The following is a 72089-nucleotide window of genomic DNA, read 5'->3' on the forward strand; positions in this document are numbered from 1 at the left end:
ATAATTTCTACAGTTTTGCTTCGATTTACTTGAAAATTTGACACAACATTCTTGAAATGTTTTACAATAAGAAAATAAAAAAATAAAAACAAATCGATTTTTTTAAAGTGTTAGACCCCCCCTAAAAAAAGTAAGCCCATTTTTGAAGCCTAATAACTTTTTTACCTTAATTCTAATCGCAAGGCAGTCTTCGGATGAAATATTTGTCATAGTTTGGGGTTTGAGAAATTGGTCGAAGGGAACTAAAGTTATTGCTGAAAAACTTGTTTTTCATGTTTCTCACGAACAAAATGTTTCGAAATCCCATACAAACTTAAGGCTTGTTGAACGACCTCTTCCCGTGATCCGATCTGGAAAAAATTTGGCATGAGATCTTGTACTAGGGATAGGATTAATTTTAGCCTGCAGCATGAAAAGGGGAAATTTGAGATTGTTTCACAAAATTCGCTATATTTTTGACAATTTTCATCGAAAAGCCGAGTTTCATCAAAATCGATTGACGCGATCAAAAATGGGAACGGTTTGAAAATGATGTTCATAATCGCCCAACAGGCGATTTCATTCGTTTTTGGATGGATAATAGTATGTAAAATATGGTAATCAATGATTTTTGAGATTTTTCTTCTACAATTCCACAAATTTACACCAAAAATGTTGGTAAATGAAAAAAGCTTCAATCCTGATTTGTTAGGAAATAAAATTTTTATAACAGAGCTCTTAATAAGAAGAATAGAGTTTCAGAAACCAACTGCGAAAAAATGATATACAAATTTGGTACATAGAAATTTGAGGTGGGTATTATATTCGCTCTTTTGTTAGAATCTCATCTTAATTGAAAATTTTCTATTTTCAATCAAAGCAGGAATTAAGTTTCTGTCAATTTACTATATTTTAGGTGATAAATTAAGAAATTGGGAAAGAAAAGACCAATAAAAATGATTACGATATCATCCATACCAACATCCGTCCAAAAAGATTTCAAGTATTTTCAATGATAATTGTCAAAAATACAGCAAGTTTTGTGAAGCAATTTCAAATTTCCCCTTTTCACGAGAATAGCTGTATCTTTTTTCCAGTCAGAGTATAGTCTTCAAATTTGTGGAGAGGGTTAGTTGGATAGTTGAACTTAGATTTCGTTGATATTTCATGAAAATATATCAACCCAGACAGAAATGGCAGCTGATCAAATTTGAAAGCAAGTGCGCTGCTTCACGCGATTTCATTCTTTTTTAACGCAACTTTATATATGTACATTTTGGAACAATTTTAGGACCAGGAAATCTTTAAAAAGTGGACTGTTTTCAAAGATCGCGTTTGCGGAATCTCTAAACATGATTTCTATAGTTGGCCCCACACTGAAGATTGTTTTCCACACCCTAATCTATCATTTGGAGGTTAAGGCCCCAGATTCCCAGACAATCTGCAATTTTGGGCATTCTGGCACACGAATCCCAAGGTGGTTTTAATGGGACGAACCCATTCACGGCAGCAAACACCCGGCTGTTATAATTTGAAGCCAAATTTCAAGTTTCCAAAAAAATTAATAAAATTATGCAATTTTGGGACACACACCGATCAGTTCTACTCCAATCACGGCATAAAGATTTTTGCACATAGTTGACATAAAACTTGCACAACATTGGCATGAAGGAGTTTTGAGTCGAATGACTATAATCTCCCAGGCTTACGCATTGCGAACAAAAAAAAAAACACATTTTTCACAAGACAAAGGACTTCTTTGAAAGGAGGAAGGAAACAACCACCGGCTAAGTGCCAGGTAGCAGTCGAAAATACACTCTTGTAAAATTTTCAAATTCTCAAATTTCTTTTTTGGAAACTAGGCGTAATTACACACAAGTTCTTTGAAGACCACAAGACGATACAAGACTCACACGAAATAAGTTATCATACATATTGAGTTGAAAACGCAGCATCTAACGTGTACTAAAATGTAGTCAGAAGCTGGGTATACAAAGATTGTTCCTTAAATGATGAAATTTCAATGTCAAAAACCAAAACCATTGCGGTCCCTTTCGCTGACGGGGAACAATGTTTGATTAATATAAAACCGTAAAACTAGAGAAAAGAGTCTAGTTAAAATAATGAACACCATATTCAGCATGACCGAGTTAAGCTTAAAACCTTTGAGAGATGAAGAGTAGGTACAGTACAAGGGTGCCACAAATGTGCACGTAAAGCTGCTTTAAGGCAATGTTTGTTTGATGCTGTCGTAAAACCATTGTCTACACTACGCTGAACGCTACTAGCGAGTGATGAGAGTGGAGAGTAATGGCGTGTGTGTATGGTGTACGGTTAGGTTAGGTTATGTCATGGGAGAATAGTCACACCGAATCCACACACCGCTCTCAGTGCCTCCTACATAGTAAGGTTTGTGTGGTGCGGAAACCTCAGCTTGATGGCTGTCAGGGAGCCCTGTGGGAGCCCAACCCGTTTCAGATCCGCCGCCGCCTGGGTTTGTGGTTCAGCGGAAAGGTCGTCATCTCTTGCTTCGTTTGGTGCTCCTAGAATATGTTTCCTACTGTAGGTACAACACACGACACAAGTCCGGGACGGTGGGACCCCTCCATACTTATTTGACTAAACGTGCGCTCTTAGTACACCAACAAAGGAAGATTAACTAAAGAAAAATTAAGCTCTCCGGGATCAAGGAGCATCATCGCACACATTTCATCAGCATTTTTTAGTTTAACGGTCTGGTGCACCATAGGGTGCTTCATTTCGTTGTCTAGGATACGAACAACTGCTCTCACAATAATTTTACTTATTACACAGATTACTTGATTATGTTTTTATGAACAAGGAAAGGATTTGTAAAAATATTTAATACGATTAAATTATTCCTTCCGATGACAAAATATGGGACTTTAGGCTAACAACCTACTGTTCCCGATTTGAAATTGTTACGGAATCCGAAAGAAATGACCGACCTGGAACTTTGGCGACGACTTTTAGCATGAAAACACGGACACGAATTGGAACTTGGAATGTTTTAACCCTTGCCCAACAAGGCAAACTGGAACAACTTGCTAGAGAGGCTAGCCGCCTCAAGCTTGAAATTCTGGGACTGAGCGAAGTCCGTTGGCCTAATACTGGAGAACACAAGACACAATCCGGGCAAGTCCTGCTTTACTCTGGCATACGAGGAGAACATGCTACTCGGGAACGAGGAGTTGGTTTCCTGTTAAGCCCGCAGGCCTACGCGGCCCTCATTAGATGGGAACCGATAAACGAAAGAATAATCGTAGCCAGATTCAGAACACGGGTTAGAAACCTTACAATGGTCCAGTGTTATGCGCCAACTGACGTTGCCGACTTGCAGGAGAAAGAGCAGTTTTACAGTCAACTGAACAGCGTGGTTGAGAGAATTCCGAAGGGTGACATTCAAATCCATTTGGGCGACTTCAACGCAAAGATTGGCTCCGACAATCAGGACCTTGAGCGCATCATGGGGCGCCATGGCCTAGGACAGATGAGCGAAAACGGAGAGCTGTTTGTAGAATTTTGTGGCAACAACAACATGGTGATCGGCGGATCGCTCTTCCCCCATCGACCAGCACATAAGGTCACTTGGGTATCCCGAGATGGCCGAACAGAAAATCAAATTGACCACATCTGCATCAGCCGAAAATGGAGAAGGAGCCTTCTTGATGTCCGCAACAAACGAAGCGCAGACATTGCATCTGACCATCACCTCGTCCTTGGCGAGATACGACTGAGAGTTGCGCGTGTCCAACGGCGCGAGGAGAAAGTCGGGTGTCGATACGAGGTCCGCCGGTTGGAGAATCCAGAGGTGAAAAGGGCATACGTTGAACAGCTAGAATCCCGAGCCTCGGAGCTGCCGACAGACGGAACAGTCGAAGAACAGTGGTGTGGAATCAAGAATGCCTTTATCACGACGAGCCATGGTACTCTAGGTAAAGTTTGTGGAAGAAGGAGTGAATGGATGTCGGATGAAACTTGGAGGATGGTCGATGATCGGAGAAAGGCGAAAGTCGGAATTGAGCAGGCATGTACCGGGTCAGCCAAAGCAGCCGCCCGCTTACGATATGCGGAGCTGGAAAAGGCAGTTAAACGAGCTTGTAGACGAGACAAGAGAGCCTGGACAAACTCCCTAGCCGAAGAGGGAGAAAGAGCCGCCGCCAATGGAGATATCCGATTACTTTATGACATTTCTCGCCGCCTCAGTGGTGCAAGGACTAATGCAAGAATGCCGCTGAAAGACCGAGCAGGTCAGTTATTGACCGATCGAACAGATCAGCTCAAACGATGGACTGAGCACTTCGAACAACTCTTCCGAGTCACGAATAGCGATGGCCAACAAAACCCGCAGCTCGAAGCGCCAACAGTAAGTCGCATCAATGGCGTCAACTCAGAAGCGCCCTCGCTGGCTGAAATAGAAGCGGCAATCAAAAACATGAAATCCAACAAAGCACCTGGGATCGATTGCATCCCTGCTGAAATGCTGAAAGCCGACCCTGCCCTATCAGCACAAATGTTGCACCGTCTTTTCGCTGACATCTGGGATACTGCAACATTCCCGGCCGACTGGATGCAGGGTATCCTTGTAAAGGTCCCGAAGAAAGGAGACCTGACAGAGTGCGGTAACTGGCGAGGCATAACGTTGATCTGTACAACCCTCAAAGTACTCTGCAAAGTGATTCTGAACAGGATCCAGGAGAAAATAGACGCTACACTCCGACGGCAACAAGCTGGATTCCGATCCGGACGATCATGTGTGGACCACATCACAACGCTACGAATAATACTGGAACAAATCAACGAATTCCAGGACTCTCTTCTGCTGGTGTTCGTTGATTTCGAAAAAGCATTCGACCGACTTAACCATGAAAACATCTGGGCGGCTCTAAGGCGACGAGGGGTCCCAGAGAAACTAGTCCATCTCATCGAAGCACAGTATGAGGCATTTTCGTGCAAGGTCTTGCACGACGGTGTCTTGTCCGAACCAATCCCGGTAACTGCTGGAGTGAGACAAGGATGTATTCTATCACCGCTACTTTTTCTAATCGTAATGGATGAGATTCTGATTGGATCGATTGACTGTGCACCGAACCGAGGATTGCCGTGGAATCCTTCAACAATGGAGCAACTGAACGACCTTGACCTGGCTGACGATATTGTTTTGCTCGCCCAAACACAAGCAGATATGCAGAGCAAACTCGACGACCTCACCGAAAGTTCCAAGGCAGCAGGTCTCAAAGTCAATGTCGGAAAGACCAAGTCGATGGAGATCAACACAGGAAATCCCTCTAGTTTCATGGTAGCTGGGCAACAAGTTGAGAAAGTGGAGTGCTTCCAGTATCTTGGTAGCCAGATAACGCCTGATGGTGGTACCAGGAAAGACATCGAAACCCGGATCAGAAAGGCCCGATTTGCGTTTGCGAGTCTCCGAAACATCTGGCGGTCACGCCAGATCTCTCTACGAACAAAAATCCGAATCTTCAACTCAAACGTCAAATCCGTATTGCTGTACGGGTGCGAAACTTGGTGCACATATGCGGTGACGACGCGAAAACTGCAAGTATTTGTAAACCGCTGCCTGCGGAACATCATCCGCGCTTGGTGGCCTGGCAACTGGATCTCGAATGAGGAACTACATCACCGGTGTCATCAAAGGGCGCTAGAAATCGAGATTCGGGAACGTAAGTGGAGATGGATTGGGCACACGCTGCGAAAAGATGAAAACGAGATTTGCAGAAAGGCGCTAGATTGGAATCCAGAAGGTCATCGAAGAAGAGGCAGACCCAGAAATTCGTGGCGGCGAAGCCTAGCCGCTGAAATCCGAACTGTCGACGAGAATCTTGACTGGGACCAGGTGAAGACGCTGGCTCCGGATCGTCAACAGTGGAGGTCTTTTACCACGGCCCTATGCACCGGAGGATCGGCGCGGGATCAGTAAGTAAGTACGTAAGATGACAAAATAACTAAATCACCAAAGAATGTAAAATTATTGAAAATTTAAAAAATGCTTTTATATATACTTTTATGCTTTTATGCTTTTATGCTTTTTTTAAGACATTTGGCATCAAAACTGAAGTTTCGATGTTTCCTCTGGTCCCCTTTGGTGATTTTCGAGGGTAAAAACCCGTAACTTTATGCGCTTTGAGGCACCCCTAAATCATGCTCGTTTGTGCTGAAATTTTACTCATGACAGTTTTTTAAGCCAATCTACAAAATGTTAGCTGCGAGCCTTGCGAGCCCATGACTACAAAAAAAATACAAGCAACGAACAACGAACAACAAATTTATGATTTCTAAATTTCGTTGGCAGTACCCACATGCTCTCCAACATCTCCGTACGTATTTATCCCGGCCGTACGTATTTAGTACTTTTTTCCAGTATCGCCTCCCACACAAGTACACCTGGAGATCACCGTACCAAACGCATTCACAGATCAACCACGTTTTGATAGACAGCCGACACTTCTTGGACATCATCGACGTGAGATCCCGTCGAAGCGTCAACATCGAGTCAAACCACTTGCTGGCAATGGTGAAGATACGCTCAAAACAGCGCTGCTGGGAGAGGGCGAGAACTAACTCGACGGAACGACTAGTTTGTGTAGAAGGGTGATAGACGAAGAGTATGTCGTGTGAGAGGGAGTAGCGCAAAGAAGCACCCGTCGAAACGTGGAAAATCACAGACAGCGGAAGATGCAGCGAGTCCGAGTTTTCCAGGAGAAAAATCGCCCTCGTAGCCAACGGCGCACAGTTGGTCAGGAACCACACTTTTGCGGTTTAAATTGACTGCATGCTAGAGGCTTCGTTGCAGCTCGTTGGTGTCTTCGACAAAGTTACTGGACTATATTTGCGCTATCTATCAATATATTGATGGATTTGAATTAGTTCTATTTTTCTCCGCAAGGTGGCGCCAAAATATAACTTTTTACAGAAGCAAGATACAGGCATGGTTTCTTGTACAAAGTTGTTCATCATACCTTTTACATCAACTTTGTAGAACATTGTTGAGCTCTATGTTGTGTACTTATCTTGCAAAAAAAATAATTTAAGGAAACCTTGCAAAAAATGGGTTTTTTACCTATTCTTGTTTGTAGCTATACAATTCCTCAAATTTCCATGGTATTCGATTGGAATAGACTCAAATGAGATATTCTAGTGGAAAACTTATTCGTTTGCAGATTTTTTCTGTCAAAATCGCAAAAAATAGGTTAAAATTATACATTTTTCAAATTGCCATGACTTGCTTGCGAGCAGTTCGGCTAACCTCATTTTTCGAGAAGTTGTCGCATGTAAAAGTTATTGCGCATGTAGTTCGAGTTATTGCATGTAAAAAATGTCGGTGGGTTCTCGTGGGTTCCTTGCCAAACGGTTTAATAAAGTTGGTTAATTTTCACAAATTCACATATTTTAAGACCTTTTTCAAAGAAAACATCTGCATTATTCGTAGAATAGTTGAATTTTCGTCGTTTTATTACTGCTTTAGTCCATTGCGATGCTTAATCAAACGATTAAGCACATTTGGTTAAATTTATTAAAAAAATAAATAATTTGACACTGTTTTTTCAAATTAATTTTAATTTTTTTTTCTAATTTGATTAAAAGTTAAAAAAATGTGCTGAATTATTTATTCAAGCAGCGACTCCAATAACTGAACGATAAAAATTCGACTTTTCTACGAGTAATGCGGATGTGTTCTTTGAAAAGGGTCTTAAAATATGTGAATTTGTATTGAAAATTAACCATCTTTATTAAACCATTTGGCAAGGAAACCATGAGAACCAAATGGCATTTTTTACATGCATTTAGTAGGGATACTATACGTACTTTTTTTCGATCGATACATTGACGTACTCTTCTTTTTGTGCAATTTTACTAAATGTACTCTTTTTTTGTTGAAAGACTTTTGATTGAAAAACCCAACATATTTCTTCCATTTTATTAAAAAAATTTCACATCTTATGCAAAAACTACGAAAGTAATACAGCTTACAACAAATTACTTTAACAATTTGTTTTCACAATCATACACTTTTAGTCGTTATGAACGCCTTTGATTATGCAAACAGTAATCAACAAGGATGGAAAAATTCGTTCACCAGCATGAACGCTAATGATTGTCAATCACCGCTCCGTTCACGATGATAGCATCGGCGATGCGAGCGTGAACAGACGACCGCTGATTGGTCAGATTGGCAATCCGAATGAATGAACTTTTAAATACGTTCGGGTGAACGAACCGATGGCCGAAACGTTCGCCGCAGTTAACTGGATCGTTTTTTATTTTCACCACGACGTTCGTTGGGTGAATTGATTCGCAAATGATTGTTGAAACACAATCGCCAAACGATTGCACGATTGCATTCGCGAATGTTTCTGTAACCGGTAAAGGAATGCACCATCAGGTGCTTGTTTTTCGGCTTATTTTGTGCGTGTTTTAGCCCCCGCGCTCGCTGACGGTTTGTTTTCTCATGATTTTATTATAATTTATGTTCGGATAAGAACATTCAGCACTTAAGCACATTGCGTAGATAACTAAACTGACAAAGGGGGGTTTGAAAATGTCACCCTTGTTTACGAAGCCTAGGGATTTAGCTTTTGGCTACTGGGACATTTTTTTACACAAAATTGCCAAATAATCATTTAATTATGTTGAGATTGCAAGAATACAGAATAAATTATTACTTTTGTATGCGTCACATAAAAGTTACATAATCCCACACATAAATATTGTAAGCCGACATAGCACTCATATATCTGCCTACATCAGGGCGATTACGTGCTTGCCTACTTGAAGGCGTTTTGTTTTGTTCGAATTGGTTTTCGGAAGGAAATAAAAATTGTGAGGTATTGGCTCGAATTTTATTTAAATTTTTATTGTTAATTGTAATAACTATAAAAATGCTAAGCCTAATACGTGCATATGTTTCGCGTTCGTATCCCATTGGGACATAAAAGCGAATTCCGCACCGGAAAATCAGCAGCTAAGACGACGTTTATTCGACTGAAACAATATCGACGGCTTTGGTCGACACCAGGCCGACGTCCTTGCCTCCCATTTTCAAACCCCCCATTTTCAGTTAAGTTTTCTACGCAATGTGCAAAAGTCCACACTTTTACTAATTATATGTTGAATGTTCCTATTCGAACATAAATTAAAATAACATCATGAGAAAACAAACCATCAGCGAGCGCGGGGGCTAAACACGCACAAAATTAGCCGAAAAACAAGCACCTGATGGCGCAATCCTTTACCGGTTACGAAAACATTCGCGAATGCAATCTTACAATCGTTTGGCGATTGTGTTTCGACAATCATTTGCGAACGTCGTGGTGAAAATAAAAAACGATCCAATTGAACGCGGCGAATGTTTCGGGCTTCGTTTCGTTCACCCGAACTTATTAAAAGTTCATTCATTCGGGATTGCAATCGTTCGTGTTCATTGTGGTGTGTTAACTTTTTCCTTTCCCGATTGCTTCGATTGGCAGTTAGAATTGAATGAGTTCACCACGGATTGCAGATTGAATGTACTTCGATCCGATTTTTTCCATGCTTGGTAATCAATACGCAGAAAATTGAAGTATCTATAGCACAAGAATGTTTCCAAAGCAAATTTATTATTGTCATGTGAGCCACATAACCTCCAAAACATTTACAGTATTTGATTAAAGTGAAATAGCTCTATGCCACCTCAGATAGCACGAAATATGTAAAGTAGAGCCCCGCTTAAGCTATTCAATTGGCGTTTAAAATTTATTCTTACCAGAAACGACTATTAAATAGAAAAATATAACCATGATACGCAATACAAGAGCAGAAGGAACCCTATCCCTATGTCTATGTGTTTCGTTCTATCCGAGGTGGTCCCTCCCCAAGCAAGTGGGGTTCTATTGCTCATCCTTTTGCAAACCAACCGGGCGCTAAGATGGAAAAATATAAAATATGTACGTATGTATTTATATATGTTTGTATGTATGTATGTATGTATGTATGTATGTATGTATGTTTTTTTTTGTTAGTTGTTAACCCAGGTGGTACATCCAATTTACGGATTGCATTCCAAGGCACGGCGAGCCACCGCGTCCCCCCAGTTTGCTACTCTGGGTCCATGGGTGCAATTGGACGACTCATGATACAATGCTAAGGAACACTGTACCCCCTACGCCGTAAAGTCCACCTGGGGCCACTGACCTTTATTCCCACCTCGAACTGTTTGACACACTTTACTTCAATAGTGGGAGGTCAATTAGCGCTAGTGCGCTCCAAGGCAATACTCCTTTCCGAATCCTCTATCAGCAATACCTCATTCTAACACAACTCGATGCGCAACCCCTCCTCTGACGAGTTAGGACCCGACATCTCATCGTGTGAATGAAGTCCCCACGCAGCACAACTACTAACTTTGTGAACCCAGTCCAAGATCCAGAAACACAAAGCGAGTGGTCGACGACACTTTCTCTGTTCAAACACGCGGGTAGGAGGGGTAAGCCCCCTAAGCCACGTGTAGGACTCGGACTCCTCCGAACTCACAAATAGTGTTGACTTAAGTCACTACTCAATCTTCAAGTCGGGCGCTTGACCACCCGAAGCGCAGATCGAGCTATAGACCGCCCTCATCAGGTCACACTCGCGGTTCAGGCGCATCAATTCCCGAAACGCGTGTCGAACCCTGACACCTCCGGCAAAATGTGCCTCTCAGACACTGACGTGTAAACACGTACCTAAGTGATCGGCCCACCATTGGCCACCACTTTGCGCATCTACTCATTTTGCGAATCGGGTCTATACCCACCGAAGCGCAAAACGAGTTGGCGATCGCTCTCCCTCCGGTCACGTCCGCATATCAGGGCGATGACCCCCCGAAAGCGTGTTGGACCATCACGCACACACCCAAGTACTGGTACCTAAGTACCCGGATGCACCACTTCTTCCGCGCGGGTTTGGCAGACTCGTCGACAGCCTCTAGTGGGTTTGGTGTAGTTCTCTTGGCCGTACATCTGCAATACGCCGGACTTGCAGACACGTTTCCACTCTGCACCACGGGGAGGTGGAACTACGTCGCAGAGCGTATGTATGTATGTATGTATGTATGTATGTTATGTATGTATATATGTATGGTTTTCCCATCGGTACCAAGGTCTTGCCTATGGCTGTGTGGCTTGTCCTTCGAAATTCCAAATTTCCACGATCCGATGGTTCGTCACATTGAAGGCATCCAACCCTCAGAAACCTACAATGGCTGTCTCTTCAGATTAACCCCAGATGCATTCCTTACAGGATTCGAAACCGAAAGTTTTCATGTCGATACCGGAAGTCGAACCCGGTACGCCTTGGTTACCAGACTCGCGCCAGCCTATCCACTAGACCACATCAGCGCACCTGAACTTTTTTTTATTTATACACCCAAAACCAATTATTTTATGCAAGTGTTTTAAAAATAAACTTAGAAGATTCACATGGAGAAAATTCTGGCAACCTTTGTTATATATCAAAAACAGAATAAATATTTGCTTGTCTCCCTGTTCCACACTTTCAAGTAGGTACAAGTTATAAGCACCTTGAGTGAGAACTAACTATTGCTGCTTACTGATTACGAATATAATGGTCAAACATGCAATCTTTTAAGTCGATATCGATTCTTTTGATGCCATGGTGGCACCAATTTCGTGGTAGCTGGACAACAGGTTGAGAAAGTGGAGTGCTTCCAGTATCTTGGTAGCCAGATTACGCCTGATGGTGGTACCAAGAAGGACATCGAAACCCGGATCAGAAAAGCCCGATTTGCGTTTGCGAGTCTCCGAAACATCTGGCGGTCACGCCAGATCTCTCTACGAACTAAGATCCAAAACTTCAACTCAAGCGTCAAATCCGTATTACTGTACGGGTGTGAAACTTGGTGCACATATGCGGTGACGACGCGAAAACTGCAAGTTTTTGTGAATCGCTGCCTGCGGATCATCATCCGCGCTTGGTGGCTGGCAACTGGATTTCAAACGTTGAACTTCATCGCCGGTGTCATCAAATGGCGCTAGAAATCGAGATTCGGGAACGTAAGTGGAGATGGATTGAGCACACGCTGCGAAGAGATGAAAACGAGATTTGCAGAGAGGCGCTTGACTGGAATCCAGATGGGCATCGAAGAAGAGGCAGGCCCAAAAGCTCGTGGCGGCGAAGTCTAGCCGCGGAAATCCGCACAGTTGACAAGAACCTTGGCTGGCAGCAAGTGAAGACGCTGGCTCCGGATCGCCAGCAGTGGAGATCTTTTATCTCAGCCCTATGCGCCGGTCAATCGGCGCTGGACCCTTAGATGATAGAGATAGATGTGGCACCAATAATTAAAAGCAGTCTTTCGAATGGTTCAGATATCAAAACTCTGCACGAAATTGAGTCTTAAAACCTCCGGTATACAGAGTGAAAATTTTCGATGAATCGAATCGAAAATACCCCGATTCAATCAATTTTTAAAAGCTAAAGAATCGACCAAAAACTCGAAATTTTTTGTTTAATAGATCGATCTCTCAAATATCGATCCAAGATTAATCTATCCTATATTGAATATACATTAAACGACAAGGGTCGTTAGGTATTCGGCTTTTTGAAAATATTGGAGAAATTCCGAGTCCAGGAAACTCAGAAGTAGGGTAAGTGTACCCACCTCCGTCGTATCCCTCTGATTCGTCTTAATTCATGAATGCATGTTTTAAAGCCGAAAAATCACTTTCCACTTTTATTGGCTACTTCACAAGATAAACTTACGGCTGTGAATTTATTTTCTATCACAAATTTGTCACTTTTAAGACTATTTTTTGAGATATTTGATTTTGAAATCACGAAGTAAAATGAATTATTGGCGCACTCCGCCATATTGAAAGACGAACTTAGGGATCTCCCCAACGTGTTTCTTTGCTTTAACGCTTCCTGTCAATGCATGTAATGGTCAAAATTATAAAATCCAACAGAAAAATGTTGAAATAAAATTAGAAAAATGATTTCGAACTTATCTGATCTTTATACGTTTTTACTATTTTTTAGAGAATGAACATAATTGATTTCCAATTTTTTTTTGTTTTGACCTCATTGAAGCTAGGAACTTAATGCGCTGGGAGATAAGTGCAAAAAGTCTATTTATATTGATAAATTACTTGAATGTATTAAGAATTGCATATAATGCATGGTTTTAAATGAACAAAGAATTGATGGCTTTTTTAGGTAAGTGGATGCTGTTTTACAAATTATTTACTAACAGTACCGTGCATAATTTAATAGACGTTGGGGTGCACGCAAGAATATCTCCAACTTGATACATATCTAACGTTCAACTCCAATGACATTGTTTCTTCAAAATTTTATATTTAAGATTTGATTATTTTTGATTCTATTATCTGATGACATTAAACATTTTCTTAAGTATTTGAAACATACAGATACATCAATTCTATGAAAATTAGACATTTTGAACTTCTTTAATTCAAACAGCAATATGTCACATACGACCAAACGCTTTGCTGCACAGAATGGTCACTGCGAGATCCTTGAAAACTAAAACTTCTCCAGTTTTCAGAGATTTTCTGAAAAGGAATCAATAATTACTCGAGGAAAACATTTCCATTCCTGAACAGAAAACCTCGATTTCTATTGATTTTTTACGATGCATGGAAAAACAATGCCATTAATTTCCATTGAAGGTCAAAATGACGAGAAAATTTGGATCATTAAATAAATAAAAATATCAATCAATAAAAAAATCGATATTCGTAGATTTTTTGTACATAAATTCGTGCAAAATTCTACAACATCGAACCCGCGTATATTCTGATTCCTCCCATAGAAGTTTTAAAACTTGGCTAATGTTTGCTTCATTCTTGTAAATTCTTAGTGAATTTTCAACAAAATGTGTTTCGTGGTTTTTGACATATTACAGTTTGAATGAAAATTGTCGAAAAGTCTAATTTTAGTTGAAGTACGTCAACTCCCAAAAATTTGAACCCAAAAACATGCATTTAGCTGATTTTTTATGCAACAACAGAACAAAATGACAACAACAAAACAAAATGTAAGAATAACAAAGCGTCAATTTCCGAGAAAAAAAAATTTCTTCTTACGACAATGAGGGAACTTGAATGTGAAAAATAAATAATTAACTGGCTCAAAAGTACGCAATGGATTGCTCTATTTCCTGCATAGTTTCATAATACAATGTTAGGAATTTAGTTCAATGAACGAATTTTAGTTTTAAACCAACATGGAAAGCAATTCTATTGAAGTAACGAAAAAAGCTTCCTTAAGGCTTAAGCCGTTGTCTAAGGGGCCTCTACCCTAGCTAGATTTTTTAAACTTTTTGAAATCCCCTACTAAAGATTTGGTTCAGATCACGGTAGCGATCTTTTGCTTGAAATTTTGGATCAATGTTTTAATAACACTTTGCAAACTTTTTAATATTTTCAGAATTATCACCATTGTTTTTGGCAAATTGAATTGAAAGCTAACTTATTTATGTTACGTTTAAACGTAATTGAAGAAATTTTCTGGACGGGACTTACACTTAAACGTTCAAATTCCGTTTTTACATTTAACTCTTTTCTAGATTGCTAAGTTCAACTAGTATGTATGTATGTTGGTTTTTCACCATCTAAGTATGAGTTCACATGCATTCTTTAGATTATTAAGTTCGACACATCTCCAATGCAGCTTGTGGCCATACCCGGACCCAATGGCTCCGTATGAATTGTTATGTGGTGAATGTATTGTGTTGATGTAGGTTTATTTTGGAAGAACGAGTCAATCAGGTGGGCTAGTTTACTTACAGGAATTCCGGCATCCGTGTACATATATACCTAGCCAGCTAGCAACTGATTGAACATTCTTATTATATAGTCAGTTATAAGAGAAAACACATCTTACCTTTCGGCCACCTACGGGATTCGAACCCAAAAGTTTTCTTGACGATACGGGGATTTGAACTCAGTACGTCTGGCATACCAAAACCAGACCTATCCGCCTATCCGCTAGACCACATTGACACTTTTCTCTAGATTGCTAAGTTCAACTAACCTCATATTTCCAAGAAAAACTTTTGCGGCTTTTTTTGGCAATGAAACTTGGTTCAACAATCGAAGAAAGAAACAAAATTGAGAGCTTGCAAAAAGAACCCTCAGTTTAACTATCGTAAAGGTGTCAAGTAGTCGAGATTTAGTTGAATATCGGACGCTAAAGTCAACTCAGAATGTCTGAAAATTTTTGAACAAACAACAACTTATTTAAACCTCAACAAGTTCGTTCAGAAATTCGTAGCATCCTAAAGCACCCAATCAAAGTCGAAGTTGATGGAGAATGGAGGTTCTCATTTTTATGACACCCTCGCATTTTTGTTCTTACTCCCAAAACGAGCTGAGGGGAAGGCAAACGATCTTCCCATGGAACGCAAAGTGACTCGGCAAAACTGTCGAAAATGAGTGGTGCCGTTACTCTTCTTGGCCTGGAGGGTCCTGCCTAACTCCTGAATGATGGAAAACCAAGAAATGGATCAAAACTGTAAGCTGCTGGAATCGGTCGGTCGGTGGTTGAAAGTGGAAAACACTCACGTTTTAAGTACATCATACTAGCAGCTACTATTAATTTTATGGAACCCGTTGACTGGTTTCTTTTCTTATCCACTCTCTGGAGCCATGAGTAAGATGATTATATGCTGCATGGATGGCGTCGGTGATTGATGTCGATTGATGACGAGTTGAAGTACGGTTTGTTTTTTTTTTTCTCTTTCAAATTCATGCATTTATGTGCAGCTTTATGAGCTTGTTCACGGTGACAAATGTGATGAAGTTGAGAGATGAGATTTTTGCCCCCTTTAAAGAAAGAAGTGACGCTTTGTAGTTTATATTCTGGAAAAGTTATTCGTTTTTGATCGGAGTATACTCGATCAATTTTTGTTCTTTACTCAGATAGTTTATTAAACTTTCGATTCTGTGCGCTTGATGCGAATAAATATTAGCTCAGGGCCATGATTTATTTATAAACTTAACCCTTCGTTTAATGATTTTTTTTTATTTTCTTATTTTTTTTTTATTTTTTCATTTTTTTTAAATATTTTTTTTTCCTTAAAAATCATTCTAAACAGTCAATACTGATGTTATGAAATCGCTTGGTACATCTTTGTACCTGAAAATAATCACATTTCCGTAGGTGATTTATGTTCTTTCGTTCTTTGATAGCTCATGTTTCTTTAATTGTTTCCATCACCTACGAAAATGTGATTTTAAACAATTTTAAATAATAAGCACATCAAGAAAAAAAATTAAATTAAAATAAGATTTTTCCATTTTTCCATACATTAGTTGTTGCAATTTTGTGACTTTATGAAATGAGGTGTTAAAAAAGTAGTTCCCTTTGCATCGTACTTCCTTCTTGAAAACAAAAAACTGAATTCGTGACCTCTGTTGATGCAAATTCTGTTCTTTTCCTGCATCAGAAAAAAAACCAAAAAAAACTTTGCTTCATGTTATTTCAGAAAAAGAAATAACTTTGAGTCACAGTTTTGCTTGTAAATAAGGCCTAATGGAATACATAAAGCGCAAAGGAAGTTTAGTCTCTAATGATGTTTTAATACCGGCAAAGTTCTTCCATGTCATGTTGGATCACAAAGTTTCCATTCCGGTCTTATCCGTTTGATTTGCACTCTACCTCAATGCTCCGGCAACTATTAATGAAATCTAAGTTGGGAAACGCAAAGTTTTCCCTCCGACTCCATACATATCCTGCAGCTGATAAAACTTATATCAATATAATCTTCCAGTTGGAGTAAAAAATCAACACAAACTCCAGTAATGAGAAATTCTGGCACACATCGCTCGTTTTTCGCAACTCAACGAGACGGTGCTGCACTTACTTCTAGCAGCAGGGATGCACTATTAAATTTTGCTGCATTCTCTCCCGTATATTCCCATACCTCACACCTCACATGTTCCGCCGTTTTTTGCCACCTTTGGCCTTTTTCATCACCCTTCAAGTAGTTACTCTCGGGGAACTTTTTTCGCCCCCTCAACGATGATTAACAGAGGTGAGCCCGCATGAATCCTGCAGAGGATTTGATTCGGAAATGAAGTGTTTTTCTTTCTAATTGTATTGCAGTGCTTTGAGACGTGTGTACATTTGTTATTAAACTCCCCTTGTTCATTTATTAAATGGTTTCACAGACGATAAACCCTATTTAAAACAATTTTTTATATTGAACAAATGTTTAAAATTAATAATAAAAAACCTTTTACGCTGATATTGCAAAAAAACGTTTAGTTTTTAAAATTAAATAATTTTATTATTGCAACCGACAATGCGTTCATACACAGAATGTGTCAGGTATAGAAAGTTTGTCAAAGAAATTTTTCACTCCCTGGATTACATTCGCACCTTCGGAAAGAAAAAGTGCAAAATGGTGGACCATCGGCAACTTTTTTTTTCACAACTCAAAAAATAAAAAAAATCAATGAAGGGGACGTTCTCGAAAAAAATCATCCAATGATCGATCGACAAATGTTAAAGGGTGATACGGTCAAAATTTGGTCAATATCAACTTGACGTATTTTTTTCAATTTTGCATTTAAAAAACCTAAACAACCCTCATTTTGAAGGTGTGTGTGTGTGTAGAATGTTTCTCCTATTTTGATTTTGGAATTCACTCTTCAGTTGTCAAAATGCCGTCCAAGGAAGAAGAGCAGCGTATCAAAATTTTGCTCGCGCATCGCGAAAATCTGAGCTTCTCGCACGCAAAGCTGGCAAAATCGCTAAAAGTTGCCAAATCAACCGTCACAAATGTAATTATAGTGTTTGGAGAATGTTTGTCGACAGCCAGGAAGTCTGGATCGGGGGGGAATCGAAAACCGGAAGCCGCTGAGACGACAAAGAGAGTTGCCGGTAGTTTCAAGCGAAACCCTAACCTCTCTTTCCGAGATACCGCAAATAAGCTGGGTGTATCATCTACAACCGTGCATCGAGCAAAAAACGAGCCGAACTATTGACTTACAAGAAGGTAGTGACTACAAATCCCGATGATAAACAAAATACGACGGCCATAGCATCTATACCTGTGGCTTGAAAAGCAGCATTTTCATATCTTTCGGGACTGTCAATCAAGAAATTTACGTGAAAGAGTGTTTGAATAAACGTCTGCTGCCTTTCCTGAAGAAACACGGTTGTTCGGTACTGTTTTGGCTGGATTCGGGATCTTACCATTATGGTAAAAAGGCCATGGAGTGGTTCGCCGCCAACAACGTGCAGGTGGTTCCCAAGGACAAGAACCCTCCCAACACGCCAGAGCTCCGCCCAATTGAGAAATACTGGGCTATTGTCAAGCAGAACCTAAAGAAGACCAAAAAAAACTGCTAAGGACGAGCAGCAGTCCAAGGCAAACTGGCTTTCTGTGGCGAAGAAGTTGGACAAGGTGGCTGTACAAAACCTGAGGGCAGGGGTTAAGCGTAAGGCCCGGAAATTCGGATTTGGAAAAGCGTAAGCCTAACTGAATATTTTTCCTGTATTTTATACTAATTAAACTTGAAAAAGAAATTTAGTTTGGTTTTATAAATAAACGATTTCACCGATTTACACGCGTTTTCCCTTGACCAAATTTTGACCGTATCACCCTTTAGTAGAAGCTATTATCAAGGTTAAAAAAAAACAAAAATTTTTAGATCGATAACGAAGTTTCCATTGATAGATTTTTTATTAATTTCCTCAACTCTTGTGGTAAGTTTTGAAATAGAAAAATAAAATTTTTCTTAATTGGAACTTGACTTAATTGGATATTTCAACTTGACTAGACAGTTCATAAAACGAATCTTTTCTGAGAATACGGTGTTTATATTTCAAGAAAACCATTGCTATAGCTTTGCTTTCGCTTTATACCTATCAGAAAAATTTAAGATTCTTATACAGTTTCAGGATAGAAGACAGGAAATTTATTCAATAAAAATTTCTTTACCATTTGTTTTCATTCGTCCTAAATGGATGTGTTGCAATGCACACAGGGGTTAAGCTTAAGGCTGCCAGATTTTTTTCACACGTGTCCGGGTCTGGGAAATATCCGGGCAAATTTGGTCAAAGCCCAGGAATTACTCAACAAAATTTAAGAAAAAAAACTTGAAGAAATTATATTTTCATAAAAACTCATAACCAGATTTTAAATCGTGTTTTAGGCTTCGAAAAATCATTCCATGATTATTTTTATAAAATTCGCCCAAAAAATATCGTGCATAAAAAAATAAAAAATCATAAAAATTTGTTATTTTAGTATGATTTTGACGAATAAAGTAAATAAATCCGGACTAAATAAATCCGAGATTTTTGCAATAAAATCCGAGCAATCGGGGCCAGACCGGACTTCTTCCAAATTTTAAATTAAATATCCTGGCAAACCCAGATAAATCCGCAAAAAACTGGCAAGCTTAGTTAAGCTAAATAGTATAATAATCAATGAAGTTTATTTATTTATTTTTTTTATAGGGGAACAAGGGTAAAACGAGCACCCTAAGCTTACGCATGGTTTGAAAAAAGAAACACTTGGGACGTACTTGATAGAGGGCTAGCGCGTTTTGGATGTGAGACACTTGAAAAATATGAAAATAAGCTAAAAGACCTGGTCAAATTGCTTAAAAAGAATGTATAGTAAACCCTTAAAAATCCTACGGTTTTCCGACGTCTTACCCCGATGATCCCGAAGTTGGTGTTCTTCGTTTGATTGATAATTCTTTTACCCAAAAGTAGCCACTTCAGCTTTAAATAGGCTTCTGGTATTCGGTGAGAAGTAGACTGCTGAAAGCTTCGTTTGGAAATTTCAAACTCATGAATTTTTACACCTCTTTTGATATTTTTTGGTTGTTTTCATTGTCGAAAAATCAATAAAAATTTTTGAAGCAAATTAGCGTTACGAGTTTCAATTTTGTGAGGAAATTTGAATGAAGTACTGAAAGTTCAAAAATATATAACTTTTGAGTTTATTTATTTCTTGGTTCTTGCAGTACATTTCATGTGCACAAAACACAAACCTTACTTGTACCCCATAAAAGATATTTGGTTGTACCTTTCGGTGTTTGTCTTTTTTTAAAGTGCTATTAGAGTTTTTTTTCAAAATTATTTTTTGTGTTTTTCACTACTAAGGAAGGAACAAATATAAATTTCTTCTTTTGTCACTCCCTTCCCCCCTTCGAATTTTTTAAAAAACCTAAAGAGGGGAATAAATAAGGTCTGAAGAATTTTATGAAAATTTCGAAAAATTTATCCAATATCCGAAAGATTATAAGAGCAAAAAAAATTGTGAAAGATGAGAGTTTTATCCCCTTTTATGTTTATTTTTTGATAAAAAAAATTACTTGATCTATAGATCTTGTGCAATGATAAAGTATGCAATTTTTTTGCACACAACCTTTCGTGCAATTTATTCCAATTCATTAGTTTTTTGCATTATTTTTTGCGATGTTCCAACTCCGAGTGACAAAAGAAAGATGTGAAATTTGTTCCGGCCTAATTAGAAAGCTGTTTAGCTGTCGGACACTTCATGAAATTATTGAAAGCTGTCAATTTGAAATACTTCTCAAGGGATTCAGAATTTTTATTTTAAAACCGTTGAAACCCTTTTCATGAAGTTCTGAGCTTCTTCTCAAATGTATTGCGATCCGTGTACATTCTTGGGAAAGCTTTTTTGGAGTAGCTTTAAAATTCAATTTTTTTCATCACATCGAAACTCTATGTTATTTTCTTAAAAATCATGCATTAACCGAAAGAAATTCCAAGTGTTTTATAGGCCAATAAATAAGAAATGAACCCATGTGCTTTGACACACAAACTGAAAGTTATTGTTGGAAAATTATTGTATCCAGAAAAGTGTTCATAAAAAAATGTTTTCAAACATGCCAGAAAAACACCTCCAGCGTAATTAACATTAGCAAATCGTAACCAAGTTTTTATGATACATTTTGATTTGCAATTAAATTGAAATACAGTATTTTAATTTAAAAAATAACTCTTAAAAACCCTAGTTCATCTTCAAAAGAGGTTTTTCTAAGGAAGTGTGACAGAGTTAAGAATTCTAAATCAACCTTTTCAAGTTCACAAATTCATTTATTGAATTTTTATTACAACACATTGACAATGTGGTAGCAATGTGACCAATTTTTACTACCCCTGAAAGTCAACCGCTTGAACAAAAAAAAGTCAAAACCCCTACATCAATTGTTTAATTATCTATTAACCAGTTCAGTTGATTAAATAAAATGTTAAAAAAAAATCTTTCTGCTGATACAAAAAAATTGACAAGAAACCAATTTCTGCCTCAACAGTTTTGGCTTTTTTCTCTTGCATAGTGCTCTATTTGACATTTAAATGGGTTTGATGGATTATCAATGTAATTTTCTGAACGAGTTTTAAAACTGTATGATGTTTTTAGTTGTAGTTTTCCTTCTAAAATGTTGGAAAACTATTTTTATTTTCATCTTTAAACTCAGAATTGATTTTTTAATGAATATATCAAATTCTTTTATCACATTATTCGATTCTCTGGAATGTAATGTAAAAGTTTTTCTGAGCTTTTAAATTCAAAATTTTTGTGCTCTAGAAACGCAATTATCTTCAAAATAAATCTTAAAATTTGAAAAGCAAAGTATTGTTTAAACTTTTTGTTCTCCCCAGGAATATGTATGTCAATTGAAAATATTAAGCGCTTGATATTATAAACAAGATAACCTGCGATTCAAGGTATAAACGCGTTTTACTTTTTTCTACTTTTTTTAATATCCGTTTTTCAAATCCGTTTTATTTTTTTCAAATAATATTCAATTAGCGGGTGCTTGTACAATTATGTAAGTGATTTTTTTTAAGCTTGTTAAATAAATGAAGCATATTTATGATGCGTCTTTAAGTCAACAACATATAGAAAAATATGCTTACGCCAAGCGACGGCGATGACAGTTGGATTGAGATTTTTATATCAACACACATCTGAGATATTCAGAGTGGCCCACGTTTCCGCATGGCCCATGTTACCCCACTCTTCCCTACTTTTCAAAGCAAGCAAAAACTTCTAGGAAGTTTGCAGCAAAACTGACGTCAAGTTTCAATCAATAATTTAATAGCGTATTCGTTTAGCCAGTTTTGCACCAGGTCACTACCAGTTTTGCACTTTTTGCAGTCATTTTTCGTTAATGCGCTCAGTTTTGCATCGGTAGTACCCCATATGGAACACTGAAGATTCTGTCAGCGGTGTGGATGAGAGTGTGAACGGAATATGTTCGTTTTTGTATGGCAGAGTTCCAAATTGAGAGAATGTAGAAAAAGAATACGGTAAAAGAATCATATTTTCAATGTAGGGGAGAGGCGGGCTATTTGCGCATATTAAGGAAAGCACTCATTTTCTCCCATATTCCAATAGATGTTAAAATCTCTTACAGTTTTTGTGTAAATAATTTTATAATAAAAGAAGTCAAAATAGCCGATTTCTGAAACCGGCGGGCTAAATGCGCATATTTATGTTTTAAGCTATATTTCATTTACAATTGCAATATTTTGAAATTATATAATTGAAAATGGTAGAAACGGATGTTAAGCATATGTACGTCAAGGCTGAAATTTTGGTGAAATTTTTTACATCACTAGTTCTTTTGCATGAAACATAGTTAAGTATGCCATATGGCCATATTTCAGGGTAATATTTTGTTCATATTGTATTTTTATCGGATCAGTAGGAAGTTCTTCTTTTTTCGCTGTAAGATCGTGATCTGAGCGTAGATTTCATGTTTAAATGATAGAAAGTAAAAAATTTATAAGCCTAATCTATTTTTCTTGATATAGGCATTTAACCTGCCTTGATATGGGCATTCAGAACCTGTCTCTTATTTCAATATCTTATCATTTACAACTTTGCCAAAAGCTACGATTTGTTGAATTTCCGATTTCCAGATGAATAAGAAAGAAAAACCACTAAAATTTTTGTTCACAGAATCTGTACGCACAATAATTAAAGCTCAATATATTATAACAAAACTGACAAAAATCTTGTTTGAATTTTTAAATTTTTTCGACTGCATATAACAATTAAATTTTTTCATGCCATGTGTTTAAAGCGTATTACCTTCAAACTGCACTTATTAGATTTGATGAATCTCTATCCATATCGTCAATTGGCTGTATGCGCATATTACCCAACTTGCGCATTTAGGAACACTTCCCCCTAATATTTCCTAAAATGGGAATGCTTTTTACCTTGTCATTTACTGAGCTTTCTCATACGTTTATGTTCAATTTGTGAGGATTTTGGAGTCCATAGCTTAACTCTCGAAATAAAAATTAAAGGAAGCAATAATAAAATTTCTATTATTGGCAATGACTAAATATGAATTACAATGACCTTTTTTTAGATAAGTTATTATAACTAGGCTGTAAAAGCAACATTCCCATTACATTAACAATATGATATTTAGGTTATTGGTTGAAACTTGAAGTCAGTTTTGCTGCCAACTTTCTACGAAGCACGAAAAAATAGTGTTTTCTATCAGCTTTGATAAGAAATTTTGTTCCAGTTCCGAAAGTGTTCCAGTTCCAGTTCCAGTTCCGAAAGTGTTGCTTAGTTATGAATCTTTCAAACCTAACCTCAAACAACAAGTTTTTGATAGTTCCCGAGCTCGTAACCTGTATAGCTGGTATCGGGGGCAATGAGACAGGTGATTTCTGATGGACGACAAAATTTATGAAAAACTCCAATTTCAACAAATTCCAGCGATTGAATACTATAACATGTTTGCTCGTGGCAAGGTCCTAGCAGATTAAAGTATGTATTTGCTGGTTGTTTTGTGTAAAATTTAATGATTTGCGAAGATTCTGCTCCTGTGGAAAAGTACAACAGTTTTTAAAACGAAAGCTTTGGTTTTCGCTGTATTTGAAAACTAAAAAAGAGTAATCTTGTATGTACTCTTCGCAACTTACGATCTATATTAACCGATAATACTTGAAGTTCAATCTCATGATTCTTTAACTTCATAATTGATAGATTTTTTCAGCAGAAATTCCATTAAAAACGCTTTTAAATGGCAAAAAACTAATCAAATCCTGTTAATTTTGAAACAGCTGTATCCACTAAATTTTCCTTAGTTTCTTTAAAAAGAGAAGTATTGGACCAAAAACTAGCCGAAATCGAAAAAAGAGGATGCAGTCACCTAAAATACAGATTAGACGAAGTATAAGTTGGAAAAACTGATCAATACCATGACTGAAAGAAGTGTGCGCCGAACAATGGGAGATACCAAAGATATTTTTCTCACAAAAAACAAAAAATAATTTTTTTTTAAATTTTTTCATGAATTATCACAAAATTACCTTTATTTCTTTCATAGAAAGTATTTCGATCAAACGAATGGTTTTTGAGATACACGCATTCGTAACTTTAGTCTTGAGTAGAATTCAGATCTCTTCAAAGAAGTATGAAATTTCACGTATATCCTATATGTGTGTATTTTCGTTTATTAATTCTGCATTTTTTTTCTAATATGCCTGAAAATTTGATTTCAAACTTGTAAAGTCTGTTTCACATGGAATCTGGTTGCATCTTTTCATTTACTGCAGCGCCCCTGGTTGTCACATCGCGAATCTATTGACAGTGTTTTGATCCGGATGGTTTGTTTACTTAGAGCACCTGCAACGGTTCAGGCGTAAATATTGGTTTTAAGTATACCAGTTTAAGCAAAATTTGAAATTTTAGAATCGGCTAAAACACCCACTCCCCACCGGTGTAGGAGCAAATTTAAAACGGAAACACTTTCATTGCAGACACTCAATCATTGAGAAGAAAAAACCCATTTTATTGGAAAAATTGCATAAGTTTTGAGTTTCACGATTAGTTGTCTTAAAATGAATTCTACGAATATTCTTTTTGACAGAACAATGATTTCAACTATTCTACCAGGATTTCATTAATTTAAAAGCAAAAATGACTACACAACGAGGAAAAAAGGTCAATTGAAACAATTCTTCAATTAATTCAATCAAATTGCTTTGAATCAATGGAATAAAGTTTTGTTGAAATGAAATGAAAAAGCAATTTTTTTTTTCAAGTAATTGCTGACATTGATAAAGGAAACGAGAAATGTTCATCCCAAAGTCAAAGGAAATTTGTAAATTTGTAAATTTATGTATGGATACAGAAAAATATGCTAATATTGACGAAAACTCCGAGCAATCCATACGAAACTAAAAATCTCTCAATATCTCAAATAAAACAAAAATTATAGAACAAACAATAAACATTTATTTTACCTCATCCAAAAAGTATTAAAATTTTCTTTTCGTTTATTTTTTTCAAATTTTAGAACGCTGACTGGATTCACTAATTCGTCGACCCAAATGAAAAGCTTTTTATTCAATTATATTAAATCGAGAATGTTGTGACATCTATTATTTATACTTGATATGGTTTTTATTAACATCCCGAATAGAAAAGTATGGTGAAAAAACCATGAATTTCATTTTCACTCTACCATGGATTATATGGTCGACACTAAGAATATCATAGTTCTGAAACCTTGAATTTACTGTGAAATTCAATGTTTTCGACTATAAAATTCATGGTTTCGGCAAAAATTACCATTAAAAAGGGGGGTTGTTAAGGGGGGGGTAGGGTCTAACGGGTATAAAAAAACACCATTTTCACGATTTTTTTCTAGAGCTATCGTTTAAACAAATGTATTCAAATTTTTTGCATTATACAAAGCATTGTTTAAAGAACATTTAGTAATTTTTTCGTAGAAAAATATTGAAAAATGAGCCGGTGACGGAGCATTTTCGAGGATGCCTTTTAGAAAACAAGATTTGCGGTGGACACTGTATCTCAGCACAGAATCATCTGAAGTCAAAAAATCAGAGCAAAATATTTTTAATAGATGTTTTTCTGGACCCCAACGTTTTTATTTAACTTAAAAAATTTTTTATGAAATTTTTGTGGCTGTTTGAAGTGAAAACTACGATTTTTCACCTAAAAATCCGCCATTTTTCACCTATAAAATCTCCCCAAAGTAAAAAAATCGAAAAAGAAAAACGTTGGGGTCTGGTATTTTATATGTAGAAAACATGTTCCAAATTTGAAAAGAATCGGATAAGTAGTTTTCAAATGACGATGTCCACGGACTTTAAAAATGTGCTTTCGAGAAAAACGCGTTTGAAGTTTCTGCTCTTGCTTTCTTGCAGTATTAGATAGGAGGAGATAAAGGCCTATAACTTCTACAGTTTTGCTTCAATTGACTTGAAAATTTGACACAACATTCTTGAAATGTTTTCTAATAAGAAAATAAAAAAATAAAAAAATCGATTTTTTGAAAGTGTTAGACCCTACCCCCCCCTTAAGCAACTTAACCATGAAAAAATCAACTTTTCTCCATACATTTGAAAACACAAAACTATTAAGTTCATGGTTATTACAGCTTCCAATTTTTCTAATGGGAACCGTGGAATTCATTGTCTTTGATTGTATTTTCATCGTTTCAGCAATGGTTAAAAGCACGATTTTTCCATGGTATTTAATTTTTTGTTTTGCTCGAAATAATTCTATCAACATTAATCAGTTTGTTAAAGTTATTCTTTGTTTGAAGGAATATTATTCATGTTTAGTCGTGCTCTTTATAAACTTGGCAGGTTATTACAAAGCATGACCAATCAAGAATAATAATCCTTAAAACAAAGAATATCTTTAACAAACTGATTAATTTTGATTCCGACTCACTTGTTCAAAAAAGGAAAAAAAACTATTTAAATTAATACATTTTATTGATGTTTTGAAGCACTTTCCTTTTTCACAATTTTCACTATACCATTGCACTATGCAGTTTTAGGGCATCCGCAGCAATCGCGAGCAAAGTGAAAATGCTCACGAGTTTAATCACTTCCATACCGCACCGGGGGTTAGTATGAAGGTGAGCAAAATAGGGCCGATGCCGTCGGGACCGACGAAATCACCAAATTTGCTCACTAGAAAGGGGCGAGAGCAAACATGCACTGAAAAAAATTCTACCGTTTTGAGCAGAATTAAACAAACGATGTCGCAGCGTGTAGATGTTTGTTGATATTTATTTTAAGAAAAAACTGTATCAGATTAAAATTGTGGATGGTTTTTTTTGGAATTACCAGTTAAATTTGCAATTTCGTTACATTTTTTCGGGTTTTTCCAAGAATTGAACGAGAAAGTGTACATGCTGGTTCTGATGGTGAGTTATTTATTTTGTATTTTATACTGTTTTGGAATTTTTTCTATCTATGAATTTTGATAACATTTTTTCCTTTCTCACTCAATTTCAGATAAACAAACTTGAAGCATCGTAATTTGTGACCAAAAATGGTCACTCGGAGTTTCTCGGAGTAATAATAATCGAGACCAGTGCGCTGTGCAGGATTTTTGTATCCAACCGGCCAATATGGGTGGCATTCCAGTACTGTCCCTACCGATTCGGCTTTCGAAACGAGGTCTCTCAATAAGTTTGCAACTAATGGGACCCAGTTTTTCGGAGCAGCAACTATTTCAATCAGCACGTTGGATAGAAAAAGAAGTTGAAGATTTTTTAGAGAAGTATGATTTTAATATAAATATAATAAACAAATAAAGTTGAATTGTTTAGTTTGTTGAATTTTGTTTTTCGGGTGTTAGGGTGTGTTTCGGGGGTGTTAAGAAATAAAAGTGCCCGGCGTTTTGAAAGCAAAATCGAGCTGAATTCGAAAATATATTCTTATCTGAACTTATTCTTATCTGAATTTATTTTATTCAATCAAGTCGTCCTACAATGCAATAAGTTTTTAATCACAATCCAGCAAACGGGTGACACGGAATTGGAAACACCGTAAGGGAAACTCAACGCTTTACCGAAAGGATCAATGTTGAATCGGTCGCCGAAAACAACCACCACCGGTTGAAAGCGGTGTCCTATAGATATGATGACGAGGCCAAGCGAAGCAAACATCCTGCTCGGAAGTTCTTGCTGCATCCGTCATCGGACCCGATTACTGGTGTTCAAAGTTGCTTGGCCTTGCTGCTGCTGTACGGCATGTTCAACCAGGATGTAGACTTTGACGTCACGATACGGATAGCAGCTATCCCGTCAAATAACTGCCAACACCCCCAGGCCCTTTTAAGACCAACATTCATTAAAATTTCAGCAAAAAACTGACGACTCCGAAAATTTACTCGGTACGTATTAATTTAAGATTAAGATTTTCTTCAAAAGTTTTCTCAGTGCAATGCCAAATTTAAAAATAATTATGCTACCGCCCGGTGCGCAAAAGAGTGAGTATCCCAAAACCGGTCCGCTGAAATGAGCAAAACCGGGCCGCGTATACTCACTTATTGGTGCGTTTGCTCTTAGGAAAGCTTCCTTCTTGATCGAAATCGGTCTGCGCCTGCTGTAGCATTTTTTAGATCGGCCAGTTCCCAGGGCTCGTTCAAACCGACGTCCCCAGTGTAGGTAATGATTTTTCTATTGGCTTTCAGAGCAGCTTTGACCGCGCCGACCTGCTGTGAGTGATGCATAAATTCGTGAACGTCTTGGTGGACCGGAAGCCGCTGTTCATACTGCACTTTCCCGACGACTTTTTTTCCTCTGCCGTCTCCGCGGTTGGGGGATGCTTATGAATAGCTTAATTGCAGCCGGAGCACCTAGAAAAAGAAAGCTGATATACATACCTACAAAAAAACAGTTCCAAAAAGAACATAATTACATTAAAAAGGTACTCACCATCCCAGATATTTTTATATTCTCTCGCCGGCAGAGAAAATCGGCTGCAAAAAATGATTTATTTGGCAAAATGGCGCGCAGTCAAAACAAAATCTCTACACGACAAATCGAGAATGGGTATGAAAAGCAAGACTTTACTCATGTTCCTTTTAGTTTGGATTTTGATTTTACCCTAAAATTCACAGTAACAATAAAAATGACAAGAAAATTATTGTGATACCGTGCTTCTGGTATTAACGACAACTATGAAGTATTTTGAATAAACGATATACTTCACGGTGATTTTGAAAATGAAGGTGAATTCAAAATAAAAAGTGGTTGATAAATATTGAGATATAACGATGAAGTTTATTGTTAAATTGAAAATCACTGTTCGGTTATGGTATTAATCATGGTCTTTGCTATTCGGGATCTATTCTCAATTTATGTTACGTATAGGATGGTTGAAGCGAAAAAAAACATTCAAATAATATCTCAAAAAGAAACTATTATCACACCCAATGTTACCCAAACATGTGTGAAAGAAATCATTGTTGGCTAAAATTTTCTCACCGTGAACTAAATCGGTCTGTCGTATATTTTGAAATCCTGTTCCAAATTTGCATGAATTTGGAACAAAGGCGTATAACTGTTGGGAATTTTGAAATCGATAACTGTGCTAAAACAGCAATATACGCCACCGGTGCCAGCCGAAATGTTTTAGCGTGGTCGAAAACCGTGTTTTGCATCTACCGTTGGGACAGCCCTTACTGGTGAAAATTTCATCAAGATTGAAGCAGTCAGTCAAAAGTTATCGGAGATGGAACGCGAAAGGCGATCGAAAATTCTGCACACTCACGTAGAAAAACCGACGTGGACAGGGGTAAAGATCGCAAAATTCCTGAAATATCCAAAATCGACTGTAAATTCGGTGCTGCAACGTTACCGGGAGACCCTTACGGTGGATCGAGCAAAACAAACCAGGCGTAAAAGTGGAACATATGACCGGAAGCTGCGAGCAAAGGTTAATTCGATCAGTTCACAATAATCCTGGAATCTTCTTGCGTGATTTGGCGAAAAAGTTCAAGACGAACCACAGTACAGCTCGACGAATTTGTTTGCGAGAAGGCTTGCGGTCGTATCATGCAAGCAAACACCCCAACAGGACGCTGAAACAAAACCTGGTTGCCAAAACCAGGGCAAGGAAGTTGTACGAGAAAGTGTTGAAAAAGTACAACGGATGCATTTTGATGGACGACGAAGCTTATGTCAAAATGGATTTTGGACAAATACCCGGTTACAAGTTTTACCTTGCGAAGCGTAAAGGGAATGTTGCGGGTAGATTCAAGTTTGTTTTCGCAGATAAATTTGCTCGTAAGTTGATGATTTGGCAAGGGATTTGTAGTTGTGGGAAGAAGACTAAGATTTTCATCATTGGGGACACAATGAATGGAAATGTTTATAAAGAAGAATGTCTCCAGAAGAGGGTTTTGCCATGCATTCGGTCCCACAAAGGTCCGGTGAAGCTCTGGCCGGACCTGGCAAGCTGCCACTACAGCCGGGATGTCGTTAAGTGGTATAAAGAGAACAAGATCGATTTTGTTGAAAAAAGTATCAATCCACCAAACTGTCCTGATTTTCGTCCCATCGAGAAATATTGGGCAATAGTTAAGGGCAAACTGAAGAAATGTGGCAGAACCATGAAAAAACCCGCTCAAATGGAAAAGTGGTGGAACAAGATGGCGAATGAGGTTACCAGTAGTACTGTGCAGAAAATAATGGGTGATATCACAAAAAAAGTTCGAAAATTCATCCGCAAAGCTGACGAATGATTTTTATGTATTTTTTTCCTCAAAGTGCAATAAAAACCCTACAAAATGACATTTTTTCTTTTGTTGTACGTAATTTCTTTGCGGAGAAATGATCTATTTTATCCGACCAGATTCTATGTGAAACAGACTTTAAACCTCATTATGAATGATGAATCAATGACTTGTTGCATTGATTTAAAATTTGAATTCTGTAATTTAAAAAAATCTCTTTATTTTTATTCTAAGCTTTCAATTTTTTCTGAATTCGTTTTTGAAACTTAAATCGTATCATAAGAACAATAATGGTGTTGGATATCAATTGCCTCAATAACTGTGCATTTTTGGTAGCATTATTGTTTTTCGCAAAATTTGAACTTCGAAAACTCCCCCATGGACGAGACCATCGCACGGGCCTGCTACATGCAATATATTTTTACATGTTTACGTGTTTATGTGAACGAAAACTGGATCTCTGTATTTTTTTAAATTTTTGTCAACAAGTATTGTAGAATATTTGACCATCAAAAATGTCCTGCAGTGATGCTAGAGATAATTATAAGTTTTCTATTGAGAATTTAAACAAATTGTCTTTTAAGCGTAACATTTACTTCTGAACCTAAAACATACACAACGATTAAAATTTAAAAGGTAGGTATTCTATCAAACCTGCGAACGACAGGAATCTCGCTAGTAAAAAAGCGTCGCTAGTCCTACTGGCGCTATTCGGTTTGGTGCTATACACATTATATATAGAAGTGATCTTCCTTGGCAAAAATATTTGTTTATTTATAAAAGTTAAGTTCCAATACTAGGCTTCTTGTTTAGTTCACTAGTCACGCCGCTGCCGTTGCTCCAAAATAACCGATTTATCAACTAAAAAAATCCTTTTAACCGCTTTGCAACCGCGCTGATGGCTGCTGGCTGGTGTATGAAAAAGTCGGGAGCTCAGAGCAGTGAGAAAACAGTTTCCGTAATTTTTTTTACGTTTCATGCCCCAAAACCTCGCTCGGTTCGACGATTCCTACCCTATATGTTTGCCTGAGGGCTCTGATAGCGCGGCGCGCTGAGAAAGGTTTAACATAGTACCTATACTGCACCAACAACAGCAGCAAAGGAATTTAATTTCTGAACCACCACACTTTCACCCAGCGCCATTAAGGCCGCATCAAAATGCAGCATCACGAACGGGCGGGAGACGTTTAATTAGCGCGTGCAAATTGCACTTAGTAGATACGACGGATCCTTTCGGCTGCCTAGCGAAGTCCGGGGAATAATTTCAGTGATATTTTTTTTCGTCCTCCGGTGTTCTGAAAGGACAATATTCGGGAACGGTTTTTTCCAGCACCAGAGAGACGGGAATCGCTTCAAACTTGATTAGAGACAGCCGAGCTTTTCGGGATGTCGGGTAGAGAAATGTTTTTCCTAGCGATCGAATGGAAACAATTAAAATAAGGGATTTTCAACCGTCGAAAGATGGATGTTTTTTTTTATCACATTTGAGGAATATTTGTATGGAAGATTGCTTAGGATGATAAAAATTGCATTTCCCAGAAAATGCTCCCAGAATAATAATTCCAAAAAGAGAATTAGATTGCTGTCGATCAAAATGTCTATTAAAACAGTGTGAAATGGTTTTCAATATCCAGTTTTGATGCACCGAACTCCGATCTTCCAATAACATACTTACTTGCTTAAGGTTCCAAGCCGGTTGTCCGAAGCTCAGGGCTGAAAAAAATCATACTACCTAATTCAGATTTTCGACCTTCACACCAAATAAGAAGATTTGTACTTGACAATAATCGAATGCAGTTGTTACGATGTGATACCTACTTTCAACAGAAACTGGTTAAACTGACCGACCCGTTCAGTTGAATCCAACTTTCAGGAAATGGTTATTCAGTCTACCGTTGCCGCTGACCGTTTCCAGATTTTAGGTTTTGATAAATACATTGGAATGCCGCCCAACACTAAACAAGAAGCGTTCGTCGATATAGTTTTGAATCGATAAGTCCAATCCAAAAACCTGTTGAGAAAGACATTTGCGGTCAAATTCGTTTATTTGAAATCAAGTCCAGCGAACATCTTACGGCCAAAAATGAACTATTGAGTGCAATGGTGCGTGTTTTTTCGGGGGACTTAACATCTTCAACATGATAAAAAATGGTGGCCCACAGGAAGTGTACTATGGATGCCGTACCGGGATTCGATCTTACGACACCGGTGGCTTAGAAGACTTGAACGGTATCCTCTACGACACGGGCGGTGGTGAAAGAAAAAACAACAAACATCCGTTGTAGTCAATAATGATTGTGACCATTCGTGTTTTTAAATAGGTACTCGGACGAACCCTTCGGAGGATATACAGAAAGCAATCAATCTCGATGTCAATAGCATTGTACAGATTGATAGTAGTTTGAATGATTTCAATTTAAAATCTTCTTCGGGCCAAAGTAACAGCAGCAAGGTTAAAGAGTTAGTTGTAAATTGTCAAAATTTCAATACGATGAGAAGTGCCGTTAAGATTAATGAAATTTACAAAAAGGTGTCCGTTTGTTCTTTCCTTTTTATTTAAGGCACTGAAACTAGTTGGGACCAAAGCGTGAACAACGAAAAATTTTTCATTGATAGATTTAATGTATTTAGAGATGATCGAGATAAATCACTATCTGAGGAAAAGTCTCGTGGAGGAATGTTAATTGCAGTTTCTACAGATTATAATTCAGAACCAATCAAGTAAATTTAAAGAGTTTGATCATGTGTGGGTGAAATCAGTTATTGAAAACCAAATACATATTTTTGCCTCAGTCTATTTCCCTCCACAAAGCGAACTATTTTTTGAATTTGCTAGAAACACTTTATCAAAATTAAAACCTGAAACTAATGTACACATTTATGGAGATTTCAATCAACGAGCGGCGAGTTTTAGATGAAGAAAATGAATCACTTTTAATCCAAATTCTAGGTGAAAATGAAACATTTCATACCTGTGTGAAGGGATTAAACCGACCCTTGGTCATCCCTCATGAGCGTGTACGCTGGGCAGTCAGTCAGTCAGTCGGCAATCTAGCGAGCGAGTTAAGTGGTGTGTGCATTCCCCCAGTAGTTCGTGATCCGGTGATTCAAGGTGTTGTTCCCGAGCTACGGAGCTCCGGACAGGTCTGCACAATACCCTCTTTGGCAAATGCGCAGAGATAGGTCTTAATCATGTTAATCATATCAGAAATCAGAAAAACTGCTATTTAGATTTACTTTTTACTAATAGACTGATGATTTCTATGTGACTGAGTCACTTACTCCGCTGTGGAAAAACGAAGTGTTCGACACTGCAATAGAATAATCTATATTTATACATGAAAACGCCACATTGTTGAATAATGGTTCATCTAAGCAATACAACGATTTTGAAAAAGCCAATAACGTTATTGTTAAGAACAAATAAAATGCTGTAGATTGGCAAACATTCATTCGAAACCAAAACCCAAAACAAGCAGTGGATGATTTCTACAAATTTATATAAATACGACATTTAAGGATCGACAGTACCAAAAAAGCAAAGAAGTATACAGAAAAGCTCTAAAATTCTAGCATGGTACAGTAGAACAATAATAAATCTCAAAAAAAGAAAACAGAAAGCTCATAAAGCTTACAAAAACAAAAACTGCGATGTGAATCGTTCAAATTATTTGGCCATAAAGGGTGATACGGTCACAATTTGTTCAATATCAACATGACGTATTTCTTTCAATTTTGCATTTAAAAAACCTGATCACCCCTCATTTTGAAGGTGTGTGTGTGTGTGTGTGTGTGTGTGTGTGTGTGTGTGTGTGTGTGTGTGTGTGTGTGTGTGTGTGTGTGTGTGTGTGTGTGTGTGTGTGTGTGTGTGTGTGTGTGTGTGTGTGTGTGTGTGTGTGTGTGTGTGTGTGTGTGTGTGTGTGTGTGTGTGTGTGTGTGTGTGTGTGTGTGTGTGTGTGTGTGTGTGTGTGTGTGTGTGTGTGTGTGTGTGTGTGTGTGTGTGTGTGTGTGTGTGTGTGTGTGTGTGTGTGTGTGTGTGTGTGTGTGTGTGTGTGTGTGTGTGTGTGTGTGTGTGTGTGTGTGTGTGTGTGTGTGTGTGTGTGTGTGTGTGTGTGTGTGTGTGTGTGTGTGTGTGTGTGTGTGTGTGTAGAATGTTGCTCCTATTTTGATTTTGGAATTCACTCGTCAGTTGTCAAAATGCCGTCCAAGGAAGAAGAGCAGCGTATCAAAATTTTACTCGCGCATCGCGAAAATCCGAGCTACTCGCACGCAAAGCTGGCAAAATCGCTAAAATTTGCCAAATCAACCGTTACAAATGTAATTAAAGTGTTTGGGGAACGTTTGTTGACAGCCAGAAAGTCTGGATCGGGAGGAAATCTGTGCAGACTGGTTTAGCCTTCCGTAGTGGAACCACCGGATCACTTGACCGTGTCTTACCGGGACAACTACGCGCTGTCGTGCTTAGCTTGCTCACCCGCTCGCACTCGCTGACTGACTGACTGAGTCGCGTACACGCTCGTGTGGGGTGACCAAGTGTAGGTTCAATCCATACACACATCCCCTTCCTATCCCAAACAAAATATTTAAAAAAAACCCTGATAGCCAAAATATTTGTCGTTTGATATGCAACAAGCTTGACCATACAAGAATCTCTAAGCACAAGAAAATTTTGCAAGTACAATCTAAGATCACACGCCAATTGGTCATAATGATCCATCATTATCTTAAACCTTGTCGCCCGATAATTGTTTACAGTTTTGCTTGATTGTCTTTTGTTTATTTCTAATACAACAATCCTTCAGTTTGTTTAATACACGGATTCGTTCATCTTTATGAGGGAAAAAATCAACAAATATTTGGAAGCTTTTGTTGCTATCGTGGCATATTTTTGTTATGCAATTTATTTTAGATAAAATACACCGTTTCAGGAAATTTTGAACTCGTTTCTTGTGCCCAATTATAATTTTCTATGCAAAGTACAATTACTTGCTCTCAAAGCATATTGTATTTATAAATTCAAATATCAGTAAGTTAATTTTTCAAATATATTCACTACGAGCTGTCCTTTTAGCCTCTTCTATTGTATACAAATAAAATGTTTAGGTTGATCCGCATTTTTTTCATTTCAAGAGACATTCTTAACTCGCTTTCCAATTTCAGATGTTCGGGCTTTTAGAGTATAGGCTAAGCTCATCCATGTTTCTGCGGTTAGCGGTTTCATCTCTTCTTTTTAAGTTTAAAAATTCACTTTATGATGTATTCTTATCTCAAGATTTTCTAACGATTCGTTTGACATGAATCCGACACAATGTTGCTGCTTCCCTTTCACATCTGTTTTTGTCCTTTTATCCATTTCCGCTTCTAGATTTAAGGTTGTTCTCTCAATTCACTTAATATTTAAAATTATTTTTGCAAAGTATTTTTATCTTGACACGCTCTATATTCCTTCTTATCTCAAACTGTCATGTCAACACGAATTGCCCAGTTTCTGGCCATTCAGTCTACTTGGTTAAAAAGAAACATTTTAACTACTATTTTGTCTTGGATACACCTATCTTTACGCAACTTTATTTCTCATTATTTCCGCAGGCATTGTTTTGGAATAACTGAGTGATACCGTTGCTTCGTAGTTTGTGACTCTTAATTATTTTATAAATGATAAATTGTTACCACTCTACATGATATCATGTTTTTTTAAAAGTTGTTTCTCTCAATAACTTAATTTTTTTTCCCACCAATTTTTTCTTGTTTTATCGTGATCTTTCAATAACCCTTTGAAAGCTGTCCTTTGAATCTACTTCACTTCAATAAAATCCACTGACTTTCAAAAGTAACTTCTTTCAAGCAGTCCTCACATCACACTTGAGTTTTCCATCTCTATAAACTGTCCCCTCAATTCAATGATTTTTTTTTTAAATTAATATTGAGCTTTCCTCTCAATCTGCTTGATTAGCGTCATCTCAACTACCTTTTTTCGGGTTTTTTTTTTCATTTATTTCAAGCTGTCCTCGCAACTCGATTATTAGTGTTATTCAATTTCTATTAAGCTGTCTTCTCGACTCGCTTGTTGGTGTTTTTTCCCAATTTCTGTCAACCTGTCCTCTCAAACCGCTTGATCACCAAGCTGTCCTCTCAACTCGCTTATCGGTGTTTTTTTCAATTTCTATCAAGCTGTCTTCTCAACCCGCTTGATCACCAAGCTGTCCTCTCAACTCGCTTTTTGGTGTCATTCAATTTTTTTCAAGCTGTCCTCTCAACTCGCTTGATCACCAAGCTGTCCTCCCAACTCGCTTATTGGTGTTTTTTTCAGTTTCTATCAAGCTGTCCTCTCAACCCGCTTGATCACTAAGCTGTCCTCTCAACTCGCTTTTTGGTGTCATTCAATTTCTTTCAAGCTGTCCTCTCAACCCGCTTGATCACCAAGCTGTCCTCTCAACTCGCTTATTGGTGTTTTTTTAATTTCTATCAAGCTGTCCTCTCAACCCGCTTGATCACCAAGCTGTCCTCTCAACTCGCTTATTGGTGTTTTTTTTCAATTGCTATCAAGCTGTCCTCTCAACTCGCTTTTTGGTGTCATTCAATTTTTTTTTCAAGCTGTCCTCTCAACTCGCCATAATATTATTATACACCAAACAGTCTTCCGAATACGCTAGCTAGTTATTTCATTTTAAAGAATTTACCTGTTTTTCATTTATTTTTCTTTATATTTTCCTTTCTGAACAGCATTTCAGCACATTCGAAATTAAGTCTGATTCACTTTTGGACTTTAAATATCAAAAGTACTTAATTTTTTCCCAAATTTTGGTAGAACTTTCTTAGCGTGCGTAACTTTGACGATGTTTGTTTTTATTCGACTCGATTTTTTCCAAACTTTGTAACAAAACACAATATGATTGGCAAATACCTGCCACGGTCGCCAAATGTGCAGACTGGTTTAGCCTTCCGTAGTGGAACCACCGGATCACTTGACCGTGTCTTACCGGGACAACTACGCGCTGTCGTGCTTAGCTTGCTCACCCGCTCGCACTCGCTGACTGACTGACTGAGTCGCGTACACGCTCGTGTGGGGTGACCAAGTGTAGGTTCAATCCATACACACAAAATCGAAAACCAGAAGCCGCTGAGACGACAAAGAGAGTTGCCGCTACTTTCAAGCGAAACCCTAACCTCTCTCTCCGAAATGCCGCAAATAAGCCGGGCGTATCGTCTACAACCGTGCATCGAGCCAAAAAACGAGCCGGACTATCGACTTACAAGAAGGTAGTGACTCCAAATCGCGATGATAAACAAAATATGACGGCCAAAGCGTGATCCCGGAGGCTGTACATGACGATGCTGACGAAGTTTGACTGCGTGGTAATGGACGACGAAACCTACGTCAAAGCCGACTACAAGCAGCTTCCGGGACAGGAGTTTTATACGGCGAAAGGAAGAGGAAAGGTAGTAGATATTTTCAAGCACATGGAACTGTCAAAGTTCGCGAAGAAATATCTGGTTTGGCAAGCTATCTGTACCTGTGGCTTGAAAAGCAGCATTTTCGAAGCTTCTGGGACTGTCAACCAAGAAATTTACGTGAAAGAGTGATGAATCACGGTTGTTCCGTACTGTTTTGGCCGGATTTGGCATCTTGCCATTACCGTAAAAAGGCCATGGAGTGGTACGCCGCCAACAACGTGCAGGTGGTTCCCAAGGACAAGAACCCTTCCAATACGCCAGAGCTCCGCCCAATTGAGAAATACTGGGCTATTGTCAAGCGGAACCTAAAGAAGACCAAAAAAAACTGCTAAGGACGAGCAGCAGTTCAAGGCAAACTGGCTTTCTGCGGCGAAGAAGGTGGACATGGTGGCTGTACAAAATCTGATGGCAGGGGTTAAGCGTAAGGCCCGGCAATTCGGATTTGGAAAAGCGGAAGCCTAACTGAATATTTTTCGTGAATTTTATACTAATTAAACTTGAAAAAGAAATTTAATTTCATTTTTAAAATAAACGATTTTACCGATTTACACGCGTTTTCCCTTGACCAAATTTTGATATACATGTTGTGCTCGTTTTAATGAAGTAGTAAGTGTGTTCGATTTTAAATATTTCCAAGAATGTGTTTAAATCTAGAATATGATAGTTTTTTAATTGTCTAAATACTGTGAACCATCTGCGAAGATCAAAGAAATACAAATATTATTGCGATTTTCTTCTCGTACTAGAGTTTAAATACAAATGATAACAATTCAGTTATCTCGAAGATGAGGGTGGGGAGGGGGAAAATAAAATATGAGGCCCTTGGAGACTATGGGGTATAAGTGCATAAAAGTTAATTTCGAGAAAATACGCTTTTAAGTTTTGGTTTTTGGTCACTTTCCATATATTTTTTGATTTCTGAAAATCTGAAATCTAAAAAAAATCACCAAATATACTTTTTAATATGTATGAAAAATTGCTAACTCAAAATCGATCGTTTTGTCACTTATACCCCTCTGGTTCTGAGGGCCTCATATCATCTGAGTCATATGTCTTCAACAGGTTCTAATTCTTCTTCTCGTTTGCCAATCTACGAATCGATGGCATAAAATGTTCAACATTGTTGTTTTATTTGCAATTTAAACAATTAGTTTTTATAAGAAAAACCTGAAAAATTATAGCTTGTTTTTTAAATGATTATAACTTTTTGTTTTTCATTCGATTTCAATGATTTGGCAAAATGGCACAATCTTCAAGTTTTTTCAATACATCAAGTGTCTAAACTTAGTATTTTAAAATACTGATATTTTATCTCCTTTCAAGCTTAACACGTTCGTCGCCATGGGACTTATAAACGGGTGACGGTGACGTATGAAAGACCTTGATGTATAGATAAATTGGCTTGAGATATAGCTCAGTTGGGAAGTCTGTTGTCTCCTGAGCCGATGTCCGCGAGTTCGAGCCCAAGAGTAAACATCGAACACAGTTGTACCGGATAAGTTTTTCAATAATGCCATAAAGATGGTAAAACGACTATAATCGAAACAAAAAAAAAATAGATAAATTGTCTCGAAGACACTGAGTTTCTATCGTTTTTTGTTTAGCCGCTATCAATTTTAAACGCTTTTTTCCCATTTATCACTTTGTTCACCGGGAAATCAAAGAACAACGTCCAACTAGTCTCAAACGGATTCCATTCATTCAACATCAGAATGTCTGAGTTTACAGAGAGAGCTTATTGAGTGAGAGAAGGAAATGAAAGAAACGGAAATGGAAGACTCTGAATGGAGAAAAATTCCACATCCACGCAAGGCTGTCAACTTCCCAGTAAATATGAATCGGCAGAAAGGTAACTCAAATAGACAGAGGGATCGTATCGATCTCTGTAGCGATTTTGCATCATCTAATCGGCAGAGAGGAACACACCATACGCGTGCCTTGGGTGAGTGCCACGAAATAATCTGAGACACGCCCTCCAGAGAAACACACGAACACAATCCGAATCGTGTTGGTATGTTTCCCTTCGAGACGCGTGTTTGCCTGCCTGAGAAGTCGATTCAAACTGATTTCGCATGTAGGTACGCATTAGCATTCGTTGCCTCTAGGTATCTCGGCAGGACAAACCGAATGAGAATATTTGCGTTCTTGAAGTGTCGCCGAAATTAACCGTTTTATTCTTAGTTCGGTGACTCAACTCTCAATTTTTTACATGCTCTGTCGATTTTTGAGAGGACGCGCTTACTGGGGAATGGGGAAAAATTCCACATCCACGAAAGGCTGTCAACTTCCCAGTAAATATGAATCGGCAGAAAGGTAACTCAAATAGACAGAGGGATCGTATCGATCTCTCTAGCGATTTTACATCATCTAATCGGCAGAGAGGAACACACCATACGCGTGCCTTGGATGAGTGCCACGAAATAATCTAAGACACGCCCTCCAGAGAAACACACGAACACAATCCGAATCGTATGTTTCCTTTCGAGACGCGTGTTTGCCTGCCTGAGAAGTACGAGTGTACGATTCGAACTGATTTCGCATGTACGCATTCCTATTCGTTGCCTCTAGGCATCTCGGCAGAACAAACCGAATGAGAATATATTTGCGTTCTTGGAGTGTCGCCGAAATTAACCGTTTTATTCTTAGTTCGGTGACTCAACTCTCAATTTTTAGCATGCTCTGTCGATTTCTGAGAGGACGCGCTTACTGGGTTTTTTAAGCTCTGGATGTGGTCCCCATATCGTCCGAGTCGGAAACTAGCTTTTTGCCCTCGCCGCATATCTCGTATTCCAAAAATTTCTTAAGCCCTCAAAAATTACCTTTTATAAATTTTGTCTATTGTTTGTCGTGACTGATGCACATTATGTTCTTAAACCGCTCTTTCCAAATCATTTCTTTTCTTTTTCATCTCAATTGATCACGATTGACGATAAAAATTATCCGCGCTTCTTAAAAATCCTTAGTAACTGACTTTAACTTCTTTCTTGACCGATACCAAAGCATTTACTCTCCGAGAAATTTCCAATCACAAACACATATTTATTTCAACTGTAGCGTTCTTTTTATTCAGGTCACATTTTACTCTTGTAACTTATTTCTCTCGTTCTACGTAATAGTTGCCAGTCACAATGATTAAAATCGATTTTTTTGCTGGATTCATAAATAATATAATTAAATTACCATTTTTGTTATATCGGTTCTTTTTCAAAAGTACATGATCAGTAATATCATTACAGCTGTCCTACTATCAATATTTTCTACATGGTTGTAAATGTTTTGAACTTTTAGTGTGTATATTCTAACTTTATGTTCCGCTAAATTTTGACTAATTAAAGTTTGCATAAGAAAGTAATATGACGGTTTCCAGTTGTTCTGAAATTATTTAAGTAAAACTATGTACAAACAGTTATTATATTATAAAATCAAATGTAATGTTCTGAATTTGATTTGATTTTAAAGAGATCAAACCCATTGAGATGAAATTGATGCTCTATCAACCAGAGAGAACCTGACTTGAGCAGCATAATCCAAAAAACATGTAATCTATTGAATCAAGCAATGGAAAGAATTTCATTTAATTCAACCAAGGATGGTCTGAATCCACTCGTTCACTCAATCGCGATGCACTCTTCAACGATTCACTCAAGCGCTCTTTCGGATCTCGCGAATCTTTGTCTGAACCGAACGCTGGGGGAAAAAGAATAACGTTGATCGAATCTGATTGTGAGTGCTGCTGGTTTTGAACGTTGAGCGCTTGCATACGGGCAGGTTTGAATCATGCAATGATGCAATCATCGACTTTCCTGGCTCCAGATATTCGTTCGCTGATCCGATTCAACTGGTTCAACTGAAAGAAGGAATCGAATCGGCAAATGATTGGCCCGCCGTTCGTTCAGATATCTTTCAATCGCCGCACACAGTATTTAAAAAAAAAATACTGCGGCCAAACGTTACACGGTAGACATTTGAATTCTTCGCAACATATTCATATTTTTTTATGATCTTTCTTATTTTTAAAGAAAAAAACTGATTTTATTGCCAAGGGGTATGAAAAATAAGTTAAAACTTTGATGTACCGTAAACTGGGGGAACTTTGATCAGCGGGGTAACTTTGATTAACATGAAATTTTTGCAGATAATCGTTCATTAACTTAGTAAAAAGTTAAAATATCTGCAAACTGTTTACTACGTTTGAAAGCCTATGAATTGTGCTACAAATAAGCTAAATTTGGTTTTTATTAGAAGATTTTTTATATTACTTAAACTATAATTTCAAAATCTCAAAATATCTCGTTATTTGAAGACTCACAAACAAACATCTCTTCTGATCAAATTTTAGCATTTAGGAGCAGATGGGTTGGTTAATGCAAAAGTTCAACTTTTTTCTTGTTGTAAGTTTAGTATAAGTGTTATTTCTATGGTCATTTGATGATAGTTTTTGAATATTAAAAAAATCGGTCATTTTCCATGAAAAAGCCGGAGAAGAAAAAATGGCTAAAATCCTATCAAATGGTTAAGTTTGAAGAAAAAAATGAACATGGGAACAGAGCGAGGATTTAGGAAATTGCATGAAGATAAAATTTCGTTTGTTTTTAAGATAAAAAAAATATTGAGAATTGTTTATATTTTTGCCCCTCAATGTATGCAGCAACATTGTCCATCTTTTGAGTATATTTGTTTCGAGATAAAATTTGAAAGCATGTTAAAATACATTAATCAAATTTGGGAACTTTTTTGGCAGTAATAGAGAACACTATCAAAATTTTTTTCTGAAAATTAAGGTTTTAAGTCAATAATCAACTTTCCCAAAGACCGCTAGAAATTTTGACTTTTGAGAGAAAAGTTATTGAAGTTTTCTTTTAGAAAATTTTGTCCAAATTTGCAAAAACGGGTATTGAAAGTTGTTGAATGAGCTCAAATATTCATCGTCAAATATTTAATGACTTCCATGAGTGATGTGAGGAATAGTTGTAATCAAATCTTTTGGGTCTTTTGCAAAATTCAATTTTTATTTTAAGTGATGTATCTCTGAAACAAGAACATTCAATGAGATATTATTAATTGATTCAAAATAATCTTTCCATGTGTTTCCATGTACGCTTGTTTGTTTATCAGTTATGAAAAATCAATTTTACCCAAAACTGACCAATTTTAAAATTTACACACGCCATTTCACCAAAACTAGAGGTGAGAGACTAAATTTGACAAATGTTTTGAATTTTAAGACGCAAATTTTTTCCAAAATCCGTTTTTGAAACAAAGGTACCAAAAATGCTGTTTCCCTGTGTTATTTATTAATATAAAAATGAAGATTAGTTTGGATTAAAATTTGTTCAAATTTGAAACTAATCATGAGTTTTATTTCATCATAAAAGGCTAAATTTTGATGAAAAAATAACAACACTATGAACATAAATTGGCAAATGTGGTAAATATATGAATAATAAATGTATGATGAAAACATTATAAACTTATGATTAAACCATCGCAAAGTTTAGACAAAAAAATTACAAAAAAAACAAAAATATTGAAAATTCTATTAAAACTGCGCCACAGAAAACCATCACAGAAGTTTTGGTTCAAATCACAGAATTCGAGAAATTTTTTTATCAAAAACATAGTTATTTTTTGGAAACCTTGGGCTTGAATAATCAATAGTTTCTTGTCTTAAATCATTCTAGATGAAGCTTTGAACTTGCTTGAAGAATTGAAACATTTTTTTATAATTTTTCATGGATTTTTTAATACATGTTAACAAAAACAGTCGAAAAACGGAAGAATACACAAAAAAAGTTATGAAGTATTTAAAGTTAATAATTGAAGATATTATTTTAATAATAAGATGAACAAGTTGTATAATCTCTTTTCACCGATAATGAAAATGGATACATTTCTTTTTTCACTACATTTATACCCATCATCTCTTAAGTTGATGTATACACATTTCTTAAAATCGAAAATGGGTAATATTTTGCTTTAAAAACGGTTTTTGATAAAAGTAGTTTCTGAATTATCAATTTCATAATTCAAACAACAAATCAAATGTATTAATGAGACTACTCATCATAAAAAAGGATCCACCTAATGCTGACGCTCGAGCTACTTTCAGAAGCGCCCGAACGCAGGCAACCAAACTGTAGCAAAACCAAATTTGCGAGCAGAACGAATGATCGGATGCGGTCGAAAGAATTGCAATCATCAATCGCTCGCTGATGATATTCGTCTGCGATTCTTCTGTGCAGAATCATCTTCCAAAGCAATCGCTTGATGATTGGATTATAGCATCGCAGACAGGCAACCCAATCGCCTCCTGAATGAACTAAAGACGTTGGCTGGAAAGTCCGATTGGTTCGCTCACTGAGTGCCATCGTGTGTAATTTTTTCGAATGCGTTCGGGGAATGGGTTACCTCAAAGAGTGAGAGAATCATTTTATGTTCGTCGATTTATTCGCCAATCACCATCCTTGAATTCAACCACTGTATTCTATTGCTTTCATTCAATACAAATAATAAACCAAGTAGGCTCACAACAAATATCACAGTTATAATCTATTGAAAAACAAGATTTTTTCCAACTTTTCCATCATTTTTAAAACCTTTTAAATTTATGTCGTATCGCTGGTCAAATCGTGAATCAGGAGTAAATACCAACTACTGATATAAGATTAGAAAAAATGTGGTTTGACTTTCTTTTCTGAAATCGGCACTGCAGTCTATTTTCGAAATGATGATTATTTTATTTCATCCAACGTTTCGAGACTAGGTTGGTCTCATCCTCAGGGAAAACTACAAGGTTGTACATATTTTGTTGAGTTAATGGATTTGAGCATAATCTGTTTTGTCCTACTTACAATATAGTCATCTTTATGTGGCTTTTGTGAAGACTAATGTCTGGCCCAGTTGTAGATTTTCCTGCTCTAACTGTTAGATTTTGTTAATTGATATTTTTATAATGTTATTTCTAAACTAATCTTAATTAGAAAAAATTTTCAAAAATTTCACCAACATGAAAACAATATAAAATTTCAAAATCAAAGTATACACTTAAAAGTTAGAACGAAGGAATCAAATTTCGAATCTCAATCACAATCGATTTTTTTTTTCAATGATAAATTCTGATGACAACTGTAATCTTTTAGATATCACTTTTATAAATTTATTTTTTGCCTATTCGGATTTGTTTTAAACCTTATTTCGAAACAAGAAAATTCTTGGAAGAAATGTTTACTAACATGAGTAAACCTTCTTCTTTAATACCAAACAAAATTTGGAAAATTTCATCAGATCAATCTTGGCCACATGTAAATTGTCGATTTTCTTGATGATAAGCTCCTCTTAATTGGTCCCGAATGAAAACGACTTTTTCTCACTGACCTTCTGCCGCAATGCTGGCGCAAAAAAGTGTTGTAAAATTCAATGAAAGGAACCGACAAAGTCAATTTTCCAAGCACTTTCCAAAGAGAAACCCATTTTCTTTCACGGCTTGCATCTTAAAGTTGGGTAGCGCTAGGGTACATTTACATTTTAATTCAAATCGAGTTAAAACTACACCTGGCTTAGCAGTAAGGGCTGCTGCTACTTGTACACCAGATGGCAATCTTCCAGTTTGCAACCATTTTGTTGCTAGTTTTTATTTCAGCACCAGTACATTTGGTTAATTCAGACCGACTGCGTTAATTACATCAGATGTAATCTTTTTAGCGCCATTCCGTTTCAAAGCTTTTACTGTTAATTGAAGTGCTCGTGCCATTCCGAAAACTTTAACCTAGAAGTTATGTTCTAGCTTTAAAAATTCAAACTCAATGAATCCATCTATCAATGCATTTTGGTGCTATTCCAGGCATCATGCAAATTGATTGTTCGGGCTTTATTTCGATTTCACCTCGCCCGATTTCCAATGTCAGGCTTCAACCAACTGATCACTCAAAGTCCGCTTGGCAAAATATGTTTGCGATGGCTTTTCCAAACAACCGATTCAAATTCTGGAACCACTCTGATGGACTTTGAAAAATGACCAGAGCTTCTAACGAAGCCCTGCGGCGCGGTCTCTCTCGGATTCAATTCCCAGGAAGCTGGCCAATCATGCGATGAGGCTGCTCTCCGGGTTCCGGTCTGCACATCAACGGATGACCCTGCTAGGAACGCGGCGGCCTAGACAATGACCTCGTGGTGTGTTCTTACGAATATAGACGGCGGAGATACATAGATGGAGCCTGGTCGAGCTGCTTTTTGAGACCCCCCGGAAGATGCCATCGGAAAAGCCCATGCTATTGATTGAAATGCACGTCGTGTCGAGGGAAAAAATGAACTACAGTTTTGTCATTTTGCGACATGCCGGGGATGTGCGAGAGCGTTCTTGTACAAGTTGGAAGTTTTTGTACTATCAGAGTTTCAGCATCGTTCACTTGTTCACGAGTTGACGTTAAACGGAGAGTATTTCGTGGATTTCTTTTACAAAACGAAAGAAACGAAAATTAAATGCCTATTTTCTGATTCTTGGTAGTAGTCAGTAGTTAAAAACTTTTTCGACGAATAAAACTTCCGATAAGATTCCTCTTAAACCCAAGGAAAAAGGCATATGTTTATGTCTAAAACGTGCACTGTTCCAAATGTGTGATCTTTGAAAACCCCAAACGGCCATATACTCCTTGTGGAGGTGAAAATATTGGTTACAATTCATCCCAACATTAGAACGCGAGCTGAAACAATACTATCTGTAAAGTGAGAATCGAATTCATTACTCAACAATCCCATCTGATTTCTCCAGCTGGGTGTTTTGCCTTCTACTCTATCTAAGCTTGTTTGAAAGGTGAATGTTGATTACTAGAAATGTACTGAAATATGGTATTCGGCAAACGACAACCGAATACTAAATATTAACCTTTTTTAATTTTCGGTGAAACAAATATTCGATCGAATGTTTAAGAAAGCCACTAAAGCGATAATTTCATTTCCCTTCTATTTCTATCATACAAATATCCCTCAGATTGTTGGGCCGATTATTTTCAACCACATGAACATTTTCCCTGGAACCGTGTTGAACTTAAAAGATTCAGGATCCGATTTGTCAAGTTTATTTAAAGAAACAACTCGTCTGTTCTGCGCCGAAGACTCCGGCATTCTGCGGGTCCATCCTTCACGAGTCTGACTTTGAATTAGATAAAGGTCGAATTCGAGCTACATATATATGTAGATAGGAATATCTGAAAATACATTTGTTAAAAAGTACGATGTTCCTTATACCTTAAGTTAGGGTTGCCTTCAGCCCCGCTTTTTTAGAAAATTCTCTGCCGTCCCGCTTTTTTCTCAGAATATCCCGCTGTTTCTTGAGAAAACTTTTGTGGTAGACCCTCCGATTCTACCACTTCAAAATACTTGGTCCGTGCTTGGGAAAACGCTTCCTATAAAATCTCTCCTCGATCACTTTCAACTCCTGTAATTTTTTTTCTAAACTTCTTTTATCCATATATGATATATGATTTTCAAAACTAGAAATGTTCTATCTTGAGGAACAACACGTTCACCGATTAGGCTGTAAAAATTAAATAGGTAAGACTTATTTGAAGTTTCACTGACTAACATTAGATAAACCTTACTTTATACTCAATTTAAATTCATTGGTTCAATACAGAAATTCATTAAATGTATTTTCGTGTTTTTCTCTCAAAATTAGCAGCATTTTTTTTAAAGCTTAATAAGACAAGACAACTTTTGTGTTATGTGCAAATAAGGTTGCCACAAAATATCCAGACGTACCCGGACCGGACAAATCTGGGCAATTTTAACTAAAAACCAGGCTAAACTCGGACATCTGATTTCAACTCAAAATCCGGGCAATCAAATTTGATCAAAACCACGGAATTATTGAATAAAAATCAAAAAGAATTCACATGAAAAAGCATTTTTACATCAAAAATTGATAAAACATCAGCAGGTTTTTTTTATACCGTTTTGGATGGAAAAATAAAAAATCGTAATAACTCAATTTGTTTTTTTTTTAATTTTGGAAAAAAGTTAATAAATCTGTGCAAAATCCTGGCTTTTTTTACGAAATTCTGGCAACCGGGCCGGACCCCGTAAATTTTGTGTCAAATATTCGGGAAAGTCCGGGTAAGACCAGTTAATCTGGCAAGCTTATCTTTGCATCACCATAACAATTTGAACCAGTTAATCGCTCTTTAAGCACGTTCTAGCAATGTTAATATTTTTCTATTGAAGAAAATATTGTTTGAGTTGCTTCCTAAGATTTTTCTCTGGAATCCTAGCAGAATCCTTTGAATGTAAAGCTTAAAGAAAAAGTCAAATGCCGGAAAAGTAGTACTGGACTATCGAGTAAAAAAAAACTTGTTTGAAACAAAAAATGAATGAATGGACGAGTTAAATTAAATAAACTTGGTAGATGATTTGGGATTTTAAATTACTCTGAACTACAACATTTCCGACTGAAGTGATCACAATTTACAAAGATGGAAGTTTTCTTAAGAATTTATTAAAGAAATAACTTTCTATGAACTATATAAGCTGAAGGAACATATACATAGGTATGGGAATGGTCATAACAATTAGGGTTTTGAGAGTTTCCAAAATGTCCCGCTTTTTTCTGGAAGTATCTGGTAAGCCTTCCTTAAGTGCACCTTTATTTCTCCTACACGCTGAGGCCACAGACGCTATCTTAAAAAGCCGCTCGATTCATTGGCTATACCTTGGCATATTTTGTTTATGTTTCAGCAATTAAAATTACCAAAAAAACAATCATGATAAAAGTTAACAGATCAGCATACTACCATATTATGATCTCTTGAAAAAAGTGTATAGAAATAATGAAGGATATTCAAAAAATAAATCAAATTTAATAAAGATTCAAAAAAAAAGTTGAATTTGGCATCACTGAAAAGATATAAAACTAAATAAATTTCTATGGCAACCATTTTTATTTTTTCTACACTAGGCAAAACAAACAAAACGAAATCAGGCATTGATCTATTCTTGTGAACTACGGACGTGTCTGAGTGAATAAAAATCGGAAAACCACGACAATAATGGCGTGGTTGGTACAATGAGGACAGAGAGCGCAGATAACCAAGGCTGCTGCTACGAAAAAATTGTATCTGATTCGGCCTCCGGTAGAAAGACGGATTGGTACAGGGAGTGAAGGTTTTAAATGATGCTGATGATTGTTTGTTTTGATTTGGCCTTCCGGTGGATAAAAACGGAATTGGCTTAAGAAGCGCAAATTTATTTATTATGATTTGGCATTCTGGTGAAAAAAGACGGAATTGGCTTGCGAAGCGCAAATTTTTAAGGCTGCAGCTACTTATAGTTTGTTATGATTTGACCTTCTGGTGGGTATAGACGAAATTGGCTTACGAACCACAGAAATTTTAAAAGTTTGTGTACCGAAATCCGGGGTAATATTGATCACTTTTTTCGATGTATTTCGATTATCTTTTCTGTTAAGTGGAATGTGGCATGTTTTATATTTTTAAAACCAGTACTGGACTCCTATGAACGTAGAACATGGATGCAAAATTTATTAGACCTTTTTAAATTAGTTTTAAAAATCGTTTTCGTCTCTGTTCAGAATTTGATGCTTTGGGGTGACATTGATCAGTATCTATTCTGATGGTTTAAACAAGTTTTATTGATCATAAATAATACAAAACACTTTATAATTGTGTACAAATGCTAGTTTATCAATTTAACCATGATTTTTATCGTTTTAATTTAAAAATAATCATAATCGGAAAAAGAGTTATGATGCTGCCTACATTTAGGGGCAAAAATAATTATAATTGCTAATTAGTTTAAGCTTCAAAATATCAGTGAAATTTTACCTTCACACATTCCCCTAGGCTCTCCCACTATTTACATTTTCATTTTTCTTCAAAGTTAACGATTTGATAAGGTTCCTATCCATTTGTCCGATACGGGCTTACTCTTGAAAATGTCCTTATGCTTTAAATATCAAAAATTTATCATTAAATGACTATAAAGAAAGCGTTATAACTGTTACAAAGAAAAAAAGTTGTTCTTTCACATTAAACAGCCCGTTTGCTTCTAAATGCTTTTTGGTATCATCAGGAGAGCTGTTTGTTAGCAAACCTTGGAAAAAATGATATTTTAAGATTTTAAAATTAAATTTTTTACTCACAGAAAAAAAAATTCCAATTCAAACGAAATTTTGCCTATTTGATACTCAACTAATGGGCTTTCAAACGTAGAAAACAGTTTTCAAAAATTCAAACTATAGACTGAGTTATTGTTGATCAAATTTACCCCGGTGATCAAAGTTACCCCGTTTTACGGTACTCAAAATTAAAATTGATTAGATAAATAAGAGTTGAATTGGGAAGACGGGAAAAAATTTCAGCTCGTGTCAAAATAATAAATTGTCTGAATTATAATTTTCGACATTAAATTAAATGTAAAGTGCAGTGTGGTGCAGTTGTAAGTGAGAGCAGAACATGTAGAAATATAGGTACTTAACAATAATTAGTTAACCGCCATAATAAATATATAAAAAAAAAACAAAATGGTGAAACATGAATATAAATAGTAATGGTACCCAAATACGATTTTGATAAATTTCAATTTTGCATCCAATTTTTGGATTTCTAAGGATTAAACAGGAGAGTGTATTACACAGTTAGAAAAATCCACGTAGATTTACATGCAACTGCATGCGTAGAAGGAAATCGCGTTATTACATGTACCAATACTGTTCGTTACATGTAAATTCCCAGTCCCATTGATATTGATTGTTTAGTGTAGTTTTACATGCTCATCCTCTCTTTTATTGATGTTTTGTTTAAAGGAGTGTTTGAAAATAATAAACAAATCAGCGATGTTGATTAATAAAGAACTTGTATTCAGTTTGTTCGCATACACTTCACCGATCTTTTCGAATTGACACAAACGCCTGTCGGTGCTTTTCCATTCCCCCAGCGAAGGAAACGACGACAGGTGCCGGAAAAATTGAATCCATCGTAGTGATTTTCTGCAAAACAACAAATTTACAATTTTTTTTTTTTAACTTTTCTACAAGCATGTTTATTTATGTTTGATTGGGTGCTTTACATTCATGTTTTAAGCGAGCACTTGTAATAACTTAAACACTTATGTAGGGATTGCTTTCACAAATCACAGTTAAATTTAAAAATTAATTCATCAAGGTTAATGTCAGCTCTGTTTGTGTTCAATGTATATGTAAGGTATAGTGTAAAAGTGCGTATTACTTTTATTTTTTCTGATCTAACCAAAGTGCTTAGTTCAGGGAACTTTAATGCATTAAATCCATAATTACGCATACTACTTCGATTAATGATCTTGATTTTACTTATAGTCAACCACCAGCAATTTCGTATTTTAGGACACACCGAAATTTTATGTTCAATGTCCTCAATAACTTGAGGACAAAATTCACAAAACATCGATGAACCCGATCCGAAGCGAAATTGTTTCTCCGCGCACATTATTTTTTCATTCACTAAAAGATACCATGACATCTGATGTTCAGAAGAAATTGATTCTGAAAAAACATTTTTCCAAATTTTAATCCAGTTTCTGTTAGGGTATTTTTGCATTATGTGTGGGATCGGCAATCGCTGAATATAAAGTTCATAAATATATGACGCAGATGGATTTTCTATTACTCTTTCAGGTAAATAAGGAAGTTCTAAAAGAAGTGTTTTGAGATAATGTGCGTTTATAGGAAGATTTTTCAAATTTGGGGGATTTCCTGCGCTAAAAATCATGTTGATAAAATAAGGAGAAATTGTTCTTAATTTTATGAATCTGGATATAAGCAATGCTGTACATTTAAATTCAGGCGATATTAAACCTAAACCTCCTAATTTTTTAGACAAAATTATTTGATTAAATGACACCCTCAAAGATATTCCAAACCACAAAAACGTCCCGTACATTGATTTAATTTTGGCAATGTATTTCTTATTAATTGAAACTATAGAAGCTAGGTACCATATTCTAGAAGATGCATAAGTGTTTAAGTAAATTACTTTTTGGATCAAATTAAGTTTTCTAAATTTATTTTGATGAAGTACAAAACTTAATTTCCGTATAGCTTCATCCCAATTCTTTTCCATCATATTTCGATAACAATTATTGTACCAAACGCCAAGTATTTTTACGTCATCTTTCAGTTCAATCCATTCCGGTATTCTGTTACTAGAAATAGCCCCAACTGCAATTGATTGAGTTTTTTGATAGTTCATTTTGGCTCCAGAAAAAATTTCAACTCTTCAAATATTTGTTTTATTCTTCCAATTTTTTTAAAATCTACTACTACGATACTTATATCATCCGCATAACTATTGATTAATTCATCATTCTCATTTAAAATTTCAGATAAATTTGCAATTAAAGGTTCTAGATAGAAACAAAATAGTAACATAGATAAAGGGTCTCCTTGACGAACTGATCTCTCTATTTTAATTTCTCGCGATAAATTTCCATTTATTAAAATTCTTGAAAAAGAGTTTTTCAAGCAACTGTTTAAAAATACTATAAACTTTCTATGAAATCCCATTTTTTCCAAAGTTAATAATAAGTTCTCATGATTTACTCTGTCAAACGCTTTTTCCAAATCAAATGATATTAGTAATCCAGGTTTTTTCTTGATATTCAATTCACAAATTTTATCTCTTATAGAACACGTCGCTTCAAAAATATTTCTATTTTTGTTCGAGCATTTCTGAGCTTTTGAGAGCACTAAATTATTAAAATTGGATAATCTATTTTTAATAATTTTGGAAACTAATTTGTAATCAAAATTTAGAAGTGTGATTGGTCTATAATTACTTAAATTATTTCCTCCTTTCTTTTTGATCAATATAACTACTCCATTCATAAATTTTTTAGAGTTCCTACCATTGATTACTTCGTTCGCCATTAAAAGAAATTCTTTTTTAATCACCTCCCAACATTTCACATAGAAATTTTTTGTAAGACCATCACTTCCCGGGGACTTTTTAGATTGACTCTGTTTAATAGTGGCTATCAGTTCATTATTTGTTATTTCATTCATCAGTTCATTATTTTCAGCAAAATTTTCTGGTATTTTGTATTTCGGATCGAAATTTCTTCCGCCACTTCTAGTCGGTTCTCTTTTGAAACTATTTTCATAGAATTTCAATATTTCGTTGTTTATAACTTCTTTGTTTTGTTCTTCTATCCCATTTATTTCCAAACTATCTATCAAAGTTTTCTGTCTACTTTTAACTTGTTCACTTATTTGAAAACACGATACGTCTTCACCTGAAATGAAGGTTTTCCTGTGAATGAATAAACTATTCGTCATTGTTTTTTGAAGTGCCAACATTTTTCCTTTAACTTTATTGATTTCAACCAAAAGTGATGGGTCATTCAGATAATTGTTATATAAATGATTAAGTGCTGAGTAATAAAATTCTTCAGTATCTCTAAAACGTTTCTTTATTGAGTTTTGTTTCCATTTGAAAAAAGCAGCAATTTTAATTTTACAATAATCCGTCCACCACGATAACCAAGAGTCAAAATATCTTCTTTGAGTAACCCAATAATTCCATTTTTGTCTAAACTCTGTAATATTTTCATCATTCAATACAATTTCATTTAAACGCCACAAGCCTCTACCAAATGGCTTTCCAAGATTTTCTAATTTAATTTTCAAAATAACCGCCTTATGATCCGAAAACGAACACACATTTGATTTAACGTCAACAATATTACTTTTCAATGCCTGTGAAATATAAAATCTATCAAGTCTAGCTCCAGATCCGTTTCTGATGAATGTAAAATCATTTTTATTTTTATGTTTTATATCCCAAACATCATGAAGATACAAATTTTCTACTACAAATTTTAAAGATGCACTGTAGTTCGAGACGTGGTTTGCATCTTTTTTATTGATCACGCTGTTAAAATCACCTCCGATTGTCAAATTTTCGTAACCGTAATTAATATAAGAAGATAAATTTTGATTGAAAAATTTCTCTCTTGAGGCTTTATTTTGGCTTCCAGATGGGGCGTAAATATTGCAAATTGTTATATTATCGTTAATTTTTAAACTAATAATTCGAGTGTCAATACATTTCTTTATGTTTGTAGTTTTTATGTGATATTTCACTAAAATAGCAGTTCCGCGATTAGAGTTATCAATGTTGAAAAAAGTTTTAAAACCGTTAATTTCAAATTGGTTACACACCTCCTTAAGGAAAATTATATCCAAATCCATAACGAAAATAAAGTTTTTAAGCGCATTTATTTTATTAGTATTTGAAATTCCATTGAGATTTATTGTACAGATGTTATACGAGAGCATGTTCATCATTCCCTCTGATTCACAAGTTTTTACTTAATCAAACACTCAAATTCACAATCACTCAGAAGCATTCATCCGTGTCTCAATATCACTATCGTCATCAAGCATGAGTCCCTTATACAAATTGCTGTGCAGGACTGTCCGAGTTAAGTCAAGATCACTCGCGGGAGCTTTATCAACTTCAACACGCTTATAATTTTTTTCAACCCGTGTCCCCGAGCTACGCACGTTTGATCTTGACCTTGAAGTCTGTGGAGAGGAACGTGTTTTAGGTCTGCGTGTTATGGGTGCATCGTGTTGTGGAACATTGCTGACATTAGATTTCTTCATTACTAGTTCATTTAGATTTGTGAAAACAAGACCTACCTCTTTGCTTGTATCAGTTCTCGTTGATTTTGATGGACCGTCTTCGCTCGATGAACTCTTATTTTTCTCCAACTCCGTGTTGATCTGAGTGGCCTTTCTCGTCTCTTGCTGTCGAACTGCTCCCGCATAGTTGACACCCGATGCTATCAGCCTGTCGCTCACACTTCCTCCTTGTACCTGGAGCTCCATGTACCCTGCCTCCATACATTTTCGCCCCCAGTGTACCGGCCTGTTGCAGTGTCTGCACGTCTGTTGTTGGTGTTTGTAGGTGATTAACGACACCTCTCCATCGATGTTAATGTAAGATGGAACAGCAGTATGAAGCTTTACTCGAACCGCCCTGACACCATTTTTGATTCCTTTCAATACTGCCGGCTCGGTCCAGTATTCCTCTTTCAGCCACAAAACGTCACCATATTTTTCCAAACCTTTTTTGATGGTAGAATTTTCAGTTTGCGGAGACACATCATGGACTCTAATAGTGGTAGCGCCATCTTCCATGTACACTGCTACCTTGTATTTTATATTTTCCAAGGTCAACACGTGAGCTCCTCCATCCAACTCAGTTGCTGCAATCGCCATCTCTTCAGAGGGAACCTCTACGAAAACCAGCGCCTTACCCGTGTTGTGTTGTAAAGATCGAACGTCTGAATACTTGATCTTCAATCTCTCGTTAACAAACTTTGCAATTATATCCATGTTGACTTTGCGTGACGGGATTGTGGACATGTCGATAACCAACGTGTTAGTTCTAGGGCCGTTAGACGTGAGATGATATGCTGATGTCGCCATCTTGGCAACGTGTTTGTTTTTTGTATTGTTGTACGAATTGAGCCTCAGAGACTCTCAAAACCGAAAACACTCTATAGAAACGCCGCTACTCCGGAATACGTCTTTACTCGACTAGTACCAAAGCGAGACTGAACAATTAATACAAGTTGTAACACCCACATTTCCACACACATACCTTCATAAATAGAATTGCATTTAGTTTTCACGAACGTTACTGGCTGGCAATGTTGTACGCACCACCTCTCCAACTCGAATAGAAGTAAACAGCACACGAACAGGTACAAAAGAGAACGGACGAACGTCGCCAAAGCTGAGATGTACATGATATTACACGAGAATTTCTTCGCAGTCGTCAAGATGCTATAGTCTTTTCCATATTCTGTCGGCGACGATGCGAAAATGTGTAACGTAAATTTACATTTTTCTTTCTGTGTATAACATCATTACAATTGTCAAAAGTGTATCCTGATCGAATCCTTTTCCCCCATTTCACCGACCAATTTATTTGCTTTGATGCAAAGGTGACCTCGATTCTAAAATTATTCTTACATTCCCTTCTCTCTTTTGAAATCTACCATTTGATTAGTAGGACGTAACCGGCGCCATTATTGATGTTCAAAGAGAGAGCATCAGTTTTGAACATTGCGATTTTGATAAACAGCCACTTGAAATCAATGCATTGCAATGTTTTAAAGTGCATGCCACCATCTAGTTTCAAACCGTCGATAAAATAAAATTTCCTTCAAAAGACTGCGCTTTTTATCGCTTTTTCGATCATTATTATCAACAAAACTTACTTATCAATCATACACAAAAATGAAGTTCAAATGATCGATATCTATTTTATTCACCTTCAATATGAAAGAAAGACTTTCAATTTTTTTTATGCAGTCTGAGATATCTGGATTGAAGTACAAGCCCTTTTTTCTTGTCCAATATTTCATGTTTTAAGCATAACTCAAAAACTGTTCTACTGAGATTTTTCTGAGTGTCATCTTAGAATTAAGCGGCCAATTCAACACTATGAATGATCTTCAGCTTTCACTTAGTTTAAAAATGCTGTAAACTAGTGTAATCATCTGTAACTTTTCACTGCATTCAGAACTGAATTCTGGCTAACATATACAAGAACTAAGAGAACACTCTTCTCACCTAAAGTTGTTCAGTACAGTGTATGGGTAAAAAACATTTAAGATCGTAGGAGATGCAGCCTGAAAATATTCCCTTGACCTATCACAAGGTCCCATACAAAATTTGGGTCAGCTTTCACCATACGAAGGAGTCGGGCAACGAACCTGAAATTTGTATGGAATTTTAAAACCTTCTGTTCGAAAGGAATCGATATATTTTGAATAATGTTTTTCTTTAAACTTCCACAATGACAAATATTTCATTAGAACATCGCATTTCAATTTGAATTATGACAGAAACACAACAAGGTAAAAAAGTTTTTTTTTTGCATAAGCAACAAATTTTGTATGAGACCATGTTCTAGGGCTAGGATCAGTTGCAGCAAACAATGTGTAAAATTTTTAGAAATCGGTTAGTTAAGGCCACTTTACTGTGAAATAAAAAGTTATTTTTTAATGATGATATATTACATTAAATTTACAAAAGAAAACATGTCGATATTTGAGAGTAAAGATAAAAGTTGGTTTAAAACAAGTATTCAAACCAATAAAACATTTGATCTCATAAGGGCTATCCTTAAATTTTAAGGAATATTTTCAAATAGCCTTAATGTTTTAAAATGTGCATACTTATTCTCGATTTTTTTAAAAGATTTTTAAGAACCTAAAGCTTAAAAAAATCTTTAGATGTTACAAATTAAGTTGGCATCATTTTTTATTCATAAGATGACAACTTGATAACAGAATACAAAATTTAAGAAAAATTAGTGCTAACTAACTCTCTCTAAATTTTTAAAACATTTTTCTGATACTCCAATTATTTTGGATTCAAATCAACTTATTCTGAAACTTTATCCACCAAATCTTCCACCGAAACAACAAACCTTTGGAAAGAGGATGATACGTGCGAGTAAATGCTATTCTGCCATCAAAGTAGTGATCGATCCACATGGTGGTTAGAAGGAAAAAAAAAGTCAACAGAACATGCCACCAGTTTTTCCAAGATTGATTGACATTTCTGCATTTTTTTCCCTTTCGTTTTTCTAAGTTGTGCACTTCCCATTTCATGTGTAAACTCCACGCTGTTCGCCTTGCTGTCAAGAGATACGTACCAACGACGATATTCCACTTTTACATGTACCTTATCCTACCCTTGCCTTTGCTCTTCGGGGTCCACAAGGAAGGATCCATTCATATCCACTACAGAACAAGACCTAGTCCGTTCTGGGCTGGGTGACGCATAGTTTGTCACACTGGTTTTTGGGCTGGTAGTTTTTGGATGTCACTTTGTCGCATTGGAGGGATGATTTACATTCAACTCTGGAAGGAAACGTGACTTGAAAGGAACACGGCAACAGTCAGCTGCAATTTTGATTCCTGGTTGAAATTTTTTGATATGGAATGAATTGTACTGCCAGCCAACCAAACGAAACAGGAAATAAATTCGTTCGGTATGAAACTTGGCAACCGAAAGCGTTCGTCTGGAAATGTTGCTTCAAACAAAACTAACTTGTGTTGTAGATTACATTCAGTGCCAGGTTACACGAAGCTTATATTTGATTTCACTATCTAGAAATCTTTCAGTAATAAAAACTGGTGGCTGTACGCAAACTGGAAGCTCCACTGCGGCTTCATGTTATTTTTCCATTTTCAGATGGATCTTGGTTGTTCTAGTCTTGACAGGACCTTCTGCTTAGTAGGTGACTGTTTTAACAATTATGCTGAGTAAATATTAAAATATTGCTTTGTTTCACTCTATTTTGTGATATTTTAATCTTGCAACTATGCTCCTAATTGATTTTTATAAATTATACCTTTTAAGAACTTTCTACATGTTGACTGTCTATTTAAGAAGAGAGAAAATAAGAAAGTTTTGAGGGCGTCTGAAAATTGAGCCGAAAGACAAAATGGTCAAAAAGATGTTTTTGAACAAACATCGTTACCATCCTATAGCACAAATAATGAAATTTCACTATGTCAGCTAAATTTCAACATGCTTAAAGATTTATTTAAAGGAAAATAGTTTTTTAATTTCCAATATCATATGCCATAGATAGATGAAAGTATAAGAAAAGCAGAACACTCATTGACCTTTTTCAGAGTGAACGAGTGTCTTCAGAAGCGATTGCAGCCTTTCCTGGAGAAACATGTCTTTGCTGCTTCAACCGGATGGTATCTTGCCATTATGGAAAAAAGCCATGGAGTGGTATGCCGCTAACAACATTCAGGTTGTGCCCAAGGATAAGATCCATTCCAACAAACCAGAACTTTTCCCAATCGAAAAATATTGGACGATAGTTAATCAAAACCGTAAGAATGTCCAAACAGTTGAAGAAGTAGTCCAAAAAAACTGGTGTTCTAGGATGCACTGTAGTTTTATTGGTGAGGCACGAATTTAAAACGACGGCCAAACTTATTTACTCATAAACGGTCAAAATTTAGAGCAGCAGCAGCAAAAGCCTCTATTCTAAAATTGTCCTGGAGTGGTATGAAGCCGATTCTGTTCATTTTGTTCCAAAGGACATGAACCTGTCAAACCGTCCGGAACTGTGCCTGGAGGAAAAGTACTGGGCAATAAAATAGCGGGAACTTAGAAAGAGCTAGAAGACACTCAAAGACGAGAAGAACATGTTAAGAAAATGGAAAAAAAAAACTGAAAAACTGGTACCGGTTGACACTTTAAAGACTGTGATGGAGGACATCGAGCGAAAATGCATTCAATTTTGCACTGAAGGCTTCATCAACTAATTTTTCTTTTGATTTTTGAAGTAAATGTATGTATGTATGTATGTATAAAACTACCCTGAAATTTTGGTTTGATTCTAAACATTATAAGAAAATTGGTATGACATTTTCGGTGTCGCAAAAATTTCGTGTTCGCCCTTTATCAGGGCATATAAGTTTAGTTTTATAAATCTTTCCTAACGTTACACCATCTTCTAAAATTTTCTTTACTTATTTCAATATTTCTTTAAGGTGTAACAGCGTCTTGCTGAATTTCAAACTAACAACATACAAACATACAAAACATGCAACATTCTTTTGAACTAAAAGCATTCAACAGGAACTAATGGGAGTTATGAAAATAATGTTTAATGGTGCAGGATGCCGATTTGTAATAAGCAAGACTTGATGATTTGGGATTTGCGTCTTTGTTGTCCAACTACTTGAAAATATCTGACAAGATTACAAACATTTAGTCTCGGCCTCCTAGTTTTATATTAACTACATTCATGTGGTCCCTACAGTTCGGCCATCCTGACCTTTACATCGTCCTCAATGTACCAGATTAGAATCTAGTCATGTCGGAAACCTCATAAAATACATACAAAATAAAAGCAAAATTAAAAGCTTACTCTCGGAACATCATGGTCTTAATATTCTAAATCTATCACCTATCACTTTCTTACATCCAGAAACTTAGCCTCTTGAATTCGAATTCAATTTTCGCTTCATGATCCACACATCGCCTCATCGAAGATTAAGGCGCTCCCACGATCATCGGCTCCATCACTTCCTGCCATCCTTCGGCAGCGTAAGTGCCTGGAATAACTGCTCTTTCAGTTCTGACCGATGCATCCGGTCCGTTTTCCATTCTTCCTATGAAGTGCCTTATGGAGTCGAATAAATGCGAACCTTTGGATTGCTGCTTCTGAATTCTTCTGTGACGGGGTTGTTTCAAATAGATTCTCGACTTTCTTCACAATTGGCCACCACTTCTGGATCCGTTACCTGACCTGGGATGCTCCTTGCATCATCTGGCTGAAGAACGTACATCCGCGATCTCTGGCTCCACCACCGCCTGCCATCCTGACAGCGTCAGTGCCTGGAAAACTACCAGAGCATCCGGAATGCTTCAAATCTTCCCAGAGTTTCCAGTTCAGGTACCTTCCGGAACATGAGCTTCAGCCGCTTCCAAATTAGTTCACGGGTTCTTGGAATAAAATCTTTAGAAGGCAGCGTCCGGTTATCCCACTTCTGAAATCTGTCATATCCCTTCAGCTCGGCCATCCTGAATCACAACATCGTCCTCGATGTTTCATTACCTTAATATAATTACAATAAAAAATATATATTTAGACATATTTGTTCAACTCCTATCGTTCCAACTTAACTATCAAAAGTCGCGCGTTTCATAAATCACTGGAAATTCACCCTCAAAAATAACTTCCAGACCAAACCTTACTTTTTTGCCTCTTGCTCGTCTTTCCAAGTTCCTCGACCATCACTGGGATGCTCCTCGCATCATCTGGCTGAAGGAAAACCGCACATCCGCGATCTCTGGCTCCATCACTGCCTGCCATCTTGGAAGGACCAGTGCCTGGTATAACTGGAACACCACCAGCTCCTACCAGAGCATCCGGACCGTTTTCTTCCCAGACTTACTCCATTAGAGGTACCTTGAGGACCAGAAAGCCGTTCCAAATTTTTCCAGAAAACGAAATATTCCAATTCCTGACTTTCTGAGGGCGATCTTCTGATTCTTGTATGCCACTTCTGAATTCTGAAGGATGCCGGATTGATTCGAAAGACTAAATTTGGATTTAGGTCTTTATTGCTTGACGTATAGGAAGAATCTGAACTAACAACACAGAATACGGAGTGGCCTGCTTGTTTATTCTTTAATTTATAACCAATGCTAATCATATCCCTACAATGGTTCACCATACAACTTGTCAAAAGTGTCTCCCAATCAATTCCTTTAACCCCACTCCTAAACAAAATTATTTTGCTAGGATGCAGAGGTAACCTAGGTCCTAAAGCACAAAATAGATCAACCCTTCCTCTTTCTTCCAATCTATCCATTGACTGCTAGGACGTGGCCGGCGCTGTCATTGACCTTCGAAGAGAGAGCATCATTTTTGTGCAGTGTGAACAAGCTGCAAGTTCCCAGCTTCATTCATTTGATCTCTGCACAAAATTGGTGGCCTCGGTCAATCACGGAGTAGCATCCATTGGCTACAGTCTGTTGTTGCACTATCATTGTTTATTGCACTTAAATGAAAAAAAATACATAAAAATGCTTTTCGGATGATTTTTCGAACTTTTTTTGTGATACCACCCATCATTTTCTGCACAGTACTGCTGGTAACCTCATTCGCCATCTTGCTCCACCACTTTTCCATTTGAGCGGGTTTTTTCATGGTTCTGCCACATTTCTTCAGTTTGCCCTTACTTAACTATTGCCCAATATTTCTCGATGGGACGAAAATCCGGACAGTTTGGTGGATTGATACTTTATTCAACAAAATCGATCTTGTTCTCCTTATACCACTTAACGACATCCCGGCTGTAGTGGCAGCTTGCCAGGTCCGGCCAGAACTTCACCGGACCTTTGTGGGACCGAATGAATGGCAAAACCCTCTTCTGGAGACATTCTTCTTTGTAAACATTTCCATTCATTGTGTCCCCAATGATGAAAATCTTATTCTTCTTCCTACAACCACGGATCCCTTGACAAATCATCAACTTACGAGCAAATTTATCTGCGAAAACGAACTTGAATCTACCCGCAACATTCCCTTTACGCTTCGCAAGGTAAAATTTGTTACCGGGTATTTGTCCAAAATCCATTTTGACGCTAGTTTCGTCGTCCATCAAAATGCATCCGTTGTACTTGGTCAACACTTTCTCGTACAACTTCCTTGCCCCGGTTTTGGCAACCAGGTTTTGTTTCAGCGTCCTGTTGGGGTGTTTGCTTGCATGATACGACCGCAAGCCTTCTCGCAAAAAAAAATTCGTCGAGCTGTACTGTGGTTCATCTTGAACTTTTTCGCCAAATCACGCAAGGAGATTCAAGGATTATTCTGAACTGATCGAGTTACCTTTGCTCGCAGCTTCCGGTCATATGTTCCACTTTAACGCCTGGTTTGTTTTGCTCGATCCACCGTAAGGGTCTCCCGGTAATGTTGCAGCACCGAATTTACAGTCGATTTTTTAGGATATTTCAGGAATTTCGCGATCTTTACCCCTGACCAAGGACTAATAAAATCGTGTACACGAGTGGCGATTCCCGCTCGTCTACGATTTTTTTTTTTTTATAATTCTTTATTTGAAACGGCTCATACGTTTAAGTTTTAAGGAGCCACACTCGTTTTTTGTTTTTCACAATCATTTTCTTAGTCTAGCACTTTTTTTTAAAGAAAAAAGAAGATAGAAAGGGAAATATGAAAATAAAATAGGGTTATAGACGGAGATCGATAGCTTTTAGATAGAAGTAGATTTCGAACATGTAGTCCAAATCTAGCACAGCTAGCACGTCTCTCACTGGAACGTTAGGTGGTTTTCCTCGGGCCCGAAGGGAATCTATGAAAGTCGTTCTGGCGACAAGATGGACCTCACACGACCAAACAATATGCTCGATGTCGTGATAACCTTGGCCGCAACTGCACAAATTGCTGCCAGCAATACCCAAACGAAAGAGTACCGCGTCTAAGGGATAATGATTGGACATGAGACGGGAAAATATACGAATAAAATCCCGACTCAGGTCCAACCTATTAAACCAGGGTTTGAGGCTTACCTTTGGGATAATCGAGTGAAGCCACCGACCCAACTCATCCTCGTCCCATTTGCGCTGCCAGTTGACAAGAGAGTTTCTTCGAACCAAAAAGTAAAATTCGTTGAAGACGATTTCACGCTGAAACGTGTCGCCTTCCATTGCCCCCACCTTTGCTAGCGAGTCTGCTCTCTCATTGCCCACTATCGAACAATGTGAGGGGACCCAAACAAAGGTGACGACAAAGCATCGACTTGATAAAGCACTCAAAACATCCCGTATCTTCCCGAGGAAATACGGTGAGTGCTTTCCTGGTCTTATCGAACGGATAGCTTCAACAGAGCTGAGACTGTCAGTTACAATATAGTAATGTTCAACGGGTCGTGAGGCTACATTTTCTAGTGCCCAATAAATCGCTGCTAACTCCGCAATGTATACTGAGCATGGAGATTGAAGACAGTACGAAGCACTAGTAATCTGGTTGAACACTCCAAATCCCGTTGATTCTTCGATAAGGGACCCGTCGGTAAAGTACATTTTGTCAGCATCGACGTGTCTATATTTAGCATCGAAAATTCTTGGAATCATAAGTGGACGATGCGAATCAGGGATTCCACGAATTTCTTGCTGCATAGACAAATCAAACTGGACAGAAGAGTTGTCGTAGTTTGGGATGTAAACACGAGTTGGAGAATACAAAGAAGGATTTACCTGCATGGACATGAAGACATGGTATATAGACATAAATCTGGTTTGAAGATTTTGCTCAAGTAGCCTTTCAAAATTAGCGATCACCAATGGATTCATGACCTCACATCTGGTGAGGAACCGGAGTGATAATAAGCTGAATCGATCTTTTAATGGGAGTATGCCTGCCAAAACTTCAAGGCTCATGTTATGCGTTGAGGGCATGCAACCCAAAGCAATGCGGAGGCAACGATATTGAATACGTTCGAGTTTTATCAGGTGTGTTTTGGCAGCCGATTGGAAACAAAAACTGCCATACTCCATCACTGAGAGAACAGTGGTTCTATATAACCTTATTAAATCTTCCGGATGAGCTCCCCACCAGGTGCCGGTAATTGAACGTAGAAAATTGATTCTTTGCTGGCATTTTCCTTTCAGATACTCAATGTGAGCTCGCCAAGTGCCTTTGGAATCAAACCAAACTCCAAGATACTTGAAACATCTCGATTGAGTGATCGTTCTGCCTAGGAGTTGAAGCTTAGGTTGAGCAGGTCGGCGTTTCTTGGAGAAAACAACCATCTCCGTTTTCTGTGGGGAAAACTCAATCCCAAGTCCCAACGCCCAGGAAGATAATCTGTCTAAAGTATCTTGTAAAGGTCTGTGCAGATGCGACTCAGTAGATCCTGTGACAGACACCACGCTGTCATCTGCAAGTTGTCTTAGAGTGCAGCCTTCAGAGAGACAACAATCGATGTCACTTACGTAAAAGTTGTACAAAAGTGGGCTCAAACATGAACCCTGCGGGAGGCCCATGTAAGAGGTTCTTCTGATTACAATATCTCCGTGAGCAAAGTTCAGATGTTTCTCACAAAGCAAGCTGTATAAGATGTTGTTCAAAAGAGGAGGCAGACCCCGGGAGTGCAACTTGTCTGCCAAAACCTCTATTGAAACTGCATCAAAAGCTCCCTTTATGTCTAGAAACACTGAAGCCATTTGCTCACGTTTCGCGTACGCCATTTGTATCTCTGAAGACAGCAAAGCCAGGCAATCGTTTGTCCCTTTGCCCCTGCGAAACCCAAATTGAGTATCTGAAAGGAGACCATTTGTTTCCACCCACTTATCCAAACGGAACAAAATCATTTTCTCCATCAATTTCCGAATGCAAGACAACATCGCTATTGGTCGGTACGAATTAAAATCGGACGCAGGTTTCCCAGGCTTTTGAATAGCAATAACTCTCACTTGTCTCCAATCTTCGGGAACAATGTTAAGCTCCAAGAATTGATTAAATAAATTCAACAAGCGAAATTTGGCAGCATCCGGAAGGTTTTTCAACAAGTTGAATTTTATTTTATCAACTCCCGGAGCTGAATTGTTACAAGAAAGGAGAGCAAGTGAGAATTCCACCATTGAAAAGCTAGAATCCAGATCGCATCTATTCGGAGGCACACTTCGGACAATTTTTTGCACAGGTGTGGAATCTGGACAGATTTTCCGTGCGAAATTGAAAATCCATTTATGCGAATGTTCTTCACTTTCGTTCGTGGAAGAACGATTACGCATGCTCCGTGCCACATCCCACAAAGTGCCTAAGGACGTTTCCCGCGACAAACCTTCAACAAAATTTCGCCAATGCGCACGTTTTTTCCCCTTGATTAGGTTTTTGAATTGCTGCTCAAGAGAAAAATACGTGTTGAAATTATCAAGGGTACCGTGTTTCCGAAATATTTTGAAAGCATTCGATTTGTCCACGTATAGTTTAGTACATTGACTATCCCACCATGGATTGGGAGGCCTTCGACGAACAGATGGATCTGGGATGGGTTTCGTTTGAGATTGAACTGCACTTTCATAAATCAAGCGAGCAAGAAAGGTATATTCCTCCATCGGAGGTAAAATATCAACGGAATGGATGGCTGAGACAATTGTGTCTGAGTACTTTTTCCAGTCGATGTGTCTAGTGAGGTCATATGCTATATTTGTTGAGTTTGAAGAGTTGACTCCATTGGTGATTGTAATTTTGATAGGCAAGTGGTCACTACCATTGGGATCAGGAATTACCTTCCACTGGCAATCCAATGATAGTGAGTTTGAGCAGAGTGAGAGGTCAATTGCACTTGGTCTTGCAGGAGGTTTGGGTACTCGTGTTTTTTCACCCGTGTTCAAAATTGTTAAATTGAAACTGTCACAAATGTCATAGATAAGAGAAGAACGACTATCGTCAATTTGTTCTCCCCAGACAGTTCCATGAGAATTGAAGTCACCCAGGATCAACCTTGGCTCAGGGAGCACTGAGCACAGGTCCTCTAGGTGACTTCGATCCACTGCAACTCTCTGAGGCCAGTACAAACTGACAATGCTTAAGTCCTTACCTCTTATAGTTGTATGACAAGCAACAGCTTCAATTCCGCCTGATAATGGAAGGTGAATTCTATAAAAGGAGTGGCGCTTATTGATCCCCAAAAGCACCCCTCCGTAAGAATCGTCACGATCCAGACGGATGATATTAAAATCGTGGAAAGAGATGATAGAATGAGAAGCAAGCCAAGTTTCGGATAACGCAAAAATATCGCAATTTGTTTCATGAAGAAGAAATTTGAACGGATCCAATTTAGGGATTATACTACGACAATTCCACTGTAGAACAGTGATATCTCCGACCTCTCGGCTTAAATTAGCCATCGAGAGAGATAAACACTGAAAGAAGGGGCCAAGTTTGCATCAATTGCTTTAAAAATGTCTTTACTACAGGAAGCAACGCGGAAACGATGCCTCTTATCGATTCAGATACGTTGAAGAACGATAATATTCCATTTAAGATGTCGCTCAACTTAAAAATTCCCGATTGAGTTGATGGCTCAGCCGAAACTGTGTTAGATTTTGGGGGTTCCGAAGTCTCCGCTGGTTTTGGTTTATTTCGGGTAACAAAATTAATGGGAAATCCTGGCGGAATTGATTTTTCTTTTCCCGAAGTAGATGGTTTTTGTCCATCATCGATTGAAGAGCTAAATGTAGGAATTTTTTTTGGAATTTGCCGGTTCTTCGGAGCTGGTTTAGAACGTTTTCGAGAGTTCGCAACAAAAACAATAGGATGTTCTTCATCAGTCGTGTCAGTATCTCCATTGTCAACTGGCAGCACTGAGAAAATGTTACTTATCGGAGGCTGAATCGGGGGAGAAGCGCTCTTTAAAATAGCGGCGTAAGAGCGATTGGATCGTTCTTTCAAAGAGCGCCTCTCCTTATCCCAGCGACTCTTAAATGCCTCGCACACAGAGATATCATGAGGAGAGCCCCCGCAATAGATACATTTCTGCTCTATTGCTGAGCACGCTCCTTCCTCATGATCCTCTCCGCAACGAGAGCACCGTGCTTTATTGCAACAATGGGACTTGGTATGGCCCAATTTGATGCACCTTTTGCAACTCATTGGGCGAGGCACAAAGAGTCGCACAGGAAGCCTCAACATTCCGTCAATCAAGACGTAGTGAGGGAGGGCGGTTCCCGCGAAGGTAACACGAAATGAGGCTGAAGGCGAATACCCTTTAACTCCATTTATGACGTTGGCAGTTTTAAGTTGACGACAATCCAAGATTTCGACCGAAGCCGAATCAAGGCCTTTAAACTTACCAACGCCCTTGGATTTAATGTAGTCTTCCTCCAGACTCATTTCCGTTATCACGCCCTCGATCTCTACGTTTCGAGACGGAATGAAAATGTTGTACTCTAGCCTAAAGAAATTGCTGACAACAATTTCATTGGCAGCTTTCCGGTCAGCCACAACAACGCGCAACTTGTCTGGTCGCACCTTAGTTATGCTGGTCACGGAGGTCCATCTAGCCAGATCTTTAGTTATCTGAATCAAATTAAGTCGTTTTCCACCGGTTTTGGGCCGGATGAAAACCACCCAAGGCCCATTGAAAGTTGAACCATCTGTGTAGGTTCGGAGCCGGGTGGGTCTACTATTAACTGTGGGTGATATAAGATTATCCTCCATCAGAGCATGGGAAGCATTTGATGGACCAGCAACAGCCGATTCCTCCAAATACTCCTCATCCTCGTAGGTGACACTTTCGTCATCCACAGTTAACGGGTAAAGCCCCCCGCCTTCGCTCATATTTTCCAACGGGGACACGAATGCCTTCCGTGTGGAAAATATAAGCAAAGCTTACAACTGTTGAAATCAACTAAAGGGAAAAAGATAGAGGAGAAAAAGATAAAAAAGAATAAAAAGAACTCACAGTTATTTTTTTTAGACTTAAGCGAGTGTTTTTCTTCAGTTTCGGCACCGGCTCTACCACGTTGTCGTCCTTCGTTGGTTGAAGGTGGCGACGATCAATCAATTGCTGGGTCCTCCCTGTATCCCGACTACGGCAATCAGAACCAGAATCCTCGGTACGCCCTCCTCGGTATGCAAACCCGTATGTTCAGAGCGAACAAAGAGCACCCTTTTGATGATGATGATGATGACCTTGGCGATGTTGGTGACAATGGCGAAAAACAATCCGCAGCTTCCGACCAAATTGGCGACTGCACCCTCGCACCGGTTGTTTGTTGGCGGTGTACGGCAATTGACAACCGTACCAGCAGGAAAAACTCTGTGGCAAACTGCAGGAAAACCACCGTTCGTGGCAAATTCAGCCAAATTTCGATTTTGCGATAGAAAAAATTCACTTCGAGACGGTCGTGAAAAAATGACATCCGCACTAGTCGAGCTACTTGGATGGAATATCCGTCTACGATTTTTACCCGTAAAGGTTCGTCAAAGCGCGAGCAGGCTGTGAAAAAAAAAATCCCTTAGGTTCGCGAACCATACGAAACACGAGCGAGGCAGTCCAACCAACAAACGATTCTTTTGGATTTTGAATCCTGTCTCGCTCGTGGAAATCGTAACATACATGAAAATTTTTCCCCGCGATTTTGGCTCACGAACCATTTAGCGAAATGGTTCATGAACTTTTTTTGGGAAGGGAACGCGTGGTTATTCGATTTTCTTCCGTAGGCAGGCTGTGAGTCTCTTAAGGTACGCGTACGGGTAATAAATTGTGCTTCAAGCAGCAGCAGGAAGTTCTTCATTTTCCACTGTTCTTTCAATTATTGTATGGGTCTTTAAATAAATTAAAAAAAAAAAAATTATTGTATGGAATATTTCTGTTTTATTTTTAAGTTTATTAAAATTTTTTTTAAAGATAACTGACAACATTTCAAGATTAACGAAACTCTAAATATTAAATCAAATTCATTCTGCCATGTCAACTCCTGGGTGGTCAATTGAATTAAACAAAGCTTTTTGACAAAATTATGGATTAGAATGGACACAAGAAGGCCCTAATAATGATCTTTAACAACCGTTTAAGAAATAAATAATCAAATCAAATCTTAGAGCTTTACAATTTCATCCAAATCACTACATTTCAGTAGTAGAGTTTGAGTGTAAAATTCCATAACTGTTTTTTTGGAAAAGACAACCACAGTTCCATATGTAAAGTTTCAATAAGAAAACACATGCAAACGTATCAATGATTATTTTGGATTAAAGTGAATATCATAAAAAATTGATAAATTAATTCAATAATCAAAGAAGAGTTTTCAAGTAATTTTTCTTAAAAAAAAAACTTTCTTGAGGGGTTTTGGCTTGAGGGATACAAATATCTACGGAAACTTGCTTTTTCACCACCTTATTCACATGCCCCTAAAAGGATGAAGAAATAATGAAATCCTTAGTTCCAACGGTTTTTGCAGAGAATTGAATTCTTTTTAACTTATAAGAAGACGCAACAATTTTCCAAGAAGAGAAAAAACCCGAATTATAAGAGTGCGTACTTTATTTTGTCAAAGCGAAAACGGACTTTGACCACAATAACGGGACGGTAGTTTTTAAATATTACAATAAATTCATGTTATTCTCAATTCAAATCTTTTTAAGTAACAAAAATGAGTATGATACTCAATCAATGATAAAAACCGATAGAATTAATGATACGTCGGAAAATAAATTACAAACTTGCATTGTTATTTTTAAATTATAATAATCTCTAACATTAATTCTGAATCCGATCTCGATCTTACTACTCGATTTGAAATCACCGTTTATTGTCTGAATTTCCTTCGATTGAGCTTCTTGAATTGATTTCTGCTATTTTTTTATCTACCATTTTTTCGTCATTTTTATCTACTTATAATCTGAAGATTATTTTTCGATCATCAAAATTCACAACGCAACTTGAAAATGAATAACTTCAAATTAATTATTCATTATTTATGATTTAAAACTATCAAAATTCTTTTTATGGGTTCATCACTCTATGTTTCGAACTGTTAGTAAGTACGGAGTTTGTTTTTCAGATTTTATTTTAACATTTCTGAATCCGCTTATACGAATTTTGCTATTAAAATTTATATTTTCTCACTCTTTGCATAGAGTTTGGAATGGACAAATTAATGATTGAAAATTGCTTATTCCAAATTCAAAAATATTCAGTTGAAATTCATTTTGGATTAGGGAATCCCGATTTTGGAATTGTGTTGTTCTGATGACTCAATTCTGAATGAAAAAGTTACACTTTACTATTTGAATTCGGAATTCTTAATCCACAAATTAGATTCAAATATTCGTAGAACTTATTTCAAAACTCAGAATTCGAATTTAAATTGTACAGTTTCAAATTAAGTATCACGAATATGAAATTAAGAATTTATGAGAAAGAATTTTCAATCCTAATTTTTTAAATCAATTGTATAATTTTGAATCCAGAAAAGGAATTTTAAAAAATGGATTTTGAATCGTGAACATTGAATTATTTGTTTTCAAATTTTGTTCATCATTCGGATTTTCAGCTGAAATTAGGAATTTGAAATATCAATCGCAAATCGTACATATTTGAAATATTTTAAAAATAAAAATCGAATATGTTCACACTAGTCCAAATGTAGTATGCATGTCAAATTTAAGTAGTAATGAAAATCAAATAAGATGCCATTGAAAATATTTTGCAAAATGAGAATGTTCTGAAATTTTTTTGAAATATTTCTGAACTAGGTATGGCTCTGTAACTTTGAATAACACCAATATTTCGTTGCATCCAAAATCAGTTGAATTAAAAAAAAGATCTTTTTTATTTCAAAACAGTAGTAAAAAAGCAGTTTTCAAAAATTTAAATGCAAATTTTTCAATTATAGTTATCTTTCACATTTATTTTGAACTTGATCTTGATCAAACTCATGGATTTGAAATCTACGTTTATTGCCTGGATTTCCTTTGATTGAGCTTGTTGAATGTTTTTCCTGCTATTTTTAATTCGTCATTATTATCTGCTCATATTAGAGAAATAGCGTAGGACAAAAAAGTTTTTTTGCCCAGATAATGCTCGGATTTATGGACATTTTTAAAATTAATTGCCCGGATTTTGCTAGGTTTCTATTTAAAATTGCCCGGTTTGTCCGGCTCGGAAACGCGACAAGCGAAAAACACTAGATATCTTGTATTTGGTCCGCAATGAGTTTGAAACATTGAAATTCTTAATTATCTCAATGGTTTTCCCTCGCTTTCAAAACTTCATCGTACGGTTAATGCCTCCTTTTTTTCTGCGATGACATGAAATTTGAAATTCCAAACTTATATAACTTCCTCAATTTGAACTTCGGAAGAAACTAGAAAATAACAAAAGGGATACAATTAAGATGCCGAAGTAGCACATTTCTAGATTGGATTTGTATTTTTTTTTATCCTTCCCCCACCCCATACATCTTTTTAGGATGCGGAGGACCTTTTTATCCTTCGGATAATTAAATCAATATTTTTTCTATCTGTTACTGGGCCAGATTGCATCCTTTCGAAACTCTATATACAAATTTGCCAAATTTGACGTTGTTTAACATCAGAAAGGACAAACTTCAATTCACAAATTATATACATGTTTAAATTTACAACATTGTAAATTATTTTCAAGAAATTGTTATGAAAACTTTGAAAAATCGATTTATTTCATCTGTCCACGCGTTGCATTTGGCGCAATCAACAACCATGTGGAGACAAAATAACAAAACGAAAAACACGACCATCAAGTGTGCAATGCGTTTTCCAATTTGGTTCACGAACCAGAATCGCGAGGTTCGCGAGGTTTTCTGCCACGGCTCGCTCACGATTTTCTGGCGATCGGATTCCCCTTGAAAAAAATCCCCTACAATCACGTGTTTGCTGAGTCGCGAACCTACTGTGGTCAGAACTTTTGTGAACTACGCGCGGTTTTGTTTCTTGGCTGCTCCGATTTGAATACGATTTTTTTAGTCCTTGCCCCTGAC

The 72089-nt window shown here is 37.1% G+C and overlaps 1 long non-coding RNA gene across 1 annotated transcript; it reads left to right on the plus strand.

The window, feature by feature from the left end:
- The first annotated feature begins 26853 nt into the window (after positions 1-26853).
- On the plus strand, positions 26854-27638 carry LOC129747056 (uncharacterized). The gene is made up of 2 exons (XR_008737437.1): positions 26854-27221; positions 27313-27638. It is a non-coding gene; the product is annotated as an uncharacterized LOC129747056 (long non-coding RNA).
- The last annotated feature ends 44451 nt before the right edge of the window (positions 27639-72089 follow it).

This window comes from Uranotaenia lowii, chromosome 2 (assembly GCF_029784155.1).
Source record: "Uranotaenia lowii strain MFRU-FL chromosome 2, ASM2978415v1, whole genome shotgun sequence".
Classification (NCBI taxonomy): Eukaryota; Metazoa; Arthropoda; class Insecta; order Diptera; family Culicidae; genus Uranotaenia; species Uranotaenia lowii.